The sequence below is a fragment of the Lygodium microphyllum genome, chromosome 26 (genome assembly GCF_053477565.2).
Source record: "Lygodium microphyllum isolate KBCC chromosome 26, Lygodium_microphyllum_v1.1.10, whole genome shotgun sequence".
Taxonomy (NCBI): domain Eukaryota; kingdom Viridiplantae; phylum Streptophyta; class Polypodiopsida; order Schizaeales; family Lygodiaceae; genus Lygodium; species Lygodium microphyllum.
Window position 1 is genome coordinate 5769841 of NC_141160.1, and position 72089 is coordinate 5841929.

At 41.4% G+C, this 72089-nt stretch overlaps 1 protein-coding gene across 1 annotated transcript; it reads left to right on the forward strand.

Annotated features, from left to right (window-relative positions):
• The first annotated feature begins 17438 nt into the window (after positions 1–17438).
• Positions 17439–45444, forward strand: LOC148012964 (vesicle transport protein GOT1-like). The gene is made up of 6 exons (XM_087668176.1): positions 17439–17680; positions 17755–17846; positions 18213–18293; positions 18371–18468; positions 44839–44920; positions 45044–45444. Exons 1-6 carry the CDS (start codon positions 17650–17652, stop codon positions 45080–45082), a joined length of 423 nt encoding a protein of 140 aa, XP_087524302.1. The 5' UTR covers positions 17439–17649; the 3' UTR covers positions 45083–45444.
• Positions 45445–72089: the final 26645 nt, after the last annotated feature.

Consider the following 72089-nt stretch of genomic DNA (forward strand, 5'->3'; position numbering starts at 1 on the left):
TTTGAACATCGCATTTGTGCACTAACTATTGGATGACCTCAAGAAAATTGCCTAGGTCCAACTCTTTGTTGCTTCTACAGCTTGAGATGCCTTCTTCCATGTCCAAAGCTTCCTGCTCTGCGAAGTTTTCTACCAAGTTGATAAGGCCGTGTAGATCCACTTCCACGATAGTGCCTATCCTTATTGCATTCGGCTTTTTGGCTATGTTCTTTGCTTGGGCCTACCTTTGGGGATATGATCACCCTTCTATGTCTTTAGGTCTTCTCTTACTGGTGGGTTCCTTCAAAGTTTTATGTCTGAGTGAGTAATTGCAACCATTTCTCAACTTACTCTCACTCTGTGAGTATGTGCATGTGTGTGTTCTTTTCCGTGCACTATGCAAAATTAGGCTTTTGGCTCTTTTCAAGTGTGCTTTGAGTGATGGAAATCAGAGTGTGAGAAAGCAAAGTGTGTGTTGCTCTGACTCTCTTGTCTAGAAGTTGGCTTGATAGGGTCGTCTGTTCAATTCCTAGGTATTCTCGTCGAATTCTCATGTTTGTTTGCTGCACTATCCCGTTTGGCTCGTTTAGGGTCTACTTGGGGTCTTGCAATCAGCTCACAACACTAGACATGATTCCAAACTATTCGGCCACGATTTTTGGGTTTGTAACTACCTGTGAGGTGTTTGGTGGGTGCTTCTAAAGTGGGTCACGCTTCTTGTTAGTTGAGGTTTGTCAAGTTTCTGATTTTTTTCTTCCTGAGGCTATGCCCGATTTATCAATGTCTGATTTTGAAAATCAAACATTCGATTTACCACTATTCGATTCTAAGAATCGGATAGGATCGGGTCCAATTGTCACAATCGAACAAGGTGTGTCCAATCAAACAACTTGAGTTGGTCCAATTGGGACACGACTTGGACACATCCAATTCTCAGAATCAGACGGGGGTGCTTGGTTCGATTGGGTGTATGTTCAATCAGATAGGGTACTACGTCCAATTCTGTTTTTAGAGTTCATCCGATTTGGAGTTGGTCTGATTTTCAAAATCGAACAAGTATGTCCAATCATATGAAATTGGCTTGTCAGAGTCCGATTCTGGGAATCAGACTGAACACTGGGTCCAATTCTAGGAATCGAACATTGTGGGAAGTGTCTGATTCTAGGAATCAGACACTGTGGGAAGTGTCCAATTCCGCCTGTCAAAGTACGTATCGATCACGTTTTTGCCAAAACTCTTCACTTAAATGTTGCTAGCACCTACCAAGACTTCTAGGAATCAAGGAGTGTAAATCAAGGGCATCCTATACTTGAAACTCATTGAAAGCTCCAACACGCTCCAATCAATTCGATGTAGTCTTCTGCCCTACAAGCTCTCTCTCTCTCTCTCTCTCTCTCTCTCTCTCTCTCTCTCTCTCTCTCTCTCTCTCTCTCTCTCTCTCTCTCTCTCTCTCGTGGACAGAGCACACCATTGTACCTATCCACAAGTGAGGGGATCTTATGGATCCTAACACATATAGGACCATCATGATTGGGCCAGTTTTGGCCAAACTTTATGGCACGGTGATGGAGGAGGAGCTCAGCACGCTGTCAAAGAGAGAGTGCATGCGCACACCCGGATAGGCAGGGTTCAGATGGGCATTTTCTACCATAGACCACTTCTTCACTCTCCATTGTCTGATCGACCAGACACGAGTGAAGAAACAGAGATTCTATTGTTGCTTTGTGGATTTCCGCAAAGCCTTTGACATGGTTCCGAGAGAGAGGCTTTTCAGATGCCTACTTGATCTGGGGGTGGACGATGACATGATGTGGGGTATTTATGCACTATATGAGCGGGTTACTGGCAGAGTCAGATGTCCGGGAGGTATATCAGATCCCCTTGTGAGCACCATTGGTGTGAAACAAGGATGCCCACGCTCACCGACTCTATTTGGGCTATACGTTGATGAGATAGCAGAGTTTATTCAACAGCGAGCCGGTGGAGGTATAGATCTCAGTGGAGCCACAGTTCATATCTTACTATATGCAGATGACATTGTGTTGGTCTCAGATTCAGCTCAGGGATTACAGCAGCATTTATTAGCATTGGATGATTTTTGCATACAGAGAGGCATGACAGTGAACCTTGGTAAAACCAAGGTTCTTATATTCCATACATCAGCTCAGATACGCAGACAGAGTATTTTCATGGCAACAGGAGGGAGTATTGAGGTCACTGGATCATATGTATATTTGGGAGCCATCTTTACAGCAGCTTCAGGGATTTTCTTGATGACACAGGCCGCTTGTGACCGCCTCACTAGAGGATACTCAGCATTGGCTCTTATGGAGCGACAGTGTCATCAGGCACATTTCCAGGAGCCTCGCACCAAGGGGTGGCTCTTTGATACTCTAGTCACTCTAGCACTGATGTATGGAGCAGCTATATGGGGGCCAGGCCTTGCCGATTATGTATGGACATTGATGGAGAGACCTCAGGTGATCTTGATATCTAGATTGATTCACAGCAAGGCCTCAGTTCCACATGACATTGTGCGAGCAGAGCTTGCCACACCGCCTATGCTAGTCAAGGCATTATTTCAGACAGTCTGCTTCCTACACAGATTTCAGGATATGGACAAAGATTGCATTGCATACAGAGCATATATGGCATCTCAGGAGATGGCTCGAGCGGGGGATACCACATCATGGTATGCACAGAATAGAGCTTGGTTTGACAGACATGGGCTGGACATTGATAGACTCCCACCTCTTCTATATGATACTCAGGCTCCCACTTACACCCTCTCTCTCTCTGAGAGGAACAGAGTCATCAGACAGGAGATATGGCATATTTATATACAGAGGACATGGGTCAGCCCTGCACAGCCACTGCCATCGAAGATGGTACATTATTATACATAGTTCTTGAGCATATCAGAGCAGGGATTCATAGAGATTCCGAGATATATGCAGATCTATATGCCACATCGATTGGGAGTTCTTATTGGACAGCTCAGGGTATCATCACATCAGCTTATGATTGAGAGTGGCAGAGCCAGTGGCATCCCATGAGAGGAGAGGATATGCCCCCTTTGCAGATCAGAGGTGGAGAGTGAGGAGCATTTTGTTCTCAGATGCCCGGCATACTCAGAGTTGAGATCTAGATACACATTGAGCAGCTCACTTCAGGGATGTATGACTGATATGGATCAAAGATCATTTGGCCGTTTTCTAGGAGAGGCATGGCACATCAGAGAGCAGAGCACACAGCGGGTCCCAGTCAGAGAGGGGCCCACCCAGATGACTATTACACAGTTCTTTCAGACAGACAGAGTGAGAGCTACTGTACCAGCCTCCAGCCAGACCTCCGGGCTCACACTACAGCAGGCTGAGGACCAGCGTACCCGACGCCGCACGAGGATCCGTGGGTTTCGGACCCCACAACCACACCGACAGGAGATCCGGAGGATTCTTGATCTACATCGATAGCAGACTGAGATCCGACGACACTCGACACATTGGATCTCAGATCTCCAGTTTGCTCTTTCTCCACCGCCGATGTACCACATCCTGCATCCAAGAGGGATCACCTGCTATTAGCGACTTCGACGACTGCTACTACATCCCGAGATAGTATATCTCCCTGCATCTGTTACATATACACATCGCACCACTTTATCACAGCCGCAGTTGTTCCCCTATCACAGCCGACATTTGTTCCCCTCTTGTAGCCATTATCTGGAGTACCAGAGCTACATACGCACATACACATACACGACACTTATCACACTCACAGCACCGTATTTTCAGTTTCCAATTTTTAGCTTTTCATTCATCACTTTTATTTTGGATAGCTGGACCTCATCAGTTGTATCATAGTTTGTCTCATAGGCCAGTTTTGGTCTTTAGAAGACGTTAATATAACTTTCTCTCTCTCTCTCTCTCTCTCTCTCTCTCTCTCTCTCTCTCTCTCTCTCTCACACACACACACACACACACACACACAAAGCCAGGACTGCAAATGAGGTTTTCCCTAGTCACCCAAGACCTTAAACCCTTTTTGCCAGCACCTCAGCCTTTCCAATCACTCCACCTATGACTTCGAGACATCTGAGCCCTCTCTTTTTTCCATTTTGCCCTCTTATTGCCCTATGCATGACTTTTTTACAACAATGAACTATAAGCTTCCCACTCTGATTTCTCTTACTCAACCAATCATCAAAAACCAAAAATACTTACTTATAGCACGAATTAAAATCCAAATCCTTCTATCTATCTCAAGTTCTAGTTTGGGGATGAAACCCTTACTTCGATGCTTGATTTGAAGCACGCAAGTGCTCAAGCTTGAATCTGTGGTCCTGGCAATGGAACCAAAATGTAGAGACAAGCTCAAGCACTGCCAAGACCCACAGACCGCTTATTGTTCAAGCATTTCAAGCGTGCACTAATGGCTATCTCTCACATAGTTGACGTGCTATCCCTCTCTATGAGTGTGATGAGCTTACCTTGATGCCCGATTGAGTTGCTTCCTCTCTCAAGCACTCCAATAGCTCCAGATTCGTGATGCAAGCTCAAGCATCCTCAAGCCTCTTCATCCAAGCTCCATCCTCCATAGCCACACGCAAGATGAGAGAAGAGAAGAGAATAAGAGAAGAGAGGAGAAGGAGGAGGGCTTCTCCTCCAAGATCCCTCACTCTCACACACTCACTCCCTCACGCACTCGCACTCCCTCCATCAAGCACTCACTCCCTCACTCACTCGCACTCCCTCCATCAAGCACTCACAAGCAAGCAAGAGAAGAGAAGAAGAGAAGAAGAAGAGTGCACTTTGCCACACACCAAAGAATGAGCTCTCATTCACTTTTTGAACTTTATATACAAAACCCTAAATCCCTTCCCCTTATACCCTTTTTCTTACATGGCCATGCCCTTTTTCCCATTGCCCTCCTTTTTTTCTAGCTTAGTCCTACCACCCGTTCATTGTTGCAAATTACACGAAAGGGTGTCTTGCACTCTTTTACAGAGGTTTTGGCTACACCTTTATATTTAAAGCTACGCCTTCTTGCTTGCAGCTTCCATGGTTGCGTCTTGTACTCATGCTGGGCCCACTCTCTTGTAGGATGCATTTTCCTTTTTTTTATCTTGCACTTTTTCTCTTAATGCCTCGTTTTTTGCTTCCTTTGCTTTGCAGTAAACAGTCACGCTAGCTAATGGAACGAAGGTGAGGCCATCTAGAGTGCTTAAAATTTGACCATTGAAGATCGCAAGAGTCTGGTTCTCTATGGACTTTATAGTCATGAAAGGAGTGGACTACAATATCTTGTTAGGCTGACCCAAGATGTGCAACACATGAGTCATAGAAGACTAGGGGAACGGTCTAATTTTTTTGGGCAATTGGACGGAAGCGGTAAGAGTGGAGATGGATACTTGGAAGACTACACCAGTTGACCTAAACACCATCTCAGCTATGCTCAAGGGCGATGCTTACTTAGATTAGGAAATCGTACAGGCCACAGACTAAGTATATCCCTTGCCCTGAGGATGAGAGAGATTGGATGCATATGCTAGCTGCAAATCAATCTGCCATTCTCGAACAATGAGGAATATGAACAAGCTGCTAACATAATCGATGAGCCCAAGGACACCCTCAATGTCACTACGCATGATGGCCAAAAACCCTAGTGAAAGGCCCATCCCTATCGCATTTCATATCCCAAACAGCAAGTAAGGGCTCCACGAGATCTTAGAGCACTTGGTGGACGAGCTAGTTGGAAACCCAACTGCTAACCTCAAACCCCTCAAGGATCTATTGGACAAACCCGAGTGGAGGTGGACCAAGGTGTATGATCTGAACTTGATGTACCATTAGGCCCTAGTCACCGATGAGAAAGAAACAGAGCATCAAGGCTTAGGAGATGACAAGTAGTCAAACGAGAACAATTTAGACAATGAGTATGAAGATTGTTATTCTATGAACAAATACAATAAAGAGGAGATTGGCAATGTAGAGCTCGAGACTTCTCGATGGAGAGGGCATAGCTTTCTTCAAAGGGAGTTGCATAAAGAAATACTGCCCTCCCATGCATCCACTGCATGGGCCTCCCATGCTAGAGCCCCTTGTGAAAGTTTGAGTTGCTACAATAACAGAAATTCAGGAGAAAGATGAGCAGGCAATGGCACTTAGTTACCTCTGGATAACAATCACTACCCAACAGACACATACCTTTGACTCATTGATCGATGAGGGAGTTGATTTCAATATCTTAACTCATGATCATTGGACTCAAATTGGCCGCCCACAACTACAACCTACCAATGACAAACTTAGCCCATTTGGGGGTCAATTGTATGCCCTTCTAGGAAGGTGCAAAGTAGCAGTCTCTATCGAGTCTAAAAGCATACCCATAATCTTTTACGTGTTTCTGAACAAAAAAGATGTTGGTTAGTAATCGATGTTAAGATGCTCATTTAAAAAGCAAGCACATTGTAATGTTGACTATGAGTCACGTTGTATTCACCTTGGTATCAGCAATGTACGAATAGTCACGGCTTTTAGCAAGGATAGCACGTCTCTATCCAAGCTCAGGCAGCCACTGGTAGATGAAACAACCAAGTCTAAGGAGGGGGATTGAGACTTATCACAACTTGCCATGCCACACCATCAACATGTCATTGAGATCAAGGCTAAGGCCCCTGAACCACAGTTCAAGTGGGTACCCAAATATCAAGGATTATTGCCTAGGAGCATGCAATCACGACCTTGCAAGTCTAGGAACGCATACTCGAGACTAGGAAGGCAAAGAAGAAACTATAGGCACTAATGAATGGTCAAGCCGTGATGGGTCCCCAAGACTTTATTACAAGTGCAAGGCTATTACGAGGGCAATGCCTGGATATGGGTGCCTAAAGCTAAGTTGCCAACAGCACTATTCAAACGCCACCCTCAAACCCAACTATGTAGAGCTGCATGACAAATCAGGCACTAAGGCTGCAAAAAGCTCAAGTCAGGAAGCCCATAGAGCCCAACACCATTGACCCAAAAACCTCAATGAGTCTATTGACTGAAACCACCGCTTGATGACTCCAATCCAACTCAAACTAGCATTGTTACTGCTACTCAATCCTCACAGACATCTATCAACACAAAGTTAGAATCCCAAACCAAGCCTAGTGCATGAGAGGCCAAACCGCACAATTTGGAGCAATCGCAATAGCAGATGTTAGCCCGTTGAGCTGTCAAGTCAAACCCCAGCCCCCCAAAGAGGCCTTAAACCTTCTTATTACGAACGACATCCGATTCTTACCTTGGTTGTAGACTTAGCTAAAAATATGGGGGATGACTTAGTTGGTTGCCTTTGGTGTTTGGATGCCATGTTTACCACACTTGCTAAAAGCTATGACCGATCAAGCCTTTAGCAAAACGAAGGTACGATGCTGTCTTGATCATGGAAAAAATCAGAATTTGTATTCATCAAGGCTCCCTAGGCAGCTGAGAAACTCATAGACACTGAGATTTCCCGCAAACAAGCACCCAAGCAACACCTCATTACTTCTCACACCAAGGATACAATCCTTGCCACCACCGACCAAGAAATTGTGAAGCTGAAGTAGCTGGCTACTAACAACTCCTCTTTCTTGCACCAATGGTATGCACTCAGACTCTAATGGGAGCAAGAAGGCTACCAAATCATGACCAATGCTAAGCAGAGATGTGCAATCAAGACCTCGGAATACGACCCAACTTATGTAGCCCCAACCTCCTATAGAGTATTGACCACCATATGCAAATGGCCCCTCGAAGAGCACATCATGACTCACCCCTACTTAGATCGCATGTTGACCGAGGAGGAGCTACACATTGCCAACTGAATGGACTCCGGTGATTTCCTCACAAATATCCTCACTTGTGAAAAATGCGGGATCTAGAGCATGGCAGTGAGTTATGGTGGATGAAAGGAGAAGTGTGGACTCATGACGGAGAAGACAAAGACATTGTTTGTTACACAAGTGAATTAGGTTCCAAGATTGAGACTTGGACTCATAAACAAAATCTTGTGTATTTGGACAATGACATTGACACTTCACTGAAAAGAAAAGAGTACTATCATTGCATTAAGAAAAAAGGAAGCAAGTACAATCCTTTATAGGAAAGTAGAAAACTGCAGTAGGCACCATTGTGCATATAGGATAGGTTAGCCTGCATATCCTTGACCCTAAAGCTCCATACAAAGAGGATGTTTAGTGAGTGTGATTGCTAAATCTCAACACCCCTCCTCAATCACAACTAGAAAGGCACAAAGTGTGTAGAGGCTGTAATGAGAACCACCTGCAAAGTGTGGGCACACCACAAACATGGTAGACACCAAAGGCTGTTGCAGAAAAGGCTAAGTGTGGGAACCAAAACATGATGGACATCCAGAGGCTGTAACAGGGGCCTCACAAAGTGTACAGGGACTGTAATGCCAAGTTACATAAGGAGTTTACAAAGCTTATGGCAGGAAGCATTAGGACAAGGAAATACAAGGCTTTTAAAACAGTCTATCAGAGTTATGAGAGTAGAAGGACTGATGAGTCTTGTCCTTCCGATCCTGGTGGTCTTCATCTTCATCTTCTTCTTCCTTTGCTCCATTTTCTTCTTCTTCTTTCACAGCTGCAAGATAGGCCTTTTGGGACCTCTTTCTAGCATGACAGAACTTCTCAGTATGTCCGGTCCTTTTGCAGAAGTCACAGAAGAGCGGTTCCTTTTTGCCTTTGTATCTGTTGTTTACATATAACATTTGTTCATCCTTTGAAGTGCTAGGCTCTTCTTTGCTTTTAAGTTTCTTTTCTTCCTCTAGCAGAGAGGCTTTAATATCAACAAGTTGAGGATCAGGCATATTGGTTAGAGTGGTTGATACATTATCATAGGCAGGAGGCAAACTTTTTAGCAAGACACCAATACAAACATCTTCATCCATTTTTAGCTTTATTCCTGTAAGTTGAGTAAGCAGGCTTTCCATGTAGTTCAGATGGGATGCCAGGGATGTATGAGGCTTCATATCAAGCCGGAAAAATTCAATTAATAGACCATATTTAGACGACTTTGACTGTGCACCAAATAGGGTATCCAATTTATCCCAAGTGTCATGGGACGTGTCACAGGCATCCACATGATGAATGTAGCTGTCATCCAATTCCAGTTTGATGATGGCTTGTGCCTTGTCATCATTCTTCTGCCAAGTAACTGCAAGGTCCGCATCTCGAGGTTTCTTCTCTTTGCCATTTGTGATGGCCCAAAGACCCTTCTTCATCAGGATGAGCTTGATGCGGGTTTGCCAAGTGTGGAACCCGACTCCTTTGAATCGAGCATTTGGAGAGTCTTTTCCCATGTTCAGGTTGCAAGATCAACAGCAAATCAACACCAGAATTCTGAGATTTTATCAGTAGAAGAGCAGAATGCAGTGTGTCAAGAGACACAGTTAGTGACAGTGTGAAAACACACTATGTTAGTGTTGATGTTGAGCTTGATTCTTCTTGTTCAGGATCGTTCGGTCGTTCTTCAATCTTCTCAGGTCCTTCCCCTCCTTGATTTGATGCTGGGTCAATGGATTAGAGTGACAGAGGCTTGGGTTGAGTGTCAGGAGAAAGAAAAACTGAGGAAAAAAAAGCTTGAGAAATTTTGGCTATGGTGGAATTAGGGTTTTTGAGACAGGGGCCTGGTTTTTCTCAGATTGTAGGAGCTATACTTGATCATTTTCAAAAAATTTTACATGCCTAGAAAGCTGACTTCATGAACTATCAAAGCCCCATGATAATCATCAAGATTGTGGATTGTATGAAGCACGCAGGCAGCTCAAACAAATTTGGCGCAGTTCAAGACAGCGATGGCGAATTTGTGCAATGCCGGGGTCAGGGCGCAGCAATGTGATCGATTTTCGTGCCAGGATGAAGCGCCTTGAGTAGAAGAACAATCCCTAGAAGAAATTAAGAGCTGAAGTGGCCTGATTGAGAAGTTATTGAAGCTCCAAGTGAGGTAGGTCCTATCTGGCTATGGCAAACACAGAGCTGAGATTGAGAATTTTCACAATGCTGAGCTTCAGATGGTCAAATGTCCTGGATTGATGTAATACAGGGAAGCTTTGTGAGTTGGGGAATACTTTTCCAGAAGGAAGCTCCAAGAGATTTGACCTGTGGAGTGAGATATAAGCAGCTCAATCTGACAGGGTGCTGCTGGCTATGGCTGCCATGGAAGCTTCAGTGAGAGTAGAGTTGGGAGATGAAGTCATGAGCTGACATTGAGCTAGATTGAGGTTGAGAGGAATCAAGAGAGGCTGGAGAAGCAATGCCATGCCCAACTGGGCTCTGATACCATGTGAAAAATGCGGGATCTAGAGCATGGCAGTGAGTTATGGTGGATGAAAGGAGAAGTGTGGACTCATGATGGAGAAGACAAAGACACTATTTGTTACACAAGTGAATTAGGTTCCAAGATTGAGACTTGGACTCATAAACACAATCTTGTGTATTTGGACAATGACATTGACACTTCACTGAAAAGAAAAGAGTACTATCATTGCATTAAGAAAAAAGGAAGCAAGTACAATGCTTTATAGGAAAGTAGGAAACTGCAGTAGGCACCATTGTGCATATGGGATAGGTTAGCCTGCATATCCTTGACCCTGAAGCTCCATACAAAGAGGCTGTTTAGTGAGTGTGATTGCTGAATCTCAACATCACTTACCTCACCCACGTAAGCATCCGACCTGTCAACATGGACCATTATGCTTAAATGAAGTACAACCTAAACTTCTATGCTTGGCTCATGCAAAGGTGAAACATAGTGAGCATACGCTGAATGGTCTCCACCCTTCAATCTCTAATCCTAGGAAGGATTCCTCTCATCTCTAACGGGGGAGGGTGTGAATAATAAAATGTGTGGAACATAAAAACAAACCCTAAAACCTCAATCGACGTTCAAATAATGGAAAAGAATACGTAAAATCAACTCATGATTAAGAACAAGTTTTAGAATTATTTGTGAAATGCATGTACTATTTAAAGAAAATTTCTCTTTCTATATTTAAGCATTTCAATTTTCATAACCATTTCCTCTATCTCCTACACATCTTCCCACAAAAATTATCAGAAGAATACAAATGGTGGGCTATGGCTTCATGATAGGTGCCTACAATGGCAGGACAGGAGAAAGCCAACAAGCTGTTGTTCTCGGAGGAAGAGCAGGCAAAGTACTACCTCTCAGTGGGAAGACAAGGACCTACAACCAATGCAAATTCAGGCACATCCTAAATTTGAAAGACATAGTCATGGAGGAGCCAGCCATCAAGCAACTCGTGAAGCAGTGTAAGCTACAAAAGTATGTGGAGAAGATAGGCGAAGCCATGGACTATGAGAAGTGTGTGGAATTCCTCTTGAGTTTCAATAGGAACCGGGGCACTGTCACAATGCATAAAGAGAATGAAGCCCGCCAAGTGGAAATCGAGCTGAGTCTCGAGTTGGTGCGAAGAGCATTGGGCCTGCCCAACAAAGTTGAAAGACTGCCAAAAAGGGACGTGTACAACATGTTGGGAATGGACAAAGTGATGGTCCACACCAACGATGGCATCGGTCTAGCTGACATCCCAAACCCCAAAGTCCAACTACAGGCCAAAATGGTGCATGCCTTGTTCTCCAATCAAAGGTACAATGCATTGATGAACAGAATCAATGTGCCAATGTTGGAAAGCATCATTGCCAAGTCCTTCGATGAGGTGAACCTGAACGTCTTTGTGCGAAAGATGATAGAGACATTGGCGAAAGCATTGGCCACAGGTGGAAGACCCATGGGGGGAGTGTCCCCGGCCTCTAAAGCTAGGAAGTCATCATCATCAAAGGCCTCTACTATTGGCATCATAGGGGTCTTGACGGCCATCATCAGAGAGGCCTTGGGGGAAGTGCAAGAAGATGAGGAAGTCGGCAAGACACCAAACAAGTCCCCTCCATGCCAAGAACAAGAGCAATCCAATGAGAGGATGGTGAATGACGAAGAAGGAGAGCGGCAAGCACAATCTAGCTAAGGAGGGGTCAAGAAGTTGAAGGAAAAGACTCCACAGAAGAAGGCCGAAGAAGAGAGGATGAAGAAAGAAAAAGCAGATATATAAAGAGCCCAAAGTGAGTCCAAAAGCGCCAAAGAAAGAAGAAAGAGAAGAGAAAAGGAGGAGATGAAAAGAATAAAAGAGGAATCCAGGAATGTTAAAGAGGAGAGGAGGAGGAAAGCAGAGCTAGAGGCCAAGGAGTTAAGGAGGAAGGAAGAAGAAGACATTGCCCTAGCCATTTGCCTCTTAGTGGAACAACCTTCAAGCTGCAGATGTGGAGTCTAGACAATACCCCAAAAGGCAGAAGATAGAAGCATCTATGACCACTACCCCCACCGCACTGTCGTTGTCTGCAAACTATGATGACTATGTTCAAGAACTCCTGTCACAATTGGAAAGAGCAAAAGAGGAAAAGAAGGTGGCAGTGACCAAACTAGAAGTAGACGAAGACGCGTTAGCCGCTTTCCAGCTCGAGAAAACCCGCAAAGTAGTCGGGTATCAACGTGAAATAAGTGAGCTAAAGGCAGTGCTCAGGGCTGAGGAGGAGTAGGAGGACAGTTGACAAAGAAAGAGTGAATATGAAAATCAAGAGCTAATGGGACTTCAAAGGGAGTACAAGCTCTTGATCCTACAACAAGAAGAGCTGCAAGGATAGATGAAGAGGGTCCAAGAAGACGCCATGGAGGAGCTCACAGTCGGGGAAGAAGAGAGAGCCCAAAGATACTAGGAAACCGTGGACAAGTTGGAGAAGACGGTGGATGTGGAGTTAGAAGAGCAAAAAAGGCTAGAAAGAGAAATCAAAGAGCAAGAGCAGAGAATGAGGGCCTTAGCCCAAAGACACAATGAAAGCTTGGAAGAGATAAAAAGAAGAGCAGACGAATGGGTAGGCAGGAGTGAAGGACGGATAAGAGACTTAGTGAGTCGACTAGCCCTTGCAGAAGGTGACAATGTATTAGCAGAAAGTAGTGCAGAGGCCACACAAATAAGCATGGAAGGCCAACAACTCACCTTCCTCAATACTCTCTTTGCCACACAAGCAAAAGAGGAGGAGGCCGTTGAATCATTAAGGAGAAAGCTGGAGATCACCTACAGGGCTCTAAGACACGGGTTGCACTTCCAACCACCACTACATGACCCAAGGAAGCAAAGCCACAAGAGCCCAAGAGTGAAGCTGAAAGGCAAGGGCCACTCCTAGAGGCTGGGCCGGAGTTTGAAATGGGACAACTAGAAGAGGAACTAGTACCGCAACCTCCCTCTCCACAACCAGAAATGCAACAAGAAGTGGACACCCATGGTTGAGAGAAAAGCAGAACTTAAGAAGAAAAGGGTGAGGATGTTGGAGCATGCAAAGAGAATATTAAAAGCCCAACCAATAATAGCCCCTAAAGTGTCCATTCCACCACGAGCGGATTGCTTCCCATTGGATTGGAATGTGGAGTTCATAGTATGGAAGAAAAAAGAAAATGGCCAGCAACCCTTCAACTTCACATTCGAATTCCCCTCCACCTTATGCAGAGTGCTATCGATTAAAGTGGTGGAGGAGTTAATAAGCGTGGGAGGAAGGTGGAACCAGGAGAGGGAGAAGAACCCGACACGATGGGGAATAGAAGCACTCGAGTACTGGGAAGACAAAGTCATGGAGGTGCCCTGGACAATTCAAGGCTACGAGTCCCAACCAATGTGGCGAAGGAGAATTTGGGACGACAACATAGACGCTTGGATATCGTTTTGCAACATACTACCCTTCGAGAGAAATGACCCCACACATATGCCATATCCAAGAAGGGTAGGCGTGGATATCAACCTTGACATCCATGGCATATATGATTTTCCAAAGATATATAACATAAATTCCACCAAGCCGTAGGACGATCTTCTCCGAAAATTGATCTATGGGACTCGATTGTCCATTTTCTCAACGAGTTCCCTTTTTGCCTAGATCCTGCCTTTATTACTACTTATAAGTATGTGAGATTACTTAGGGTACTACTTAGACAATAGCCTACGCCATAGGAGCACCACCTCCCACCACTCCTTTTTTATCTCGATGCCAGCATAAATAGCTGTGCAATGGCTATGCTAAAGATGAGCACTGCCCTCCTGCCATCTTTTGAATAGCCATCTTAGTGGATATGAGCAATAGTCGTCTCACTAGTTGCAACCATCCCTTCCTATCTATCACTCCTCTTAATGGTCAAATAGGCCTAAAAGGATACATCCAAAGTAGACAATTTCTTAGCAAATCCAATAAGCCTCCAACCTCCCCCCCTCATAAATCTGATGACAAGGATTAGATCTTTGACTATTTATTTTTATTTTTTTAAGGAAGAAAAGAAAGAAAGAAGCAAGAAAAGAAAAAAACAAGCAGAGGAAAGACAAAGAAAAGAAAAGCAAACAAATAAGGAATCACCTGAAGGAAATCACAGGGAAAGCAACCAAATGATCTCATTACATCTAGGCCATAGTCACTACACCTAGGGGTCCTCAAGTTGGGAACATCCAATGGCTTCGGTTGGCTGGATCCATCTCTAAACCCCTAGCCCATTTTAATTCCCCACATCATGCTTAGGGCACATTAAGGGCAGGACATACCTAGGGAGGTCACCCCCGCCTATGGTTAGACCTGTCTCCCTAAGCCACACTCACCGTACCTCCTTAGGTAAGAATTTGTTCCTCAAGTGTGGGACAACACCCACGCCACTTGTGGTCGACCCAACACCCAAGCCTTCGAACCAACTCTCAGTTCCACTAGCACGAGCACAATGCACCACACGGTAATGTAGACACACCCCCAAATAGTGCACCTTCTTTTCTCTATAGGTAACACAAACAATGCAAGCCACCAACTTCGGAGGTCCCATCAATATCGACTCACATGATCGCATGTCAAATCATTGGATCTTCATCAGCTCAAAACTGCAAGTGCCATGGGACTAGCACTCATCTACGAGGGGGTAATGTTATAAGACATGTCACGAACACAAACCATGCAGCTAAAAAGAAGTAGAGGAAGACCAAGGAAGCCCAAGTCAAAAAGTGAATAAAGAAGCTCATTCTGCCTAGGCAGGAAAAATGGAGGAGAAGGCAAGCTTAGAAAAACTGTAGGAGAGCACCAAATATTCTAGCAAGGCTCTCTCAAAGATGAAGGAGGTCCTCTCAAGGATCAAGGAGGCTCTCTCAAGGATCAAGGATGCTCTCTCAAGGATCAAGGAGAACCTCTAAGGGCTCTCACAAGGAAAGTGTGAAGCGCAATGTAATTTATTTTATAAGAGCACCAGGCTCCCTCTTGTGCAAGTTGTAAAGTCTAAACGGACATAGGTGAAAGGATAAGGCAAATAGAAGGGAATAGAAAAATAGGACCTTGGCAACATGCCAAGTCATGTAAAAAAGGAGATGGGTGTCCAAGGGATTTAAGGCTTGTATATAAACCTGAAAAGTGAATGAGGAGCTCATTCTTTGGTGTGTGGAAAAAGTAGTCTCTTCTTCTTCTTCTCTTATTCTCTCCTTCTTGCTTGCTTGTGTGTGCTTGAGAGAGGGATTGTGAGGGAGTGAGTGTGTGAGGGTGAGGGATCTTGGAGAAGAAGCTCTCCATCATCTCCTCTCTTCTCCTTCTCCTTGTCTTCTCTTCTCTCATCTCGCATGCAACTATGGAGGATGGAGCTTGAAGGAGGAGGCTTGAGGTTGCATCTTGAATTGTGGAGCTATCCACTTGCTTGAGGGAGGAGGCTACTCGTTCGAGCATCAAGGTAAGCTCACTACACCTCCCCAGGATCAAAGGTGTATCAGCTAGGTGAGAGATAGACATTTTGTGCTCACTTGAAATGCTTGAAGCAATAAGCGGTTCATGGGTCTTGGCGGTTGAGTGTGAGCTCCCACTACAGTCCACATGCCTACACTTAGCACATCGGCAATCATTATGATCCTCACATAGCCACTAACTTATCACTTGTTATATTTAGTTTGTTGCACCTACCTATAGCTAGCATAGTTATAGTGCTAATCGATTAGTATAGTCAGTTATGCACTGTTTGACTTAGTATGTCACTTTTCTTTATGTTGGATCATATCTATACTTTGTGTACATTGTATTATGTGTAAAAAAAGAAGAAGAAACCATCAAGAAAATGTTTTAGTCTCCATCTCTCATCTTGTATTCTTGAATCAACTTCCTCTCTATGGGTATTGTGTGTGTTTGGTGCAACAGCTCAAACAAGTCCCCCCACCACACAATTCTTGACATCCACCACATCTCAAACTTTGATCAAGCAACCTTTTTTTTTTTGGTTTTATGTTTTGCAAGGTACTAAGGCACTCTTTATCAACAAGACATCTCAAGCTATACAACAATTTTCTGGCCAAATTAAATTAGCTTAAAAAACTTGTGAGTAATTAAACTTGATCACAACATTCTAAAAAGTCATGTAGTTGTTTTAAACTTGATTGCATGTGTCAATATGGTTTATGTTTTTCTTCACTACTTTTACCCACCCTTGTTGCATCGCTTCAAGCTTAATGTCCATTGCCTTAGAGATTTCTTCTTTTATGGCGGTGATCATGTCCTCTTTGATCTCTCCTTTCTCTCATCCAATGCTTTTCCATGCCACAATCTCCTCTTTTAGCTATTGGATTTCTATTAAAATGGGTGGCTTCTCATTCCTCCATACTTCAGTTTCATTTTGAGTTTTGTAAGCTTGTTGAGTAGGTCACATTGCAATTGGTTGACACCGTTGTCTAGTTTCTATTTTTTTTGTATTTGTGATTTGTGTTTTCATCGCTTTCTCTAGCATGTTTAGCTTAGCATCTACGCTTGCCATCTGCTTGCAATGACTTTAATCCTTGTTTTACTCTAATTTTCACCCCCCTTAGGTGTTGTATAGGGTGGGAGTTTGAGGGTAAAGGCAGGGAAACCATGATGAATTGAGGACTAATACTAAATAGACTAGGGCAAGGTTAGGTACTGAACCAATGTGAGGTGAGGACAAAACAAGGTAGGGAGAGGGCGGGCCAAACCAAGACATGGCAAGGGTAGGGCGACTCCCAAATGGGGTGGCACAATCTCGAGGTGAAGATGCAGGAGGGTGAGGATGAGAGTGGGGGCAAGGCGGGTTAGGACAGTGTGGGACAGGGGCAAGGGGGGAGAGAGAGAGAGAGAGAGAGAGAGAGAGAGAGAGAGAGAGAGAGAGAGAGAGAGATGCATAAATGGCCACACATTGTAGTTTTTTCTTTTAATTTGGAATTTCAAGTCTAAATTATAGAAAGAACAGGCTCCTTTTCACTGGACTTTTGGAACGTTGCCATGTAGGCTGGGGAGCCTCCTAGAGGCTTGGAATGGAGGTTCGGTTCTTTCCTTCTAAAATATGCAAGAGATTTTTGCCAAGCTCCTCTTCCTCTTCCTCTTTCTTCTCATTCTAATCAAAGCCCTTGCAATTATTTACATTGCCTTGTCTGCCAAGTTCAGAAAGTAGTTAAGAAAAGGCCAGCAAGTATACGAGAGAGTCACCGTGTGCCCTACTATGCTATACTGTCTAGGACGACTCTATCACGCTTCGTTCACCGTCTCTCTGCGTTCCTCTGATCCAGCCATCGTCGCCATCCAGCGATCGTTCTGATCCAGCTATGGTGCCATTCGACGTCAACGATCGTAAAAGTACGCTTTCCGTTGTTCCTCTGTTGCGTTCTTACGAGGACCTCCTTGACATGTTTGGCCAATCGTTTTTCCAGAAATTGGAATCGGCTTGACTGGTTTCGGGATATTCTTCACTCTGCTGGGAGTGATTTTCCTTTTCGATAAGGGACTGCTGGCTATGGGCAATGTGAGTACGGATAAACAAGTCTTGCTTAGATCTTGATTTAGCTGACATAAGCAGAAAAGAGAAAAAGAAGGCAGCCCCTGTCTTTGTGTAGTGAAGCATTGAATTTCACAATCAAAAGAGAGATTTTTCCATAATCAGTTCAAGATTGAATCCACTGCCCATTGGTTGAATGGTTGGATCTCTTAACTGTTTCATCTAATTTAACCAATGGGGTATAAGATACTCCCACTGAATGGACACACATTGCAAAGTCAGAGAAAATTTGTGGCTCAATGGATTATGAACTTGTGCTAGTGGGATGAAGGTAAAAGGCAGGATTGCCGCTAGGATCCTCCAATATTATGTGCTAACTGGATGAAGTATCAGATTCTGTTTGTTTCAGGGCTGACCCTAACTATCGGTCCCAAATCTACAGCGTCGTTCTTCCTAAAACGGAGTAATTACAAGGTACTCATTTCTTGCAAGGTTTTGCAGATTTTAAAAGTCCTTTGATTGCCTTACCTAACGGCAGCATTGTTTTACAGGGGTCAGTTTCATTTCTGGTTGGATTCTTTTTGGTGATTGTTGGATGGGCTTTTGTTGGCATGGTCTTGGAGACTTACGGCTTTGTGGTTCTTTTCAGGTAAGGTCTTTTGATTTTAAGAGTCTTGGTTTTTTTCCTCCAAACAAAATCTTCTTGAGGTAATGCTGCAAAAATAAGCTTTGTATAGGACTTTAATTGTACAAGTGAGTGAGCAGCCAATCAGGTAGTTTGTAGTGTCAAACTATATGGGATTCCAAGTGCAAGAAGGTGTCAGGTTCACAGTGAAGGCGTTTTGCCTCCACCTCATGTGCTTAAATTCACCTTGGGATCTCTTCCATCTCTTATAGAGTATGAACAATCTCTTTCCAAGTGAGTCTCTTTGTGGTCACACGGCCCATAGACCTATGGGGTGACTATATGTTATAGTTTGGATGAACTAGGCAATAATACTAGCAATCAGCTTCCAAATAGATAATGTCCATTAGTCTATTATGTTTGTAAGAAGTCAAGATGTACTGGACAATAATACTAGTGATCAATGCTCCTCTATGATAATGTCCCTTTGTCCATTCTATCTATAAGAAGCCTTGGAGTGTTCATGAACCAAGCGATTGTGCCCCAAGTCACAATCATCATCTCTATTGTACTACAACAAACTATGGTGGTGATAGGGAATAACCAAACCCAAGGAATTGTGAACATGTGCACAAAAACAATAGTAGAAGCACACAATCACAAAGACACATGGACAAAAGCAAAGATAGTGAATGTGAGATGAGTAGAACTAAGTAATCAAATGCATGGACCATACTAACAGCACGAGCTATAGAGTACAAAGATATGAGGTGTGAAGCTCTTTGTGAGACTTGCAACTATGAGAATGATGTGGAGCAACAAAAGCAAAAAAATAGAATTGTTGTAAGCACAAAGAGGTGAACAAAAGAACAAGAATGCATGAAAGTAAAGGTAATGAACTTGTTAAAGAGAATCCATATATGAAGACACAAGAGCATATACAAAGGTACATGCTGTGAGCAACTAGTAGAGTGCTCCCAGTCTCCTTTCCTCTAATAGGATGCAATGTGCTTGTATGAGATGATTGTGAGATGGAGAAGAGGCGACCTTAAATAGGCTGAAATAATACATCCGATAACTTGGTCGACTAGCATCATAAAAAACGAAAAACACAAGTTGGTCAGCATTGAATATGTGCCTCTTGAGCTATGAAATTTGCGCAAACTAATAGCATGTACAACCATGATATATACATCACTAATACCCTCTCTCCAATCATGGGTGATAAGTACAATAAAATATACAATGATGAAAGACACACCATAGTACATGCAACAATGACAATCAGAAAGGACCATGGACACTTAAGTAGCACATGATCAAGCAACCACCAAGGTTGCCTCGGAAAGACTTTGATGTCTATGTTGATCCTACCAATCCTTGCCACAAAGAGTAGAAAGAGCGGAATCTTGATGCTTGTCACAAACTAGCTTCGTGGAAAGCACTATCATGACCATGGATTTCTTGCCTTCAGCTAGATCTTCAAAGTGTCTCCTCATGTAGAACAAACTAGGAGCAAAAGACAACTCTGTCAAACATCCCATCATAAACCTAAATGGCAAACCAGCTCTAGGATGAATTTGCCAGACTTCATTAGTGCATGTAAAAAGCCATGCTTAGGATCCACCATGTAAAGAAATGCTCAACCACAAAAAACACAAAAATAATCGTATGACAAATACACATATTGATAAAGAACACAGTAAGGGTTAGGGTAATGTAGTGACAATGGACATAGTGAATAATGAATGAATATTGAATAGAATACAATGCTTAATGCAGCAATCACACTATGCAATGAAGAATAATAACCCCTAAACTTCCATGTCTTGAGGACTGGGGCAAAGAGTATGAGGTAGAGAGTGTGTCATACTTTAACTGATCCGGAAACATAGCAAGGTAGCTTTTGTATGTATTTGGTAGTAGCAAACACAATAGTAGGATGCTAGATTAGTGATAGATGATAGAAAACTGAAAACACAGCGTAGGGGAGCGTGAGGCAGGTTGGGCAGCAGAAGATGATGCAAAAGGTAAGCTGTAGGATGATGTTTGAGGCTGGGTGGCAGCAAATGATACAAAATGCAAGCAGTCTAGAGGTTGTTAGCTGTAGTCAACAGCACTTCTAGACCAAATACTGAGTTTTGGGCAGCGTGCAGTGATAAACACAAACTCCAAGGTGTGGACAGCAGGTACCTTGATGACCAGCAGGATGAAGATGGCTGGAAACAGTCCGAATCTGCGAGGAATGGCTGAGAAGCATGTGCCTAATGGTAGAAGACAATGGTGGACAGCTTTGGTTGGGATATCCTCAACCTATGGGGTGTAAACAACAAAGCTCTATTACTTGCAAGTTGCAAAAACGAGATTGTGATTGAGTGGAGGGCAACATGCCTATTCATAGAAAGTTTGGGTCCTCCCAATTAAGATTTGTGGTTATGGGTGATAGACACTCTTTAGGAATGCAGAAAAGGTTTACTTCGTTAATTAATTGAGTTTTAAAGCCGTTTTAATAAGGGTAATGCATTTTTAGCTCAAGACCCCCTTTTAGGCCCAAAATTGGAACTAGGAAGAGACTATACCAGTCCAAGCCTAAAGTTTATTTTCTTTTTCCCAAGGCATCTCATCCCAAAGCAATTAAGGCATCGGGCAAAGTGTGGATGTTGGTTGCCTAGTGACCTACCAAGACTACAAAGGCGATGGTTATCTTACCAAGGGGGCCCAAGTGATCATCCCAAAGAGACCAAGGCATTGGACAAAGGGTCTCGTCGGTTGCCCAGTAGTCTATGAAGATTTGCAAAGGCAGATGGAACCACAATGGACTTTGGTTCTTTAAAAAAAAAAGAACTCTTGATTGTTTGGAATAGATTGGACTTTAAGCAAGGGTTTTTAATTAGTTTTCATTCTAATGAGTAATATGTGTCCTTTGGGAAAGAATAAAGGGCTAGTTAGATCCAAGACCACCACAAAACAAACAAGCTATCCCAACTGCTACTGTGTACCAGAGGCGAAGAAATCTATGGAGAGTATGTGGGGGAAGCAAGCTAGGCAAGTAGAGCAAAAGCAAGGGAAACTGCCCATGGAGAGTGCCATATGAGTTGCCGCAAATATGGTGAATCTAGAGTTGATCACTTCAAAAGACTAAAAAGAGATAAATACACATAGATACATGTTTTCAAGAATAGGTATGCTCATCATCTAGGGGACCGGGGACCCTTAGATAAGTGAATAGTGGAGTCAAGTGGCGTGGTCACAAGCAATGTCTAATCAGTACAATACAGTTTCACTAACTAAAGAGTATACTTTGTCTCGAGATAAGAGGTATGTTGTGATGCCATGTTAAGATATGCAACGGTGCAGAGAGATAGTAGGATGGGAGAAACACAGTGTGTATGACAAACTCTGAGAGAGAAGAAAAACTCAAAACACAATAACACGATGATGATGCACTGAATCATGCTATGAGAAGAAAAGCTGATACAACAAAGCCAAAGCTCAAAAGATGACTATAGTGTCTTGTTTGAATCATGTGGTAGCATCTATGAAGGACAATTGTCTCCTCTGATGTTGTCAGAGATGAGGAAGATGATCACTAGTTGTTGATGGAGCAAAGTGCAGTCCTTAGATGCTAGGAAGATGCCTTGGGCTACAAACGTAGATCCTTGAGGCTTGTGTGAGCTGACACCTGATGAGATAGAGATCGTCAGGTGAAGGGGCAGCCACTAGGAGGGTAAATGCAGCCTGTGAAGGCTTGCCAAACAAAAACGCAGGTGCCTAGGGTTGCAAAAACTAACGCTAGATGTGGGGTGACGCTAGGCAGGAAGATGCTAATGCCAAGCTGGGGAAGATGACGGCAGATGTGGAGGAGGTCTCCAGGCAACCAAACGTAAATCTGGTGGCACTTGTCATGAACATGCCATGATTAAGTGTATGGATTAATTCTTGCTCATGCCATATGAATCCACACCTGATGCAAATGCACTCTTAATAGGACATTCTTGAGCCAACCATACAAGCCCCCCCTTGCCATGTCATCATAGAACCTCCTAAAAGATATGCCATGTCATCGCTCGAATCATTGATGATGTCATCATGAAACATTCTAGAAGATCTTTAGCCGCCCTCCAACACCTATAAAAGGAGGGGCTTGCTAATAGAGCTTCTCAGTCTTGCTGATGCCAGTCTTGGGAGCTCAGGGAGTCGAGAACTCCAAGTAAGTAACTTCAAGTTCCAATTCTAGTTCTTGTCTAGTTATGGTATCTAGTTTTGTCTTGTCTTCCATGCTAATAGAGCTTCTCAGTCTTGCTGATGCCAGTCTTGGGAGCTCAGGGAGTCGAGAACTCCAAGTAAGTAACTTCAAGTTCCAATTCTAGTTCTTGTCTAGTTATGGTATCTAGTTTTGTCTTGTCTTCCATTATACTCCTATTGTCTTGTCACCTTGTAATCTCGTAGTACGAGATCTTGTCTAGTATTGTCTTGTATCTTGCTCATCCCCGTCGAGGAAGATCTTGTAATTCTGATATCTTGTATCTATACCTATGGTCTCAAGTTGTGGGATCCTTCATATCCTATCAAGTTGTGTTGTCTATACCTATGGTCATGGGTTGTGGGATTTTTCGTATCTTGTTAAGTTATTATTGTCTCTTGTGTCTGTGCCCCTATGTGGGATTATTTTGTAATAAAAAATTCTTGTAACAAATCTTGCATCTAGTCTAGTCTCTCGAGCACAGTCTAGTGCTCCCATAATAGTTTGGCAAGACTACTTACTAGCCCTGTTGAGCACCATGGAGGCGATCCTTGAAAGAATTGTGGCCTCCCTTTAAAACCTCAAACAACAAATTCAAGACTTAAATGAACGACAAGCGCAACTTCAAATAGAACACCCTATGCATCTAGGCCTTGCGCTTCAAGAGATGCAAGACCAGATCCGAGACTTGCAAAACAATAGAGGAAGTGATCGGATAATTCCGTGTGTTTATCAACCCCCAACAAGAGAACTGAAGATCAACATGCCAGAGAAGTTCAACGGTGACCGTTCGAAGTTCAGCGGATTCGTGCAACAATAAAGCTCTATATCCGCATGCAACCGGATAGGTATCCAGGTGATGCTTCCAAGGTGGGATTCATTGGGACTTTGCTTTGTGGTCAAGCTTTATCATGGTTCGCCCCAATCTTGGAAAAGAATATGCGAGTACTTCATAACTATGAGGCATTTCTTTGCGAGCTCACTTCCACATTTAGAGATGCAGACATTGGTCGAGTAGTAGAAACAAAACTTTGGAAGCTACGATAAGGTAACCACCCTGCCTTTGCTTAGGCATCTGAATTTAAGCAATTGATCAGTGATCTCACTTGGTATAAGGAGTATTTTATTAGCCAATTGAGATAGGGTCTTTGAGATGACTTTAAGGACCTCATGCTCACTATGCATGAGGCAAAAATACTCAAATGATTATATCATGTAAGCCATCTAGTGTGATAATAGATTGCTTGAGAGGAAGCAAGAAAAACGAGAAGAATTAAGACCTTGCCAATGGAACCCAACTCGAATCAGAGACCCAATTAAAGAAGAAACCAAGCCTGAACCGATGCAAATAGATAATACCAAATTCCAGCCCTTGATCTCACAAGAAAAGCAAAGACGAAGAGAGAATCATCTATGCCATTGTGGAAACCCTGGACACATCACCCTAAATTGCTCAAATAAGAGAGCAAGAACTCCAAGAGTTGCTGCAACCATCCTCGAGTAGGAAAACAAGGATGTCCTTTTGTAAATGAGACCGTACAACTAGACCTTGATATAAGAAAGGGTCTCTTGATCCCAGCCACGCCCATGGAAACTTTCCCTGTCATAATCTGGATGATCTTGCGGAGAAAGACCCTTTCCCTTAAAACCGTGGTCAACCCCGGGGCCTTCGCATGTTTCTTTGCTGTTGGCTTTGTGAATAGATACTAGATTCTAGTACTCCAAAAGACCAATCTTGCAATAGCTGAAGTCATGGATGGAAAACCTCTAGCATATGGAGATACTACCAAGGAAACCCAACCACTCATGATAACTCTTGGCGATCACAAATCTCATGTATGCATTAATGTCATATCCAGTCACACAAATCCAATCATCCTTGGGATGCCTTGGCTAAAGAAACACAATCCGGAAATTGATTGGATTAAGCAAAAGATTATACGTCGTGAAAATCAAGGAAAGTTGGTATATCTAGGAGCCAAAGCCTTTATGCACACAACAAGGCAAGAACCGACCTACATGATATGTCATATGCCAGCTCAAAAATCTAGTAAGGATGAGTCAGTCAAGCTCCCAAGCCAATATCAATAATTCCAAGATGTCTTTGAAAAAAAGAATGTAGATCTCTTGCCCGAACATAGACCATATGATTGTGCTATAGAACTCCATGAGGAGGCTCAACCACCTTTTGGACCCATCCACAAGCTATCCCCTAATGATCTAGTTGAACTACATAAGAATATTGATGAGAACTTAGCCAAGGGGTTCATTAGGCACTCGAAGTCTCCTCTGGAGCCTCAATTCTGTTCGTGAAGAAGAAAGATGAGTCACTTCGAATGTGTGGATTATTGAGGACTCAATAAGATAACAGTCAAGAATTGGTACCCTTTGCCATTGATACTAGAGCTCTTGGAATGCCTTGGAAAAGCCAAGATCTTCACAAAGATTGGTCTACGAGGGGCTTACAATCTTGTACAGATTAGATAAGGAGACGAACAGAAGATAGCCTTCCACACGAGGTATGGCTACTTCGAGTATATTGTTATACTATTCGGTCTCACCAATGCTCCTACAGTGTTTCGACCATATGATGAATGATATCTTCCGAGAGTATCTAGATGATTTTGTAGTTATGTACTTGGATGATATCTTGATATTCTCAAAAGATCCAAAGGACCATGAGCACCATGTAAAATTAGTTTTGGAAAAGCTTAGAGAAAAAGGACTATATGCAAAACTTGAGAAGTGTTTTTTCTATCAGACAGAAGTGGAATTCTTAGGGTACAATTGTTGCGTTGAAGTGCTTGCTAGAATGCGAGCTTGGAATGAGCAGAGATAAGAGTTGAGAGCTAAGAGCATTGAGTAAGAGTGTACCTGTGTGTTGCACGATACACAAAGAATAAAAATGTATTTATATTTTAGGGTACAAGTAAAGGGTGTGTTCACATCCGTAAGTTTATATATGCGGGAGTTTACACCCGAAGGGGCTTTATACCCAACAACCTCCCACTTAAAGGCCCAAAGTGGTGTCTGTAAACTATCGAACTCCCACTAGTCGAATGCAATGCTCATGCTAAGCCTTTGCAAGACTTTTAGTGAGAACATCTGCAGGGTTATCTTGGGTTTTGACCTTAGTCAGTGTGAGGCCATCATCCAAGACCTGTCGAATGAAATGATACCGAACATCTATGTGTTTGGTACGGGCATGAAACATGGCATTTTTAGCCAGACATACTGCACTCTAGCTATCACAACCAAGCACTGGAGTACGGGAAGAAAGGCCAAAATCCTTGACCAAACGACCAAGCCAAATAGCTTCCTTAGAAGCTTCTGTGGCTGAAATATATTCAGCCTCTGTAGTTCTCAGTGCTACAATTTTTTGCAACCTCGAACACCAAGAAATAGCTCCACCAGCCAAAGTAAATACATACCCACTGGTAGACTTTCTAGTGTCAAGATCTCTTGCCATGTCTGAATCACAAAACCCCTGTAGCTCTAGTCTACCTTTTAAGTATCTAAAGATACATTTCACTACTTCTCAATGTGGTTTGCCAGGGTTAGACATGAATCTACTAACAACTCCCACTGTATGGGCAATGTTTGGACGAGTTGCAACCATGGCATACATCAGAGAACCACAAGCTGATGCATAAGGTATGCCTTTCATCGCAGTAGCAACTGCATCATCTTTTGGGCAATCAGCTTTGCTAAGCTTTGTGTATGGTAGTAAAGGTACACCAAGAGACTTAGGATCAGCCATATTAAATCTGTCAAGTACTTTACTGATGTACTTGTCTTGTGAGATAAACAACAAGTGCTGTTCTCTATCTCTTTTAATGCGCATGCCCAAAATGTGTTCAGCTGGTCCCAAATCGTTCATTGAGAAGGCTGAACTCAGCTGCCTTTTAAGTGTATGTAAAGTACTCTTATGCTTTCTTGCAATCAGCATGTCATCCACATATAAAACCAACACAACAAGGCTTCCATCATCAACCTTTTTAGTGTATAAGCAGTGATCTGCATGACTACGTTTGAATCCATGGCTGAGCATAAAGGCATCAAATTTTTTATACAATAGTCTAGGAGCCTGTTTCAGCCCATATAAGCTGCGTTTCAGCTTATAGACTAAATGCTCTTTCCGTGGAATAACAAAACCTTCGGGCTGTTTTTTGTATAGCTCTTCATCTAGGTCACCACGAAGAAAAGCAGTCTTCACATCCATTTGATCCAACTCTAAATCCAAGGATGCAGTGAGAGCAAATAAAACACGGAGCGTAGTCATCTTCACCACCGGTGAGAAAACCTCTTGGAAGTCTATGCCTTCCTTCTGTGTATAGCCCTTAGCAACCACATGGGCCTTGTATTTGGGCTTCCCATCAATACATTTCACCTTATAAACCCATTTGTTAGAAATAGCCTTCCTATCTTTGGGCAAAGGTACAAGCTCCCATGTGTTGTTCGCATATAGAGATTTCATCTCTTCCTGCATAGCAAGCTCCCACTTTCTCTTGTTTTTACATGACTGTGCCTCAGTAAATGCCAAAGGCTCATCTTCATTAGTTAATAAAATGTAATCCACAGATGGTTGAAACCTCTGTGGCTGCCTTCTGACAGGTGTAGACCTTCTTACCCAATGATCCGTATTGATAGGCAATGGGCCTACATCCTTAGGTATGTGCACACCATCAACTGGTGGCTGATTTTCAGCATTTTCTTGTTGCTGTAACCTGTTTTCAGCATGTTCTTCTTGCTGTCCTATTCCATCACGTGCATCAATTTGCTGTCCATTGTCTTTAGGTTGTAGCACAATAGGTTGCTGCTCATTTTCAGCATCTAAAGGGACAATATCTTCAGCTAATGGTCGCTGAACGGATGGCTGTTCATGCTGAAACTTGACCTTCTTTTTGTCAAGGTCACCATCTGTAGTATTTTTCAGCAACTTTGCCTCATTGAATACTGCGTCTCAGTTGCGTACTATCTTCCTATCTTGAGGAAGCCAAACTCTATATCCCATCTCTCCCTCATCTCCATATCCCATGAAGATTCCTTCGATGGATTTAATGTCTAGTTTAGTCCTCTAATTTACAGGAATATGCACAAAAGCATCACAACCAAAGACATGCAAATGGTCATATAAAGCAGGTTTGCCAGACCAAACCTCTTTAGGAATGCCATTTTTCAAGGCACGATTGGGAGAGTGATTGCACACATGGACTATAATTTTAAGAGCCTCTTCCCAAAACTGTTGTGGGAGATTAGTTGTGGACAATATGCATATGACTCTCTCATAATGTGTGTGATTATATCTTTCAGCCACGCCATTTGATGCAGGGTTGTAAGGGGCTGTCAACTCCCTCTTAATTCCATGCATCTCTCAAAATCTTTTAAACTCATTAGAGATATACTCCCCCCATTATCCGTTCTTATAGCTTTTAACTTAAGCCCTTTCTGAGTGGTAACAAAGGTATGAAACCTTTTAAAAGCATCTAGCACTTCCTTTTTGCTCTTTAGTACATACACCCATGACTTTCTATTGAAATCATCAATAAAAGTGACAAAGTACTGTGCACCCCCATGTGAATTAACAGGGATAGTGCGTACATCTGAATGTACTAAATCAAGAGCATTGGACTTCTTAACAACACCAGAGTAATAAGGAGACTTTACATGTTTTCCATTTATATAATCATTACAAAAGTCAAGACCAAAGCCTTTTGCATCAAATCTCCCTAAAGAGGAGAGAACCTCAAGGCCTTTTTGGTTCATATGACCAAGTCTTTTATGCCAAAGTTCCATCTGGGAATGAACTTCAGCCACAACCAAAAACTTGCTAGGTAATGCTTTACAATGCAAATAATACAAAGTCCCCTTTTTGCTGCCTTTAACAATCAGCATAGAGCCCTTGTGGACCTTCCAAGATCCACCACCAAAGGTAGTAAAATACCCTCTTGCATCAAGCTGCCCAATTGATAGTAGACTTTTCGTTATGCCAGGTATATATCTGACATCACGCAAAGTTAGCTCTTGACCATTTTCAAGGGCCAAGGGAATGGTACCTACACCCTCTACTTCACATGCATAATTGTTGACCAAGTAAACTTTGCCTAGTGTATTCAGAAAACTACTCCTAAGAGGGAGTGATATGAAAGGAGGCACCATTGTCCACTATCCATGACTGAGACAGCCTATCATGGGCTAAAAGTAAGGCATCAATAACCTCCTTTTTAGTGATGTGCATATCACTTGCTGCTCCCATAATATCTGCATCATTACATGAGGCTGCAACAAGTATCTCTCCAGTGTCAGAGAGCTCTTCAATAACCACACTAGATGCAACATTTACTTCTGCAACTTCTTTTGAGGGAGAGCTATCATCATCTTTCTTGAAATCCTTCTTTTTCTTTCCTTGTTGTTTCTTTCTTTCTTGCTCTTTCTTGTAGTAGCGACAATCGGGTTTTTTATGCCCTTTACGTCCACATTGATAGTAGCAAGTGATATTTTGTTGTTTGCCCGTGCTTTTACTCCTGCTTTTGCCTTTATGTCTTGGATTACCCCTCTTATCTGACCTGCCTCTTAGATGATAAGCTGAACCATTGCTTTCTCCACTAGACTTTGTTCTAATCTTCTCATTGAGAATAGAGCCCCTAACACCATCAAAGGTTAAAGCAGGATTGTTGCTCAATGAAACAACCAAAGACGCCCAGCTATTAAGCAAAGTTATCAACAAGAAAATGGCCTTCAATTTATCATTGAAGGGCTGCAAACCAGAGTTTTGTAAACTGGCACAAAATCCTTGTGAAAGCACTCAAATGCTCTGATGCGGGCTTAGATTCATCTAACTCCATGTTTACAAGCTTGCGCATGGTGAACTTGATTTACTGGAGTTGTATTTTCCTAAGTATCCATCAACTTTTTCCATATTACATAAGCTATATCAAGACGCTTAATGTCCGTAAGTACATCATTAGATACGACCATTTTAATGTATGCAAATGGCCTTCTTGTTGAGTCTAGCCCAATCCTCATCTGTCATAGCTGCAGGCTTGACTTCCAAGAGAGCATCATCACAATCTTTGAGAAACAAAATGCCTTGCATCCTGTCCTTCCACAAATCAAAATCAGTGCCATCAAATCTCTTGATTTCAAGAAGGGATTTTGTGTCATTGCTGCTTGAAGCATTTGCAGCCATTGTTCAGCAAAGTATAAAAAAAAACTGCAATTTATAACAGCAAACAATGAGCTGAATATTCAGTTGATATCAGCCCAAATTTTCAGGCAATGAGAGGAAGGTTTAATCCAAGTACATGTACAGCAGTAGGACTGATGACTTTCAGTAGTATAACTGAAATTTCAGCACATACTCAAAGCATACATCATTGGCAGGTGATTCCCACTTCAGCAGTATCACCAAAAGTACATCTGCAATAATCCCAAATCTGCAAATGATCACTAAGACTGCTGCAAAATGATTGTTCAGCAATACATCAACTCAATGGAAGCTGCCCAACATATGTATTGCATACATATGCAACCAAGTACTTCTGATACACAAAAGACACCAAGATTCTCTGCAATTTTTTCAATATTTCAGAAGTGGGGAATGAATCTCACTGCTTACAGCACCAAGATTGCATCAACAATGTTTCCAATGTACATTTCAGATATCATTTTTGCCAAATTTCAGCAAAACCCCCAAAATTTTATTGACAAATCTGAACCGATCGCATCATTACATAAATCCGAGACCATAAAAGGGGCAAAATTGGTAAAGTTTGCCAAAATTTTGCAAAAGCCCCAAAAAATTCTCAAGTCAATTGTGCATCAATGTTAACAAAATTTCATTGATATGAGAAAAGCTCCAAAATTTTGGAACCAATGTTTACAATTTTGCAATTATCTAGTCAAATGGTCCTGTTATGTATAACTAGCATTAGATATGGGAAAACCCCCAAATTTCTAGGTGTAAAAATGCATTGGTCTGAAGACCATGCTTGCACATGCAAACCAAGGCTTAGAATAAGCCACTTCACTATAAAATTGAAAAATAATTTGCTGGTTGTTGCCTGACATGTGACGTGGTTAACTGCGCTTGTCCCCGTCGTGCTTTCGTCGGGTCTGAACTGGTCGCCTACTAGTCCTCGTCGTGTCCAGTGGTCCCCGTCGTGTCTGCTGGTTGTCGCCTGGTACATCAAGTCTTGTGGACGCTAATCTCCCTAGTCTACGCTGGTGTCACTGGTCTCTATTTCTTTAGCTCGACCTATGCGACTTGTGTTGATCGCTTCTTCCTCAACTCTTTACTTCAGCTCAACCTGTCTCATGGGTCGAGTGTTGTTTGTCGGCTAGATCCTGTGTCGCAACCTGTGACACTCTTGGGAAGCGTGAATGCTGTAGCCAAGGGCTTTGATACTAGTTTGTTGCGTTGAAGTGCTTGCTAGAATGCGAGCTTGGAATGAGCAGAGAGTTGAGAGCATCGAGTAAAAGTGTACGTGTGTGTTGCACGGTACACAAAGAATAAAAACGTATTTATATGTTAGGGTACAAGTAAAGGATGTGTTCACACTCGTAAGTTTATACACACGAGAGTTTACACCCGAAGGGGCTTCACATCCAACAACAATGTCTCTTAGAGAGGACTCTTCATGGACCCCAAGAAGATCGAAACTATTCTTGAGTGGCAGACACCCACATGTGTCCATGATGTCCAATGTTTCCTTGGCTTTGCCAACTTCTACAGGATATTTATCAAGGATTACTCAAAGATAGTCACATCACTCACTAGTCTCACAGGAAACTCAAAGTTCTCATGGACCCAAAAAGTCGAGAAGGCCTTCTAGACCCTAAAGACCGCTTTCACCATTGCCCTAATCCTAGTCCACCCAGATTCTGCCAAGTCATTTTTCTTGGAGACAGATGCATCAGACTATATGCCTTAGGAGCCATCTTGTCCTAGCATGGAGATGATGGTCATATTCATCGAGTGGCATTCCACTTAAGGAAGTTCTCCTCTCCAGAGATAAACTATGAGATCCATGACAAAGAATTCCTTGCCATTGTAGATGCCTTTGATACTTGGCATCATCATCTAGAGGGCGTAGGCCATAAAGTTATCGTCTATACAAATCACAAAAATCTAGAATACTTTATGACAACCCGCATCCTCAATCGAAGACAATCCCGCTGGAGTAACTTCTTATCTAGGTTTGCTTTGTCATCACCTATCGCTTAGGTCGCCAACAATGCCAATTGGATGCTTTATCAAGAAGATCCTACTTGGCACCTAAGAAGGGAGAAGAAGCTTTTGATTAACAATGAGCAATACTACTCAAGCCAGAGCACCTCCAGCTAGCAGCTATCTCCAGTTGTCACCAAGATGACCCTACCTTGATCCAGTTAATCCATGAAGCCTTGCCGCATGATGATTTGGCCAACAATGTCAAGAGAAAAAATCAAGGAAAAGGAAATGAAGTTTGTGAGTTTTAGGAAACTAATGGATTGTTATACTATAAGGATCTACTTTACATCCCTCCAGGAAAGCCGAGACTCCAGGTACTCCAACAACGCCACGACACCTCAGCAACAGGACACTTTGGAGATAATAAGACCTTAGAGCTTATTTCAGTAAACTAATGGATTGTTATACTATAAGGATCTACTTTACACCCCTCCAAGAAAGCTGAGACTCCAGGTACTTCAACAATGCCATGACACCGGAGGCCATCACAGACGCAACTACTGCTAGACTCTTCCTCAGATACATTTTCAGATTACATGGACTCCTAGATGACATCATCAGTAATCGGGGTATATCTAGCTTTTGGAAGAGCCTTTGCAACCTCCTTGGAGTCCAAGCTAAGTTATCCACAGCCAATCATCCACAGATTGATGGTAGATCAAGTCTTGGAACAATATCTCTGTTGTATTGTCAATTACCATTAGAATGATTGGTTTGAGCTCTTGCCCTTTGCAGAGTTTGCTTATAATAATAATATCCATGTATCTACCAAGCAAACTTCTTTCTTTGCAAACTATGGCCAATATCCAAGGATGGATATACATCTCTCCAATCAAGTAAACAACCTTGCCACCCGAGATAAAGCTCAACACTTAGCAGATATACACCAAGAACTCTAGCAACAAAGACAAAAGGCTCAGAATCAGTACAAGCACTATGCAGACCAGCATTGTCTCATACATCCAACATACAAAGTCGGTGATAAAGTATAGTTACTTAGGCATGACCTCCAAACAACAAGGCCATTCACCAAGCTAGACCACCAGAGATTTGGGCCCTTTACTATTGTAGCCCAGATCAACCCGGTTGCTTACCAACTCCAACTCCCTAGCACCATGAAGATCCACCTAGTCTTCCATGTTTCCTTGCTTGAGCCATACCATAGCTCACCACTAAGGGAGGAGAGATCTAATCCCCGACCACTTGTCCGGATTGAAGATCATGAAGAATTTCAGGTTGAGCATATCTTAGACTCGAGGATCTCTTGAGATCGATTGGAATACCTGCTATTGGAAAGGATATGACATCAATGATCGCACTTGGAAACCTGCAGAATATCTCCAAAGAGCATCTCTCAAAGTTAAAGAATTTCACAAGAGGAATCCAACGAAACTTGGACCAAACAACCAAGCCGCTCCTCGTGAAACTCATCGCTAGAGGAGGGGGTGATGTCAGAAACATGCCATGATCAAGTGTACGGATTAATTCTTGCTCATGCCATATGAATCTACACCCCATGTGAATGCACCCTTAATAGGACATTCTCGAGCCAACCATGCGAACCCACCCTTGCTATGTTATGTGAAACCACCTTCCTTCCGTGGATGGGTGGTAAATCCCTGTTACAACTTAATTACAGCATCAAACAATAAATGCAAATCTGAAAGTACAAATTTATCTACTGATCTTGGATAATGGACATCCGATTGGCCCCAAAATTGGCGCCCCTTTTGGTATTTCTTTAGCTTTATTGAAGAAGAAGTTGATTTACAATGGGATTTTTCCGATTCCCTTCACAATCCAAACTCCCCTTGCTGTCCAAAGTAACCAACAGTTCTTCAGTTTGATTTGCCCCTTGATTTGGGCACTTAATTGGCCTTCACCCACTTGATAGACAATGGAAATGCCCCAAATTCAATGGCTAGCTACTCCTCCACTTGAATTTAGCTGAAATTCACCTTCAGCCCTGAAAAATCCAAGTCTTGGAGCTCCCAATTTTAGGCACACTTCTTGAGGCTACTGCTAAACCCTAATTTCTGAAATGCAGTTGCTGCCTTGCCACAATAGCATTAAATGCTATCGCCTACAACTGAGAGTGTAAGAGTGCAGTGATGCGGAAGCGTAGGACAAAGATTGAGAGAGAGTGAACACTGAGAGAAGAGAGAGAGAGAGAAAAGGAGACAAGAGTAATGCAAAAAGTCTACAGTGTAGTAAGTTGTATAAGAGTACAGAAATATACACGGGGGCAGAGGAAAAATCTGCGTGTGTCTCTGACTTGATGACCTCGATCTTCGTCAGCTCAAGCACAGTCTGTCTCAGCCAACAGATCTCAAGATCAAAATGTGAATCATGGAGTGTGCCACAAAGTGGCTATAAATAGCCAAAAAATAGGAAATACTTGCATTAAATGCAGTCAACTGTAGTAAAAATTGTCCGACTGCAAACAGTAAACTGTCAGATTGAACTGCTGACGTGGCACCTGCTGATGTGGCGCTTGCTGACGTATCCTTTGTTGTATTGTGTTGACGTGGCATTGCCGTACTCAGCTGACGTGTCCAACTGCCTGTCCAGGGGATGACTGTATCTCGAACATCCCCTCTCAGATCCTGGACAAGGCATCAGGCTAAGGGATCTGAATGCTAACGAAGTAAATCCTAGGGAAGCGCCTTCGTGAACAAATCTGCAAGATTATCCTCCGTCTTGCAGTACTCCACATTGATGGTCCCATCTAGAAGCTTCTCTCGAATGAAGTGATACTGGATCTCAATGTGCTTCATATGGGTATGGAATACAGGATTCTGCACCAAAGCAATGCAACTCTCATTGTCACACTGCAGAAGAGTAGGACGGGTTTGGGGGCAGCTAAGCTTCTCCAACAATCTCCGAAGCCACACAACCTCACATGTGGTGGAAGACATAGCCCGATACTCCGCTTTAGTAGAAGAAAGGGCAATCGTGGGCTGCTTCTTGATACTCAGATAACACCTGTACCCAAGGTAAAACAATAGCCTATAGTAGACGGTCGGTGGTCCACATCGCTAGCCCAATCTGAGTCACTCCAACTTGTAAGAACAAGACTTGAAGCCTCTATGCTTGCAAAATAAGAAATCCCTAAGTCAGAGGTCCCCCTCAGATACCGAAGAATCCTTAGGGCAGCCTGCCAATGCACTTGTTTGGGTTCACTCATGAACCCTCCCAAAAGATCCACAACAAAACAAAGATCAACATGAGTGTTGAGAAGCCAAATCAAGGAACCAATCAATTGATGGTAGCGGGAAGCATTCGTCAAGGGAGAATCTGAGTGTGAAGTGGCGTTCCAGTTCGGATCCATAGGAGTATAAATGGTCCAATAAGTCTCCATCTCAAAAGTCACCAAGAGCTCTTGAATGTATCTCTGCTGAGAGATGAAAATCCCCCTCTGAGACTAATAAATCTCGTGACCCAAGAAGAAATGAAGAAGCCCCAAATCCGTCATCTCGAACATCTGATGTAAAGCTGTCTTGGTCTCTCGGACCTTCTGTGCATGATCCCCTGTCAGAATCAAATCATCAACATACAACACAAGCAACACACGACCAACCTCGGAAGTGTGCACATAAAGCTGCGGATCAGCCTTGGAGCGCCCATATCCCAACTTTGATTGAAGAAACGAGTTTATCTTCTCGTTTCATGCACGCAGAGTCTGCTTGAGGCCATACAAGGCCTTCTTCAACCCGTAGACTTTCCCATCTGACGACCCAAAGCCAGGAGGCTGCTCAACATAGATCTCCTCCTGCAAATCACCATTGAGAAAGGCCGACTTTACATCCAACTGATAGACAGGCCATCTCCTATGGCCAGCCAAGGCAAGAACAGCTCGAATAGTCGCCATATGAGCAGTGGGGGCAAAAGTATCATGGAAATCAATGCCTGGGCGTTGAGCAAAACCTTTAGCAACAAGGTGAGCCTTGTGCTTGTTCAAAGAACCATCGCTAAGGTACTTGGTCTTGAAGACCCACTTGACGCCAATCACCTACTTGTGAGAGGGACGAGGCACAAGAGACCAAGTGCCATTCCTCTCAATAGCCTCCAACTCGGCTTTCATAGCCTTCCGCCAATGTTGAGACTGCAAAGCCTCCTTCACTGAAGTGGGCTCATGATCCTGCATAACACGGGCCATCAAACGATAGTTAGAGCAAACAAACTCCGTAGAATGTGCTTGATTCCTCCGTGACCTCCGTGTCCTGCGGTTCCCACTCTTGAAGGACCCCCTCGATCCTTGAATCTCGGAGTGTGTTACGGGTCCAATGAGGAGGAGGATGAACCTCTCCTTGTCGCTCTCCATCTGCTGAAGACTTGGATACATTCATTGGCGGAAGCTCCTCGAGGGTGACCTGTGGAAGGGAAGGCTTTGAATTAGAAAAAGAATCTCCATCAAGAGGCTCTGGCTTCAAAGGAATTGTCTCGGGAGCCCAACTCTCCCTTGGATCTCCAAGGATGGGGTGCTCCTTACTCCTCTCAGTGGCCAGAACTTCCACGAACCGTACATCTTGGCTCGTGTAAACATCCCGCTTGACGGGATCAAACAAACGATAACCTTGGGACTAGGAGCTATAGCGAACAAAAACCTGTCGTCGGGAAGCCGCCTCGAACTTGTCCTGCTTTGTCTTCGTGATGTTCATATAGATGTCACACCCAAAAATCCTGAAATAAGAGACATCAGTCTTAGTCCCAAAGTAAGCCTCAAAAGGTGTCATCCTGTCAACGGTCGAAGTGGGAGATCGATTGAGGATGTGTACTGCGGTAGCCACTGCCTTGGCCCACAGAAACTGAGGTGTCTGTCAGTGCTTCATCATGGTGCGCGCCATCTCGATCACACTTCGGTTCTTCCGCTCCAAAATGCCATTCTCTTGAGGAGTGTTGGTGTTACCAAACTCTTGGTGAATGCCCCTATCTACACAAAAACGAGCAAACTCATTAGACATAAATTCACCTCCCTTGTTTGAATGCAAGGTCTTCAGTCGCCGGCCAGATCGGTTCTCCTAAAAAAGAAGCCAATCCTTGAAGTGAGAGAAAGCCTCTGACTTCAATGTCAATAAATAGGCCCATGTCATCCTGCTGTAGTCATCTATGATCAGCATGAAGTACAACCTCCCCTTTAGAGACTCGGTCCTTATCAGGCCACAAAGATCCATAGAGCAAGCTTCATAGGTGAAGTAGACAACCTTGAAGCTTTGTTGGGAATCGCATCCTGATGTAGTTTCCCACGAATGCAGGAGACACATGGCTGATGGCTCACCACTATGTCCGGCAAACCTCGAACAAACGATCCTCGCGACGCCTTCCGAAGGTATTCATAGGCCAGGTACCCAAACCGAGCATGCCATAGCTTGGACTGTGTCTGAGAAGTAAGAATAAGAGAGGTAAGAGCTGTAGAAGACTTCCATTTGTAGATGCCATTCTCCTCGTACCCTGCAGAGAGAACCTTCCGCGATGCATGATCAAGGACTCGAATAGTATCACTGTCAAACTCCACCAAGAGGCCAAGAGCACAAATCTTATGGACTGAAAGCAAATGATACCCCAAGCCTGGCACATGTAACACCTCGGAAGTGTGGGTACCACTACGTCCATCTGGAATAAGCTGCATCTCACCCCGCGCAGCAATAGACACATAAGAGCTGTCTCCGATGAGATCTGCCCACGCGAAGGTCGCAAATGGGCAACACCAACGTAAGAAGGAGTCATGTGCCGTGAGGCACCACTGTCCACGATCCACTCTCAAGCTTGGGGAGCTGTCATCGCATCATCAGAAGTCTTCAGTGTATAGTTCTCAATGACTGCTAAGTGTAGAAAAGCAGTTGATGAGGGTGTAGCCACCGTTCTTGAATCCTTCGTGTCCTTCTTCTTGATATCCTTCTTGTCTTTGTCAGGGCAATCCTTCTTCCAATCACCGGTCTTACCACAAATATGGCAAATCGATTCCTTCTCCTTGTCCTTCTTGGATTTGTTGTTCTCCTTCTTCTTTTGGTCCTTCCTCTTCTTTTGAGAGGCTTGACCAACTAAAGCCTCTTGGAAGTATCCCGTCCCTTCAATCGTTCCTCTTGGTCCAAGACCATAGGAACCAACTCTTCCCATCGAAGAGTCGACTCCTGCCATGATGCAATAAGAGCGGAATAAAAGGTACCTAATTGTGGCAGTAGCTGGGACAGTAAAGTGATTGCCATTTCTTCGGAGGAAATAGGCTTCCTCGCATTTTGAACCTACATCTGAAGCTACCGAAGCTTGTTGATGTGTTTGCGAAGCGAAGAAGACTTATTCACGGACAAGGTTCGCATTTGCACCTCCAAAGAAACCCTCTTCATTAGGGTCATCCGGTTGTACATTTGATCGAGCTTCAGCCATATCTCTTGAGCCACCGTCAAGTGCTCGATGTGAGCTATCACGGCTGTAGTGCAAGACAAAAACATAAAAGATCGAATCCTGGCATTCAGTTTGTCCCAATGAGATTGGGCCTTGGTTAACTCCGCACAAGCATTGGAAGAGAGTTTGGACTCATCTCTTATTGATGGCCTGTGAATCTCCTCCATCACAAGCTCCCCCTGATCATAAGACTCGAGAATGGCCAACATCATCACCCACTAGATGCGGTAATTGTCACCATCAAGCTTCTGATCCGATGGAAGAGCCGGTAGGACATGCACCTTCCTGTCCATGATCTCTTGGAACTCCAAATCAGTCTTTGTAGACATGTTCACCTGCAATACCTGCACAAATGCAAAGTCAGTCGCCTTTGACTGTGTAAACGCAGCCTGTTAGGGCTGGTTCCTCCGTTGCCCGAATCTTCTTCACCCGCCAGAGGCGATGAAAAGGTAAAATCTGTAGTAGAAGGCCTAAAACACAACCTTCCACCCCTTCAAACAGCAATAACCTGCAGTAAATTTACTAGTTAGACTCCTTTCCTGCCTGCCCACTCTCGCTTTAGCCTTGATCCAATGTGCAGCCCTCCTGCTCGCTCTTGAATCCTGGAAATGCAGCCTTGTGTTGCGCTGAAATCTCCACTTCATATAGGTTTCAACCTCAGTCAGTCCATCTTCACCGTTCTGATACCATGTTAAAGTGCAACGATGCGGAAGCGTAGGACAAAGACTGAGAGAGAGTGAACACAGAGAGAAGAGAGAGAGAGAAAAGGAGACAATAATGCAGAAAATCTGCAGTGTAATAAGCTGTATAAGAGTGCAGAAATGTACATGAGGGCAGAGGAAAAATCTGCGTGTCTCCGACTTGATGACCTCGATCTCCGTCACCCCGAGCACAGTTTGCCTCAGCCAACAGGTCTCAAGATCAGAATGTGAATCATGGAGTGTGCCACAAACTGGCTATAAATAGCCAAAAAATAGGAAATACCAGCACCAAGTCGGCTACATTAAATGCAGTTGATTGCAGTAAAAACTGTCCGATTGTAAACAGTAAACTGTTTGATTGAACTGCTGACGTGGCACCTACTGATGTGGCACTTGCTGACGTGTCCTCTGTCATACTCTGTTAACGTGGCATTGCTGTACTCAACTGACGTGTCTGACTGCCTGTTCAGGGGTTGAATCTACCTCGAATAGAGACATCCAAATCAATTGTCACCTTATACTTGGGATGCAATCGCCCAGCTGTGGAGGGTTCGAATCTTCAATCGCTGCCTCAAAACTTGCTCATGGTTGGCTGCAACGGCTGAATTTCTGAAAATAGGCTAGCCATGGCTACTCACAGCTCTCCCACATTTGCTACAGTAAGAATGATCTTGTTTTTCCTCTTCTTTAGCCTTTTACGAGTTTGTATGGGCAAGTTTGCAAAGTGCTAGCCTTCCCAAATGGTTTTTCCAACATTATCCATCATTAAATATTAATTTTCAGCCTTTAACTACTGAAAATTAATCTAATAATTATTTTGGTCCCCAAAACAATAATCTAACTAGCCAATAATTAAATTGGCCAAGTATCTTCCACTCTCGAGTCTCTTTGTGCCATCTTTGACTGTTAGATTGGCGCTAGATACCATTAAACGCCACATCTCTAGTGTCACCAACTGGCACTTATGGCCAAATGAATAACCTAGGCTAACAATTGATACCAGATACCTCCAAGTACCTATGTAACATAACTTATAACAACTTTTGCCTTTGACATCCTGTGATTTTCTCGTGTTCCGAGCTCGTAAATTCTCTAACCCCAGTTACACCTCACATGTGCAACATTTACTTAATCATGTGATTAAAAATTAATCCACATGCTAAGTAAGGTTTCAAAAATGCATGTCCTCATGACATCATCATTTAACCTTCTAGAATATATGTCATGTCATTGCTTGGATTATGGATGATGTCATCATATGCTAAGTGAGGTTTCAAAAATACATGTCATGACATCATCATAGAACCTTCTAGAATATATGTCATGTCATCGGTTGGATCATGGATGATGTCATCATATGGATTAATGGAGGAGGTTAGAGGATTTGTGTTGTATTCCATCCATTTGCAATAAAAGTTAAAGAAATACTGTGAGGGGTGCCAGTTTTGGGGTCAACAGGCTGTCCAATGTCCAAGATTGTATGGTAAAGTCTACCTTTCAGTTTTGCGAATTTGTTAATTGCTGTAATTAGCGCTTAATCAAGTTATTTACCACCCTATTTGAGGAGGAAGGCTGGTTTCATGGTTCCATCGCTGGGATACCATCAATTCCCTTGACTTGGTGGGTCCGAGACACCTGATTGAAGGTTAGAAACTTTGCTCTAGTGCTGAAATTGTATTCAGCTGAGCATTATAACACGAATGTCTTTAGATAGTGAGATGGGATCAAGTAGGGATGATGCTTCTCAATCTGAAAATTCATAGTGTTGGTGAAAAAAAATGCAATGCTTGATCTTGGATAAGGCACACAAATGGACATCAAGCTGATAATGTTGGTTTAGACCAAAATGTGGGTCCTTGTAAGTCTCTTAAAGCTGATGACCAATAAGAGGAAGAGGAAATTTGATGGCTATTGTAAAGATCAGCGGAGGGCAACAGCTAAAATGTTTATGCAATTGCCAATGATCCTTTGTTTATGCTCTTTTTGAACCCTTAAAGGAGGGTAGTAAAGGCAAGAAGAGAAAATAGTCTTCAAGAGCTTTAGGACAGCAAGATGCACCAAAGGAAGAACCAATACAATAGCATGATGTTCCAAATGTGGTAGTGAGCTTAAGCAAATGATGCCAGTGTGGCAATTGATACATATGCAAGGCCAACTTGGAAGTGCCAACTAAATGCGTTTTGGATAGCAGGGCATGTATGCAATGATGGGGCAGCCATGATACTTCGGTGGTGGTACTAGTTTCAATGCTATTGTGGGCTTGGGACCGCATACGGGGATGTATGGCACAACTCCTTATGGTATGCAGCAACCAATACATAGTATACAAGGCCCAGTGTATTCGGTTATGGCTGGTAATATACATAACCCCATATACAGCAATATTGACATGATGCCAGGACACAAAATGGCAAGTTTGGCAATGCATATATGCAATCCACTATGTTTGGGACTCATGGTATTAATGCTGGTCATGAAAATGCTCCCTATAGTGTTGGTCAGGAGAGAAATGCATCTATTAATGCATGCAACGTATGGGAAAATGTATCTTGGTATGGTTGGTAGTATGTAAATTCTCATGCACAGTCACATTAAAATGGTCCAAAGTATGCAAACCAAAATGTTTCCTAATACATTTGGTGCTCCTAGTGAGTTAGGTACACATGAGGAACTAGTCAACTGGATGCAATGTTGCATATTAGTTAAGTTGGAATTGTAGCAATGTGAAAGCATAAAAAAGCATTGCAATGCTTAAGGAGAAGAAAGGCCTACAACCTAGTGGAGGATTGAGGCAAGTAAAATTAGAGATAAAGTTTCCATATGCTTCTTGGTGAAGCTTCAACATTGTTTGACTAATAGATGTAAAGTGGATGGAAGAGGATGCCTTGGTAGACCATTCTCAGTTGTTGCAACTTTATTGAGATCCCTTTCAACTAGAGCTGACTTTAGTTCGGGCTCAGTCAAGTTTAGTAGAGTAGGGGTTCAAAACATTGCATGATGCTTGAGGGGGAGGTAGCACTTCCACTCCCACCAGTTTTGGACAGCTCTCGTATGTACTTCATTCATGGTGGGATAGTTTATGTACTTCATTCATGGTGGGATGGTAGAAGTATGAACTACCAGTCATGGTGGGATAGTTTATGGACTTCATTCATACTTCTACCATCCCACCATTCTTCAGTCCATTCTTCACTCCTCTTCCTCTGTCATTAGATACCCTTCCCCTCTCTCACTAGTCCCTTCCATTGCCCCTCACCCTTCAGGACATTATGGTTCGTGGTTGCGGCTGCCTTTACCCTTCCTCTTTTGCTTCAGGCCCCCTATTACATCATCAAGCCTTGCGCGTTTGAAGCATCTTTCACTTGGTATCACCATCATCTGCTTGGCGTCAACAACCTTCTCCATCAAGCTCCACCTTCACCTGCATTTTTTAGTGTGAAGCCCTGTTGGGATAAAGGCCCGGTTTTAACCCCTCGTGTATAGTACACGCACATTGTACATGTGAATGCACTCTTTATATGCCCTAAGTATAAATACATTTTATTCTTGGTGTACCAACACATTGTTGGTACACTCTTATCGATTCGTGCTTTCACTCTGCTCACACTCTTCAGCGGTCACACTCTCTTTCACTCACTCTTGCTCGACCTTCATCTCTCTCAGCTATGCTTCTCTTCTTTCAACAAGTGGTATCAGAGCACAAGTTGTGCACGTTTCCCAATATCATACCAACTGCCAACACACAGTACTACTCGATAAGTTAGGCGTGACCTGACAGGACTAGCGACACGACTGACAACTGGCAGGCTATAGTTGTAGGAAGAAGTCGTGTGTAGAAGACCTGTGCAGGTGTCGTGTAGAAGACCAGCCAGCAGCCAGCAGTAGGTTGGCAATTCTGTGCAAAATCGAGCCAGAAATTTGGGGGTTTTACCATAATTGACTCTGCTTATGCCTGTCAGTGATTTCTGAGTTAGAAATTGTAGACATTGCGAGTGGTGACCTCAATTAATTTGGGGATTTTGCCACATTAGTCAGAATTTTGCTCTTTTGAGTAAAATTTCTTGACATTGGGTCCTAGAAATTTGGGGCTTTTCATATATAGGCAAAGTTTTGCTCAGTTGGGTCAGATTGGCTGACATTCATGCAATTTTGGACTCGAAAATTTGGGGATTTGTGTAGAATCTGGTAAATTTCTGCATTTTTCCCCGTGTGGTGGTTGATTCATGTACCAATAGCAAAGATTTACTTCTGGTTGAGAAGAACAACAGTGTATTTTGCTGGTTCAGCTTGGGCTTCTGTAGTTTAGTGCATTTACTCTTGTGTTTGTGATAAAATGGCTGCAACCTCGTCCAGTTCAAACGTCAAGAGTTTGATGGAAACCAAACGGTTTGATGGTCATGGCTTTGATCTTTGGAAAGGCAGTATGCAGGGAATTTTGTTCCTAAAGGATTGTGAGGATGCTTTGCAGGAAGATAAACCCGCACTAATGTCTGATGCAGATTGGGCCAGAGTGAATAAAAGGCTATGGCTTACATAAAGATGGGTGTCACTAATGACATTCTGACAGGCATTAAGGGTTTAGAAACAGGTTAGGCAATATGGGAGAAGCTGAAAACTACTTATGAGATCACCACACCTGTTAATTAGGTGCATTTAATGCGCAAGTTGGTGAATATGCGACTGGATGAGTCAAAGCTTGTAGTTGAGCACTTGAGTGCATTTACAGGGATTTTAAATCAGCTCAAAGATGCGAATTTGGACTTTGATGATAAGTTGAGGGCGATCTTTTTGATCATGACACTACTTGACTCTTGGGAGACCTTGCTGGTTTCACTTAGCAATAACCCCAATCTCTCATATGATGGGGTGAGGGGTTCTATCTTAAATGAAGAAATTAGACGCATGTCTAGTGGAGAAGGCAGTTCCTTAACTTAGAATGTAAGAGGCAGGGCTGAAAAGAAAAATGCAAATACAGGACACAAGAACAGGGCAAAAAAAAGGAAAAGAGTGACATTACTTGCTATCACTGTTGTCGGAAGGGCCACAAGAAACGTGATTGCAGGTATTATAAGAAGGAACAAGAGAGAGAAGAATGCAAGAGATAAAAAGAAGGAAGGAAAGACAAATGCATCGAAGACAACCAAAGGCAAAGAAAAGGCCGCCAATGTGGCCTCTAGTGTGGTCATAGAGGAGCTTTCAAATATAGAGGCTGATGTATTATGTGCAGTTGATTGTGATGCCCTTGTATGTCACATGCAAGATACGCAGATTACCAAGGCTGATGTGACTAATGCACTCTTGTCAGTTGATGATGGTGTCACTCAGACTTGGATTGTAGACTCTGGTGCCTCTTTCCATGTAACTCCTTGCTTGGAGTGTTTTGCTATGTTCAATGCAGGCAGTTATGGAAAGGTGTATCTTGGAAATAACTATGCCTTCAGCATTGATGGGATTGGCATAGTACACTTGTCTTTAGACAATGGTCAAGAGCTTGTGCTGAAAGATGTCGAATATGTGCCTAGCATTAAAAAGAGTTTACTGTCTGTTGGTCACCCACTAGTCCAAGTACACACCCATCATCTGTGCCCCCCCCCCAAAACTGAACACGCTCAAGTGACTAGGACAAAATAAGGCCTATATTTATGCTATTATTTATAATGGGTAGAGAGAGATTTTTTATTTAGAAATACTATGGGATATGCTAAATTTCCAGAAATCAGAATGCTTTGAAAACTGTAATGGTTGAAGAGGCTTGTTTTTCTTTAATTGCAAAACTGCTAATACTCAAGTTTCTTGTTTACCTACCTTGTATGCAGTGGTTTTCTGCCTACAGTAATGGTGTTCTTGTCTAGAATCCCAGTCATTGGTTGGTTCTTCCAGCAGCCTTTCTTTCTCTCTGTAAGGGACTTTATCCTCCTTACACAAGCTTAGCTGAACATTGTTTTAAGAGGATTAATCTGGTCCTTGCCCGCTTTTTGTTAATGAAAATGCCTTGACACTTGCCACATGTGGTTTTGGCAGTTCTTTGATCGTTTTCGGCAGCGCAGAGTGCCAGTATAGTAAGCAATGGTATCAACTAGCTGTTGATACTTTGTAATATTACATCATTGAGTGTCTCCATGTTTAGGCATTGTATATTAAAGCAGGGAGGTATACCAAATCATCTTTAGCATTTAGCTCCCTTTCAGAAAAACTGGAACAATGATGTGGCTACAGCTGGAATGATGGATCTTTGTACAGAGCTTTAGCATGATCGCTTCAAAATCAAGGACCATGATTATAGACTATCCAAAGATATGTTTTGATGGCAAGAATTATAAAGTCAATAGCACATGCTTGGATTTGTGCTTCTCAAAGCCTTGGTTCCAGCTGTAACCATGAATTTGGAAAATAATTGAACATGCTCAGTTGATTGCCCTTAAGTTACAATGTTACTTACAAGAGCAATGGATTGGTCACCAACACTAGTGCTATTAGATTCCACATTTAAAGGTGAAGTTGATTGTGAGTTGTAAAATTAAAGATTTAGTCAAGTGAATGAGGTGACATCGACAAGGGCAGCACTCTCTACTTTGTGGGAAAGCAAGTGAACTGTGGGGAGCAGTCCTAAGCTGGGAAGATGATTAAAGGGTTCAGCGGAAGATACGGCATGGATTATGTTACTAGTTAGGCACATCTAAGGCAAGTACAGTCCGGTTTGCTCTGCTCTTTGTACTTGGTCTGTCCTTCAATAGCTTCAAACTTGATATATCCAAGATAGCTGCTCTAGTTCTCTTAACTTCTGACATTGTCAGCCATGTTCTCTGGTTTCTTTAGATCAAGACACCTCTTCATATTCTGTAGCATCACACTTATCTTGTACTTTTACAATTGCACTCAAGGTGGCCTAGCCAATAAAATGGGCAGCTAGTACTATTACACAAACCTCCCCAGTTTAATGCCAAAAATTGGGGGGATTGACAGTAGAAATGTTGATTTGAGATGATACTAAAGTTACAATCCTTTGAGAGTGGCGCTGGATCATAAAATCAAGTACAACTGTATTGCAACAAGTGTAGTCACTAGTTTCCCTTTGGAATAGCTCTAGTTAGTACTCAAACTAAGGTCCCTTGAAAATTTACATTGATTTTGGTATCCCTGAACACACATTCCAACTCTCCATGCCTGCAGGTGCTACCTTGTCCACTTGTTAGACCAAGTAATGTGCAGATACACAATGTAGCACTACCACTTGGACACCCTTTGGTCCATTCCATTCTTAAAAGTATTAAGAACTTTGTTTTGATGCAATCCATAATAATGAAATTAAACAAACTTAGTGTTCAAGTTGAGCAAGAATTTTAAGTGTAAATTATGAATATTCTTATTGATTTTATTCTAGTTCATACATTCTTTGCAACTCTTTTGTATTGTAGTATGTGTAAGTTGCTAGTTGCCATTTGGAATTTGATATTAGAGCCAAGGTAGTATCCAAACTAAGGTCCCTTGAACATTTTCCCCAATTTTGGGTACCTCTTGATGCACACTTCGAAGTGTCCTATATTTTAGCACACGTGGGGTGCTAGTTGGTTTTCAAAAGGCTACTAATTCACTCTAAGACCAAGTGACATGCAAATGGTGCAATGTCTCATATTTTTTCCCTTATCTTCCTCTTGTTAGCATATAATTTAGTCTCATTCAAGAAATGATACCATTAGTGTGTAACAAATGATCAAAAGCCTTGATGGGAGCTTTCATCGAGTGAGAACCATGTTTAGTTCATGTTGTTGCTTGTTCTCATTATGTATCAAGTTATGCAATTTGTACTTTTCATTGTTCCACTTGTATTTTTCTTTATACTAGTTTTGCCATAGTTGCCACAAAAAGTCATGTTTCTAGGGAAGTTTCTCTGACAACACATAAGTGATCATTTCTTAGCATTGACACTCGCAATATGTCCATTTATATTATCTACACTTATTGTGACTAGTACAACTTCAAACTTTTTCTTTTATGAAGAGACACACATGAACTCCTAAAAGGTTGGGGGAGCCTCTCCTCTCTCAATATTAGTTGAGATAGCAAAGAAAATTCAAGTTGCTTTTATCTATAGGTAGGATACCTTGCAAGCTAAGTGAATAGTTGAGCAAGATTGTAGTGAGACCCTCTTGGGTGACCCTACTATTAAGGAAGAGGCAAACCAAGTATGTGTCTAACCAAATGATGCACCCAACGAAGATAGCATAGCCTCACCATTGCAAGCTCAAGTGTAATCTATTGCACCAGTGGATTGTTTCATTTCTTTCTAACCATTTGCAAGTTGGATCCTAAGAGCTTAGTTGAGGGGCTAATATCTCATTTCCTTCTAAAATTGTTAAATTAAAATAGGAACCCTTTTTTCGAGCAAGTATTTCCATGCAAAACAAAAACCAAGCAATGTGGCAAACCATCCCCCTTAGTATATTGTTTAGTGCTAGCATAGGACACATGATTCATTGCATACTCTAGGGGATTCACTGCTAAGAAATATTTTGTATATGTGTATTCAAAGCATATTTTAAAAACCCTTAACACTTACATGTTGTGATATAAAATGCCACTTTTATGTTTATGAACTTATGGGTTTTTTTTTTAAGTGACTCAAAAAATCACTCCTATAGATGTAGTTGTAACATACTTTTAAAAAAAAGTAAAATGCCTCTCCTAATTGGCTCACATACTATATTTTTCGTTTTTAAGGTGAGCTCCTTAAGGTTGTAGTATTCCACTACATATTATATCGTATATGATTTGTTGCATTCACCACTAACAAATCTTGTGTATCAAGTATATTCAAAGGGTGTTTTAAATCACTCATGCATTTTGATAAATAAAATATCACTTTTTTTGTCTATTTTTTAACGTGTCACCAAAAACCACTCTTGTAAATGTATCTTTGTAAATATATCGGTCTTAAAAATTTTGAAGTCAAATATGTCTCCTAATGAGCTCACATGCTACATTTACATGTTCTAGGGTGAGTCTCCCCAAGGCTATGCATTACCTTTTCATAGCATAATGACCTCACAAATAATAACTACATTTCTCAACTCACTATAAAAAATTCTAACTATCTTATGGGTTCAAAAGATATTTAAAAAACCCTCATATTTACATACTTCTCTAAATTAAACAACTCCTTTCTTTTATGAACTTATTGAAAGGGATGCAGGAGATGCGGGAGAGAAGAGTACACACAATGTAGGTGCTGTCAGCAATGTTATGACAACCTTGTTGCACTTTCATATATATATATATGAATAAAGAATATGGGTGGTCACTGTTCACGAGCAAGCCCAAGGGCCTTTTACCCCAACAACCTCCCACTAAAAGGCCAATGAACCAGGGAGTGAAGAAACAAAAGAAAAGAAAAGAGATAGAGTGAGAAATCATGACATCTCACCCAACACCCAATCGGAAAGCAAGCTGTGCAATAAGTGGCGAGAACCTCCTCACAAGAAGAGTCAAGCATCCTTGAGTCCATGACATCCAAGAGATAAGCGATCCCATAGCTCTAGACAAGAGAGCAATCCATGAGTGCTTTCCATGAAGCAAGCAACACAACTCATAAGTGCATAGCTGTAAAGCATCAAAGTGGCGCATAGCATCAACACAGCGCATAAAAGACAGCGGAGAGCATACAGACTCTCCAAGGTCAATCATCGGAAGAGAGCCAACATCTCGGACACAAGTCAAACGGGGTCTCAAGATAGTATGCGGCCTCAACAAAGGGGAAAACTAACATACGGCTGTAGAATCAGCCATAAAGCGCACTGAACGCGCATCAAGAGGTCTGAGAGGTGTTTGCGTCTCATAAAAGATAGCATGACGGCTACGTAGAACTTACTGGGTATCTATATCCCAAAACATGTAAGCCGTAAAGTCACCATCCCCATAACCAAGGAGTATGCATCTACGTGACATAGGCTCATGTGGCATACTGACAAATGCCTGGCAGTCAAACATCGTCAAGTGATCATAGGAGGGTCTCATGCCACTCCATGCCTCATGCGGAGTAATAACATCCAAAGAGAAACACGATGTCCGATTAACCAAGTAGACTGCTGTCATAAGGGCCTCAACCCAAAAGCCATAAGACAATCTAGCTGTAGTAAGCATAGACAAGAGATTCGTAAGCTGGGAGAGATAGCATGACTCTCATAATCCATTTGCAAGCATCTAGGCCTGCTACTACCAGCAGAATCCATAAACATGTCAAGCATAGTAACAGCATCCTCAACCCGTACCAAAGGGTAAGCCCAAACACGGTGGGTAGCATGATCCATGAAGGTCACAAAATACGACGCTCCACCAAGTGAATGGGAAGGTATAGGTCCATATACTGCAACATGGACTAAATCTAGAGGAGCATGCCTCACACGATCGCCATAAGCCAAAGAGGCTCTGCATAGACCATGAGTACAATGAGGGTAAGTAGCATGGGGAAGTGCAGGAAATAAGCCCATATCACGTAAAGCATCCATCTCATTGTGTCGTACATAGCCTAGGCAATAATGCCATAACAATGCATGTGGTATCTGCGTAACTGTAACCATAGAATCTCCCACATAATAGACATGCACTACATAATCACTGCCATATCTAGCACCTCTGGCCGATACCAAGCAACCACGACGGATTTTCCATGAAGTATCCCCAAGAGAGAGATAATATCTTACACCATGCAACTGACTGACTGAGATTAGGCTCTTACTGAGCGTAGGTATGTGCAAGACATCATGGAGCATAAGAGAAGACCCATTTGGCAAAGCCAAGTGTATATCCCCTGTACCAATAACATGACAATCCTGCTCAAGGCCCAAAGAAATACATCCGTCAACCTCCCTATAAGAAGAGAACCAAGCTCTATACGGAGTAACATGACAACCATACTGTCTAAAAGCCAATCAAAGGTATAGGCCATATCACTGAGTAAGTAATCTGCAGGATAACACGATGCTAGGAGTCTAGGCTCAACTGCATCATCATGGGTAACTACATGCACCATACCATTATCAACAGTGGTCTCACCTACTGTATCACTGACTCTGCTCTCATGTCTAGTGCGGTGCAATCTTTCTGCTCTCTAATCCACTTGAAGCATTTACACTTCACATGCCCTGTCTTTCCACAATGAAAGCAAACAGAACCTGTAAAACTTATAGAAGAGGACAACTGCTCTGTAATAGCATGAGTAGGGTTGTCCAATACATCCAAGGACCTCAAAGAATCAGGGGAACTCTCATCAGAGAGAACATGCTATTAAGAGGACTACCTGCATGACTAGAAGAGCTAGAAGTCGTCATAGCATACTGCAAAGGGGACTCATCCAAACCAGAAGGAGAGAACACAAAGACATCAACCACGGATGCAAAAGCTCCCACACAAACAAGCCTAGCAGACAAAAGCATGACATATCCAACCACTGTAGCTCACAGCCATAAAAGCATAAGCATGCCTCGGAGCCATAAATGCATAAGCATCCCCGAAACATAGGAGTATACATAACTTTGTAGTGTCTCATACCATGTACTGACATACATGTCCAGCCAAGAACGACAGGTGGCAAATAAACCTGCAAGATCAAGCTCCAATAAAAGCCCAAATATCTGTGTAAAAGCATCCAGGTAAGAGGCTCTGTAAAATACATAGCAACAAACCATGTGCATACACGGGTGGCCATAAAGATCAACTGCTCCCTAACATACACGGGCAATAGCAACCCAAATAGCATAGATGCCATATAACAGAGAAGCAAGACAACCATAACTATAAATCCCAAGCACTATCTAAGTCCATTGATTAGTAAATATCCCGCATATCAAATGCAAGCGAGCAATCACAGCTCAATAGGCAACTGCCAAAACAAGGGAGCAATCACTGCTCAATACCTATAATAAGTGCATCCAAGTAATAGCCAAGATCCATAATTGGAGCATCAAATCCCATATAGCATCCAAGGTCGTAACGAAAAAAGCCAAGTCAATGTCCAATTGCTCAAGGGGATACTCAAATAAGTGTCGAGATGAGGCTCAAACAATTGCCATTCACAACCAACCAAAAGCATTCACCAAGTCATCATAACCCGCACTAGGTAGCCTAGTCATAAACCATGTCATGACAGTGAAATGCATGCTGCAAGGAAGTGATAGTGAACCATAAAATCAAGCTCTAATCTCAGCTCAAAACAATTTCAGAGCATAGAAGAACCATGTGGCATCATCCAAATGCGTGAATACATCAACCCAAGTAGCCAGGAGCACCCCATACGCAATAGGCATAACCTGGCAAATCATCAAATAGCTTCAACCCTGAAGTTTCCAGTAGCATATAACCTTTGTAAACCGAGCAAATCAGTGCTCAATCCAAGCTCAAATCCATAGGCAAACCATAGGCATACATTCCCGTATGTATAGGCACTAACTGGGCATAATCGGGCATCAAATACCAAGACCTGTAAGCATAAAATTGAAGTAATAGGTGGTTGTCCTGTTTTGGACAGATTTGAGACTATTCGAAATAGTCAATGGCTGAGTTAAATCAGCTCCAAATGCGTCTCACATAAGAGGCATAACATCCACAAGTGATCCGGTATCAATAAACATCAATAGAAGTATCACATAAGCCATAAGCATACAAATACATGCTGTCTCAGACCTGAAGTCTGTTGCAGAATATTTTGTCATCAGAATTTGGCAAATCCGACATCACCATCGTGTCCGGAGCGTGCCAAAACCCCAACTTGGACTCTTACCTTGCCTGAATCGGGTTCTGAATGCCCGAGATATGACAAGAAGAGTAATCACATAAGAGACATAACATCCACAAGTGATCCGGTATCAATAGACATCAATAGAAGTATCACATAAGCCATATGCATACAAATACATGCTGTCTCAGACCTGAAGTCTGTTGCAGAATATTTTGTCATCAGAATTTGGCAAATCTGACATCACCATCGTGTCCGGAGCGTGCCAAAACCCCAACTTGGACTCTTACCTTGCCTGAATCGGGTTCTGAATGTACAAATACATGCTGTCTCAGACCTGAAGTCTGTTGCAGAATATTTTGTCATCAGAATTTGGCAAATCTGACATCACCATCGTGTCCGGAGCGTGCCAAAACCCCAACTTGGACTCTTACCTTGCCTGAATCGGGTTCTGAATGCCCGAGATATGACAAAAAGAGTGATTTTTGAGCCATTTTTGCAAACAGACGCAAACAAAACGTGAGCATGCTGCTATACTTGAGGGGCCAAATCAGGGTGGGTAGGGGATAAGCAAGAGCCCAATGAAGGCCTACAATAGGCCTACACAAGCCTAGGACAAGTCCAAGCAAGAGGTGAAGAGAACAAGCTTCAATGATGGAAGCTATGGCTGCCTCTTCATGAAACCCTGTTGTTCATGTCAAATGGCTAAGAACTGAGTGAGAAGCAAGCTCTCATACCTCGTGTAGATGCCGAGGAAGGCCGCGAAGCGCTCACGAAGGACATGCTCTGATACCAGTTGAAAGGGATGTAGGAGACGTGGGAGAGAAGAGCACACACAATGTAGGTGTTGTCAACAATGTTATGGCAGGCTTATTGCACTTTCATATATATATGAATAAAGAATATGGGCGGTCACTGTACGCGGGTAGGCCCAAGGGCCTTTTATCCCAACACTTATGAGCTTTTTTCAAACTTGATTTTTACAACCCTTCTTGTATGCTACTTTGTTCATTTTTCTTAAAAATGATGATGGAAAATACCCCTTCAAAAACCCACATGCTACACTTATATATTTTAATGTCCCTTGAGGTGCATTCATAGTCCTAGATTTTGTCTTGAAATTATTTTGTCTCCATTTCATTGACTTGTGCAAAAAACACTAAGCTTGTAGGAAAATCTTTTAGGGATCATCACTGCATGAGCCCCTTTTAAATATGCCTACCAAGATGTATCACAATGTAATAAACCTAAATTGGCTTGGTGCTTACTTTATTATAGTATCACAATGTAAAAACCTGAATTGGCTTGGTGATCACTTTATTGTAGTATCACTACTAATGTTGTGCACACTAATATGTTTTACAATTGCTAAAGGTGTTGTGCCTACAATGTGGGTGTTTCCTTTGCATGGCATCCTAAAGGCATAAGAAATATTTGTGGAAGCTCTAACTCTCAAGCTTTCCTATACCAATTTGTTTGGCCACATGAGGACCAACATTTAATAAAGGAAAACTAAATGGTTATTGGATCTGGCATTTCATAGAGGACATGTGCTAATCCTAGTCAATGGTTTCTGAATTCAACCCCTCTATATATGTCATTTCTTAGGTATGGTTGTTAATATCAAGATTCTACACACAACATGAAGATTCTACACCATACATAAGTGGACTTGGTACACTCATTGTTAGAATCATGTTTAGTAACATCTTCCTCGTATAACTCAATCCTAAAATAGTCAACTGAAGCATTGAAGTGTAAGTATATTATCTTTCTAAATTTGCTCCAAGCTTTCTATGCCTAGCTAGCACACAAGCATAAGGATTGATCATGGGCTTATTATTGTGAAAAGCTAGCAAATGTTTTCATGAAATCCATTACTCACACCAAGCACAAATTTCATTATAGTAACCTCTCTATTGATGCAAGAAGAATACCTAGTGTATATTTTCAAATTTACCATTATCCTTTGCATTTTAGGACACAATTAAATGCTAGATACTACAATGGACATTTTGGTAAAGGTCAAACATACTTACCTTTGGTGTTTTGAGAAGTTATTTATGGGTTATAAGCTACAAAGTAATGTTATCTTCTCCCATATCATCATCTCACTTGTGTTTGAGCACATATACACCAAATGTGTGATGAATCAAGTCTTCTTCTTGCAATCTCTCCTCTCACCATCTACTTGAGTTAGTACTATAGTATCATCAATACATCATCTTGCACTTGCATTTGATCATTATCTAGCATTAATGGAAACTCAAATATACCATCCTTGACTTGAATTTGATCCATCATCCTCCACTAACATTGTAATCATTTCCTATAGACAAAGTCTTAAATGGGACTTCTACTTTCTAATAGCTAGAGTGTGAACATCTCATAATTAAAGCTCTCTATCAAGGCAATTAATAGATACCTAGAATGATGAAGGATGCCAATTTTCACACAATAGATCCAAATATCTAGATAACATCTCTTTTACACCATCAATCATTGCATTGAGTTTTGATTTGGTGTGCTTTTTTATCAACATTGAGTGTAAGGGAGTTTTCAGCAACTCTTCCATGAAGAAGAAAAAGATGAGGCTTCAACAATATACTTTGCAAAAGCAATGGAAATTACTTTATCAATAATGGGTGGACTAATTTGAATGGTTCGAGCTCATATAATGAAAGGATCAAAATATTGTATAAAGAGAGTGCAGAGTTGAAACAAATTATTGGTGCAAACACTTACCGATGGGACATTCAATGCACTCCTATTCTTTCAAGAGTTTCAATCACTCAATGGTTCAATCATTAGTTGGCTCACATTCCAATCTCCAAAGTATTATAATCTCCTCTCACTTCATAGTCCCAATGCAACAAGAAAGTTGAATGACATAAGATGGTGTAGTAGACTCACATGTTCAACATCTCCATGTCATAGTCCATTCTTGAAGGGTAAAGTAGATGACTTGATGATTGATGTAGTGCATCTCAATTTTATCCCACTACTCCATCGCATCCAATCCAATCCACAAGCACTCGATCAAAGAGAGGAAATGCAATGAAGAAGAATAATAATAATATGTGGAGAAGAGCTTCTCTAATTAGTCCCTCAATCTCCCTTGTGCACACTCACTCAATCTCACACTCTACTTTTTACCCTCCAAGCCATGGAAGAAGAAGGGGTAGAAGAGAAGGAAGGCAAGAGAGAATATCTTCAATCTCTAAGTCTTGACCCACACTCTCACTCTCACTCTTCCTCACTATCAACAAGGTGCATGAGGGGATGAGATAGAAGCAAGGAGAAGGGGTGCTCTTAAAGTTTCCCATACAAGGATGAACTCTTCCATTCACTTGGTTTTTATAAGTTCGTGCTAGGGTTAAGATTTCCACCAAAAGTTGGATATCCTATCCACTTATAAGGCTTTTGACAACAAATCCTTTTTAATTTGTGCATGCATCTTAGATAAATCAAACCAAATCTAGACCAAGGTGAATAGAATTCTTCAACCCTCATGTCCATTTTGTATGTCTTCTAATCTAACTTTCAGAGATGCTACAATTTCTATCCTTGCACATTATCGATGAAAGTGCCTAAAGTGATATGATGAGACCCAAAAAAAATTTGAAAATAAATCTAAAACTTTGACCTCAATTCTTCAATTTTGACTTTAACTTGAGTTTTCATCATTCTTCATTCTTGAAGGTTGATATTAACCCCCTCCTAGATGAGTGTCATTCCCCCTAGGAGCTCATCATCAAAGGTAGCATGCTATAGCATGCATCGTAGATGTGGGATTAGGGACAATCATGATGCCATTCTTGGAGAAATGATGGTAGTCATTGATGAAGAACATGAAGAATACTTCTCGATACTTGATAATTCATGACTAAAGGTATCTTCGCTTATAGAATTTGACATGGTTGATATTGATATTCTTGATTGATGGTCCCTTTTTCTTGGATAAACTATGAATGGCCATGGCAAACAGAGAGGAGGTTTGTAGAAGGTGGGAAATTTGTCATGGGAGTAGAAATGATGGTTCAAGTTTCTCCACAACAAGCTTCTATACCTACAATTAAGACCTCATGTGCATTTGCTTTCTCGAAGAAGGGTCAAGGAGGTAGAGATGGATCTAGCTCACCAAGGCCGCTAGGAGTACCTAACTTGAGGACCCTTGAGTGCCTTGCACTGCCAATGAATTTTTTTTTTCTTAAAAAATAATTACATAGAGTGCCATACAATGAGGCTTCCAGCCTTACATTGATCAAATTCAAGGTATTAGAGATTGGAAGGCTAATCAATATGTAATTATGGCCCTCAAAATGGATTCATGCAATGAATATTGAGCCATAACAATGAAGTACAACCCTTAATGTTGAAGCAAATGTTGATGAAGAATTGTAATTGTTTGTGAAACTTTTGTATTCTTGGTTGATAAAACTTTGAGAACACATGCAAGTTTTAGAAGAAATTTGACCACAAGTTGGGATTCTCACCACTTTACCTTGTACTATAATTTGCAACTAATTCCTCCCCCTCACACAATAAATATTGACCACAAGTTGAGATTCTCACCACTTTACCTCGTATTATAGTTCATAGCTCATTCCTCCCTCTCACACAATAACTATTGCAATCCTTTTGACCATTGTAGAGGGTACTACTTTTGTGGTATGCATATATTTTTTGTTTAGAAAATCAATGATACACAAACAAATAAAATGGATTGTTTATTTATATATAAGTTAGTGAACTATGGTACATTGTCACTTGGGTTTGAAACAAACCATTCGTAGAATTGTGGATGTATTGGAATGAGACATAGGTATCAAGAAGTTCTAGCATCATAGCTAGGAATGATACTTACACAATTATGTATTCTTGTACTATTCTACTTTCAACATGTTGTTCTTCCTCTATGAGGAGTTTGTCAAGAAGAGGTGTTGTATAGGAGTTGATGTGTTAGGTCAAAATTTCACATTGTAACGAGCACTCATAGGGAAGTGGGAACTACATATGTTGGATTGTTCATGGACTTCCAAAGAGGTCATCTTTTCTCAGCAATGATCATTAATAGTCTTCATTTTTTGACTGCCAAAGCTAGAATATACACCATTTCTTTACATATTTGCTTTGTCCTTTTGCTTTCTATTTTAGTTCTCCTACTTCCTCCATGATCATCTATGGTAGTGCTCAATGTGGAAAGAAGCAATGTTAGTAGTTGAGGGCAACTACTTGCTTGGATCCTTGGATTGATTGGAAGTATTCTTGGCTTTATTTTTTGGGTGTGATTTTGGCAATGCTCTTTGAGGGATATTGTTGTTGGTCCTTTGAAGCTTCTTTGCCTATCCCTCGAGGATCCATTTCCTTGGATAAAGCAATAGCATGAGGTTGCTATTGTTATGTTTCATGTTTTCATTTGGGTGATGAAGGTTTCCTAGATTTTGATGATTTTGGACATTTTGATAGACTTTCAGGTGTCTTAGGCTATTGATTATCAATTTTGGATGGTTCAATAGCATTCTTTTTGGTATCTATCCCTCTCGATAGAGTTGCAACACTTGGGTGCTATACTATTCTAGTTCATGCTTTGGAGGAGATTGCTTCTTGGACACCTTTGAGTTCTTTTGTGGACTAATAACTATTTTAGCCCATTATACTTCAATAATTGTAGGCTTTGTTGTCTTCTTTCAATAGATGAGTACTTGCATTTCAGTGATAGACTTGGTTGTCTTTGACTCCTTGATCAGCTTGGCTCTTGGTTTAGGTTTGCATTTAGGTCTAGTTCTCTTCTTCCTTTAATTGGATGGAGCTTTGGCCGTAGTTGATTCCTCGAGTGGTTCCTTAAGTACTTTCTTGCTATTCTCACTAGGGTTTGTGCTTGACTTAGAGGTTGCTCTCTTGCCTTTTCTTTGGGGTTAAGCAATATTGCCTTTACTTAAAAGTGTATTTATCTTGAGACTTGGTAAACTCAAGTGTATCCATTGTGACAATATCATACTCAATCACATACTTGAAAGTTCTTCTAAGTGGTACTTCTTTTCCTACATCTTCATGATTTATTGGGGTGCTATTTAATGCCTTTGGTGTCTAGGAAACTCCCAATACATTTGAGTGATGCCACACTCATTACATCTTGGGTCAACTTGATTTTCTACTATAGGTTATTGCTTAATTAGACAAACGTTTGATGTGCCCAAGTTGATTGCAATCTCTTACAATTGGAGTGCTACTACTTACACATGGTGCACTATCGTTCCCAAGTGGTTTGCTACACTTTACAAGTGGTTCACTAACACTTCAAAGTCGTGCCTACCACTTTGAAGTGGTTTGTTCTACCAAAATTACAAAAGATTTTTAACATAGTAGACCACTTGAAACTTTTGCTAGCTAAATTTACAATTTGGTCATTACCATTTACATGTGGTGTACCACCATCAAAAAGTACCACTTACAACTAGAGCCCTACCACTTATAAGTATATCACTACCACTCCCAAGTGGTCTACTACCTACCACTAAAAAGGGGTGGATACAACTTTCAAGTGGTCCGCTATGCCTTTCAAGGGGTCTGCTCTACCACTTAAAAGTGGTGGATATCACATACACACTCAACCTTTTCTCTTGGGTGGTTTATGCCTCTTTCTTTTCTGTATCCATGAGGACTGCAATACCTTCTTTATTGTAAGTGATGTAAGAACTTGTGTACTTCTTATCATGGTGTTGTTCTTTTGATAACATGCACAAAGGTATCCCTAGGAGGGTATGTTATGTTGCTCATGGGGCTTTTTGTATCCTTGAAGGACTGATCTCAACCCTTGTAATAATTGGTCCTTAATTAGGTAGGGTTAGCAAGGTTAGTTGTAGGTCCTTGGGATAGGAAGTGTAATCAATTGTTGAGACCAAATATGTGATTATCTAATAGGGTATATGAGCCTTCTAAGGGATCGATAAGATATTTTATAGTAAAGTGGTTTCAAGTCGAAATGTATGCACCATATAAGTGGTCTATAAACTCTTGGATACTTTACAACTTCCAAAAGTTGAGAGCTCTAATTGTTGTCGCTAAAAAGCAACAAGGAATGTATGTGGTCTATAAACTCTCGACTACTTTATAGCTTCAACTATTGCTCTATTTGAAAAGCAACAAGGATTCCTTGTGCCATATTGTTTGTTGGAGATTAATCGTTCACCCCTCATGTAACTATGTAGGTAGTTTTTGACTCTAAATTTGTGAGCCCTCAATATGAGGAGAAGGTATCTATGATCAACACATGTATCTATTAGGCCCTCATTTCAACATTGGATGGTGATTGACTATGGCCAAATAGGTAGAGACAAACCATAGATGGGGTTGACTAATTGCCAACCTAGCCACATGCATGTGTAGAGTCATTTCTACACTAGGTCCTCCTTTGAGGGGCCTATCACAATGTGGGTTTTCCCACTAAACTTCTTGGGAAAAGGTGTGAAGGGGGAGAAAGCCCCTCTCTAGCAATCCCCCACCAAGTCTAAATGTCCATTATGTTAAATACCATGTGTGGCTCATGGACCTATCAAAGATACATTTGATGGCCAATTTTGGTTGCATGCTTAAAAAAGCATGCATGTAGCGCTCTATTAAGCATATCACCTATATATTGTAATCATACACAAGAATCAAAGTTTTTGATACTCTGTATCCTTTTTCATCACTTGCTTTTGAACCATTTCTTACAAACAAATCCATGTTTATCCAATTTTGTCTCACAAGTGATGCCAAGCTCTAATTGAAACTATAGAAACAACATTGTAAGGACCATTGAGTAACTAAGGCCTCCTAGACTTGGGAAGGTATCAAGAAGATAGTGGAGGAACATTCACCAATCTATTTAAGATGAGTGAATTCTTCAACCAATACAAGATGACGTAGCTCTAACAATCAATTGGGAGTGTCCTTGCTTGGGTCTTATGAGTTTGTAAGTGTAAAAGAAACACAATTCTACATGAAAGAAACTAGAAATTCATAGATAGAAGTAGACATCAAACCATAGCCACCAATGGATCATTCTTATTTCCATAAACTATGACACAAGGAAGCCATGGCTAAAAATGAAAAGCTTTACAACAAAAGGAGCATGAAGTACCTCATGCTAGTGGATATGGATACTCACCTCCATGTATGGTGAGAGGTCCCAAGGAGATCCTCAAGAGGATGATCTTCAAACCGATAAATGACAAAAGATTAAAAGATGTGCACTAAGCCTTCACTTTTTATACTTAATCCTAATGCTTTGTTTTAGATCATTAACATGCCTAATACAAGGGTTGAAATTGCTTCACTAGAGACCTACATACATGCTATTGCCCAAAACAGGATGGTTCAAATGGGTGATAAGAAGTGTGTTGTTGCCCATACCCATGACCATGCTACTACCCATGACTATAACTATGATCCTATTGCTCATATTTTCCACAAGAAAATTGTTGCCCGTCATAGGCAGAATGTTGTTCATGAGATAATGTTGATCATGAGGTTGATGTCCATGTCCTATATATGCTTCATAATCTTCATGGATGAATATATGGGGCTAATTCGATCAATTCATTACAATTGGATGTCCCTATCCTACAAGTTACATCTATCTATAATCACCATCAACTTGAGGCAAGATTGTGACTAATATGATATTGCACCTATAGAGGACAGAGCCTAGAGTCACATAACATCAACCATAGTTCAATGGCAATTGTTGCCTATACACATAGATGAACAACAACGTGCTATGGAATACTTTGCCTTACATGAGGAAGGCCCAACAATGGGTTGACATAATGGCTAAAATTCCATGGTTCCTAGAGTGCCAATCAGTATAATCTTGAATAGGAAGAGGCCCCAATGCATGACCTTCTAGCATCTCATCCATATCAACAAAGTTCTCCCCCCACTCAACATGTTTAGATGCAACACCATTTATATCATGATCAACACCTTCCACATCATCAACAACAATTGCAAATACAACAATTGCAACTTCTCCCCACTACCCTTGCTCTCTCTTGTCTCGAGATCAAATTGTTAGCATGCCTTCAATTTGTGAACACTTTGGCAATTCACTCAATGCTTCTCTTGCCAAGATCAAGAGGTTAGCATGCCTTTAGTTTGTGAAAACTTTGGGAATTCACTCCATCCTAATAAGACCAAATCAAAGGAGAATGCTTTGCAAAACCTCAGGAGGTAAAGAATTCTACCTAATAGGCAATGAAAATGCAATTGATGAATTAAACTTAGCGAGCCTCTAAGGAAAGAAAGTATATGTTGGTCTCCTGAACTCCACACTAGTTTCACCAATAGCAACTACTACTACTATTGTTGTTGATTCAACATATGAAACTCATTTGTAGAGATGTATCTTATCAATATCAATCAAAAGAGCACTCTAATATTGGAATGTATTCATAGGACTACGATCTATTGCTCTTAGATCTCATGGATCAAGTTAAGTTATATTCTTTAGCATTGCTACACATTTACCTTAATTCTCAAGGGTTGTTAGTGGATTTTAAAACTTGCTAGCTAAGTCATGACTTTTTGTAGGCCCCATTGACTTTAAGATTACCTTTCTTTCTTCAATAGTGATAGGTGTTGCACTAAGTTGAGAGGTCGAATGACTTTTTGATGCAGTTGTGGCCTTAGGAGGTGATGTACCTAGTTTGGATTAGCCTCTTGCAAGTTCCTTCTATAAGGATGGCAATGAAGATTTTGCATCCTCTTGAGTTAATTCTGCCTTGGCCTTGTTAGTAGTAGCTAGATTAACAAATCATCATTTCCTTGTGCTTCCCCTTGTAAGCAATTGTAATAGTTGGAGTCGACCTTCGACATCCTATTCCTGCAAGTTTTGCAAGTGTTGCCTCTATAGGTTCTTGTTTCATGAGCTCTTTCCATTTAGGAGAAGAGTTGGAGAGGATATGTCTTCCTTGCCCATATTGTCATCTTCATCCTAAGTTGAAATCTCAATGCTATCATCAATGTCAAGATTATCATCACCATCATCATCCTCCTCGTCATAGAGGAAAGATGACAATTGGAGTTCCTCTTTACTGCTAGTGTATTACAAAGACTAGAGTTCCCCTTTAGTGTCAGTGTAACATAGAGATCCTTCATTATGTGCTAGAGAGTGATCTCATTCAAGGTCCCAAAATGGTAAAGACTATGAATTGTCTTTAGTCATGTACGATTTGCCTGTATCACACCCTATTTCCGACTGTAGTAAGCCAAATAAAAATCTCTTCTTTAAAGCTAAAGTTTGGTTTCCCATTCATGAAAACCTTTCAAGATGGTTCAAAAATTACATATGAAATGTTTCAATGTCATAGGAAGATGTCTTTTCAAGGAATTTTTGCTCTTTTCAATCATCTAAACTTATTCAAAGATGCAACCTAGACGTCCTCTCCTATGAGTCTCCACCAACACTGAACATGGAGTTTCAAAATGCAAAGCCTCTCTCTCAATTTGCTCAACTGATGATTCACAAAGATGTAAAAAAGGATAAGAAGATCCAAAGAGATTCAAATAGGAAGAAGGACAACTGAAGAGAAAAATGGAAGAGCATGATAAGAAAGAATGCCTAAAGGTTGGTTTGTCTTCCAACTTGTAAACCCTATTATAATGCTACTGAATTCATTCTACACAAAGCCATATGAAAATGGCTATAGGTACCAAGCTAATGAAGCCTAATTTACTCCTGTAATAATCATTTCTACATTAGAATCATAGATGAAGAGATTAGAAAGGATATCCTCCATGAAAACTTGGAAGAGAGCTTGAAGAAGAACAGGGAAATTCTTGTTCTCAAGAAGTAGTGAAACTTTTAATGCCTTCTAACTCCTATAGCCTCATTTTGTCCAAAATAGTAATCAAAAGTAGTGATGGCCTACCAAACTTGTTAGATATACACCATTTTCCTCCATGTCTTCTCCTAAATCTCTGAAATAACCATGATTTGTTGTAGGGAAGCCCAACTCATCACGATTGTGGTGTATAACTTGTCTGTGACTAAATCTTTAGCTTGTGCACCCTATTTTCAATCCTTGGAAGTAAACAATGACTTGAAAATGACCTTCTAGTTGGATAAAAGCAAGGCTTTGATACCATTTTAAAGAAGAACAATCAATGTTTTGATCTTGTTGAATATTAGGTTGTGTGTGTGTCTTGCTTTTTGAAGCTCTAAGGTCTATCAATGTTTCCCTTTTATGAGTTTGTATATTTTGAGTCTCACAAGTCTCTAGAGTAGTGTCCCTTCCCTCTATGGATTTCCTACTAGATGTGATCTATTGAACCACAATTTCTCATGACCTTCCCATGTTGGATTAAGTACACCTCTGCCAACTCTTGTGGCTTCCATGATAGTTTGTGCTAACTTGGTTGTTTCCTCTTATAGGTTGAGATCCGTGTGGCTCTCCTTTTAATAGCACTAGTGATTTTCCATCAACTCAATCTCTAACTTTGATTTTCTCCTAACATTTTTTGTACAACTTTTGAATAACTAGGTTAATGAGTGCAAGATGTTCCTAACAAATCACTTAAACAATGCTAATTTAGTGTCTCAAGTGGTGCTAAGGTCACTTTACTTAATAAGTCTCGGTCAAAATGAGTGAGTAAACTTACTTTAGCTTGGCTTAAAGAGATAAGCAACTTGTAGGAGCCTACTAAAGCAAGGTTAGGTCATGTTCATTAGAGTAAGTAGTAGCTCAAGTTGGAGTTTGTAGCCAATCAAGACTTGCCCTTTTAATCTTGGTCTCACCATCTCTGGTCCACGTAAACATTAAGTTTGTTAGAGACCAATTAGTACTTTCCACAAGTTCCAATCCCACACAAGTTAATCTCACCATCGCTTGACTTTCAACGAAGCTCAAGTCTAAGTAGTTGATTCATGTCCATCTAATGAGTTTGCAATCCGAGTCAACAAACTCCCAAAGGTGAAGTGAATTCTAGTGCTCTAAGTAATTAACTAGGGCGTGAGTTGTGCTCTTAAAAGCCTCATAATTTAGATGTACCTAAGTGTGCACTCCCTAAGTGGGTTGTGTCTAGTAGGGTGAATTAACTAGGCCAGGTTAAACCAAATCTAAGAGATGGTCCTAAAGACTAGGTCAAATCTAACTAGGCTAACGTGTCCTACGAAGTGACCTAAATTTTTGTGCATCTAAATGTGCCTAAGCTAGATGTGTAGTTTTAGTCCTATGTGAATTGGATGTAGCAAATTGGGTCTAAGGTATATCTAAGGGAGTTTCCTAATGCATTCAAGTGTGGTGAAGGTGATGCATCCAAATGTGTCTATGATGCAATGAGTCTAGGGTTACATTGGTGAGTCTAGTCAAGTCTAAGTTATCTCTAAATGTATCAAAGCTCAAGTGTTCTTGTGAGACTCTAGAACATGTATCACTACACGTTGATGGGAGTCACTAGAGCAACACAACACAACCCCTACAACAAAAACTCATTCATGTAAGATACCAACACACTAGCAAATCAACAACACCCATGCTCACAAATACAAAACTCTTCCCAAATTCCCAACCCAAGACATAATAGGAGACACCACCCTTGAACAATGGCAAGGGTACAAAGAAAATCAATACAATTTCTCAATGCTTTCTAAACAACTCTAATTGGTAGGGTAAGGCACATGGTTCATCTTCTAAGTTTTAAAGGACATTATTTTACATCATCTATCATGAATTTGTATGCAAGACACATGGATATGCTATATGTCATTTATTAAATGATAATTATGCAAGGTGCACAATGTAAATCTGGTAGAGAGTGGAACCCTTCAAGGATCAAATAGCTCCAAAATGATCATGTAGAGATCGACAAAGTAGATGGCAAGCTCCTTATTTAGCATACATAGCTTCTAGCAATAGCTAAACCCAATTATCCATGAGACCATAGGCAAATTGTTGTCTTGATAATATGAGAGGTTGGGCATCATTTAGAGTCTAGCACATTTATGGCATTTAATTAAAAATACAAAAGTTGCTTACATCACCGAATACCAACACACAAGCCATCAAGACAACCTAAAAATAAATCCAGATATAACGCTTGGAAACGAGCCCCATAAGCCCACCCAAAGCACCATGAAACGATTGTAATTACTTGTAGGTGAGTAGCTCACAAACACCTTCATGAAGGCCTAAGACCTCTAGGACACAAAAGAGATGTGATGCCTACAAGGTCACACACAAGATTGGTAGCACCAGCCTATCAATAGCACTTGAACTACAATGAGAAGAGTTTAGTAAATAAACCCTTAGCTTAAACTAGTTGTATGGCACCATGGAGGACAAGCTTCCCTTTGTAAGAATCCCACTCCAACACCAAAACCATAACTTAAAAGTACTCAAAATGAGAGAAGACAAGTAGCCCCTATCAATACACTGTTTCACTCAAACAATCTTCCTATTGAGGGTGCTGAATAGTTGAAATATTAGCCTCCTTACCCATACTCTTACTTTAAAAATATTTAGCAAAATATCTCTTTAACTCCCATAAGTAGAGGATGAAAATAGAAAAAAAACACTTGTAAAACCACAATTCAAGCATTCTCCATTCCTCAAAAAGACATTATAGAGTTATTGCCAAATATTCAATAGTATGTCCTCTCTCTTTTTGTATTGCCAATCCAGGAAGCTCACGATCAATCCACATGTCATTCTAGCTTATTACATTTTGTGGAGATTGTGTATGATGCTCTCGTAAGCTTCTTCCAAACTTGCTAATTTAGTCCATCCTAAAAAATTGTCAAAAATTCCAAATATGGTTTCCAAGAATCATGCAAAAACTAATGCCAATCTTTCATGTGTAGATGATTAATTGATATGATAAAAATTCATGAGTCTTCTTAGATCTTCATTTTTAACTTCCACATAAGCCCAATTCACATGCCTTTGGAATTGACGTCATTTGAAGATGATAAAAGCGTACTCCCATGGTTCGATGTCTTTTTTCACTTATGCATCTCAAGGGTTGTTTGTCCACTAATCCTCTAGGCATTTAACTTGGCTATGGTACAAAAGGTACATAACTTAAGGGCTTAGACAAAGCCTATTAGCATACCCTCCAAAACTAAAGTAAAAGAATACCATCATTATCCTTTAAATCTTGGGGCAATAGATTTGTGCTATTGCTATACCAGTTGTGCAAGGTCATATCATCTCTTCAACAACACATACATGTGCTAATAGCTCTTGTTAGAAGCTGCCACAAAAGTAGGGCCATCAACAATACACATGCCTAAAGCATAATATCATGACATCCCTTTCACTTGGGTTCTCCCCATAATGAATGCGTATCAAAAGCACTGATGGCTTTGCAACACTACATCCTATCCATGTGCATGGCTATCCTAATGCAATACATGCTATAAAGATGTAAGATGCTCAATGCATGGTAAAATCATATTGTGAGAGCACAATGCCATTGGTGCACACAAAGCACTACAATCACATAATTTTATATATATATAAGATCCAAATGGGGTTGTAAAAAAAAAACCCATAAACATGACTCTAATTGGGTTGGGTCTTAAATGTGGCTTAAGTGCACCTAGACATGCCTAAGTAAGACACGGTTTTTTAGTGCATGTGTGTGAAATAACAATAGGGTTACATCCATATGCCCTTGAAGAGACTAAAGATCTACACCCTTCTATCGTATAATGTTTGCTAGTGAGTACCTAAGGATGTATGTTACATTTAAATCCTATCATCAAGGTTGGGCATGATTAGGTAAATGTAAGGTTGAGTGAGTGATGATCCCCCTACAATGGATAGTGAGTTGTGGCCATAATTAAGCGATCCTATCATGTCCTATGAGTAATGCATGAAGGTGATGTGGCCTGTGTGCATGAATGTGTACCTAGGAGGGTGAGGTATTGTAGGCTAATTAAGGGTGCATGTACTATCCTTAGTGTAATAGATCTTGCCAAGGTGAGTAGTGCGTGGGTGGTTTAGTGCCGATGAGGTTAGGGATGAGTGGGTGGTCTAGTGCTATGAGATTGAGGGTGAGAGCATATGTCTATCTGAACCTATGTGTCCCAAATGACTAAGTGCCCTATGTTTGTGAAGACAACTCCTATCATAAGAGAGTAATCATGAGAAATTTAATGTGACTAACCTAAGTCAAAGTGCATCTAAAAAGGATGCATGTGTGACTATAAGAGTATTGTGTTGTGCCTTTGCATCTATTCGTGATGGAGGTGTATGAAGTTTGGAGTCTATACAATCATGGGCTATCTCCAATAATTAATCGAACTAGTGCTCCACACTAGGACCCATGCAAGCACATGTCACCAAAGCAATTGTAAACTAATCGTGTTTAAACCCCCTCCCCTCCTTTCTCTCTCCCACCTTCCCTCTCTCTCTCTCTCTCTCTCTCTCTCTCTCTCTCTCTCTCTCTCTCTCTATATATATATATATATATATATATATATATATATATATATATATATATATATATATATATATATATATATGGCCTCTCAGAGGACATTAACAGAAATTTGTTCTCTCTTATGAAAAGGTGAGGTGGAGATACTTACATGTAAGATGCACAATGTGAACAATTGTAGGTCTACTTCAAACATTGAAGCCCTAAACTTTCTCACCAATGAGTCTTTCCTCATGCAATATTGTACTTATTCTACTTCCCTTGCATAGAGCACCTAGAACCTCTTCCTCACTTATAAAGTAGCATCATCTTTCAATGCATATGAATCTTCAAATATGTAATGCACATGAATCTTTTGATGCACAATCCACATGAATTTTCCAAAAATGTCTCCCTATTGGTTATAATGTGTGTGCATCTATACCATAAAAACATCTCCCAATTCCCTATTGGACTTTCAACTTCTAAAGGATATTATTATACATTGCCCATCAACATTAGTATATTTAGCTCTTATTTTTGTTCCATTATTTCTAACACCATCACTTGTATCATCTTGTTGTTTGGCATTTCATTGGCATGACTAAATGACACGAGAGGAGAGGATATGCCCCCTTTGCAGATCAGAGGTGGAGAGTGAGGAGCATTTTGTTCTTGAGATCTAGATACACATTGAGCAGCTCACTTCAGGGATGTATGACTGATATGGATCAGAGATCATTTGGCCGTTTTCTGGGAGAGGCATGGCACATCAGAGAGCAGAGCACACAGCGGGTCCCAGTCAGAGAGGGGCCCACCCAGACGACTATTACACAGTTCTTTCAGACAGACAGAGTGAGAGCTACTGTACCAGCCTCCAGCCAGACCTCCGGGCTCACACTATAGCAAGCTGAGGACCAGCGTACCCGACGCCGCACGAGGATCCGTGGGTTTTGGACCCCACAGCCACACCGACAGGAGATCCGGAGGATTCTTGATCTACATCGACAGCAGACTGAGATCCGACGACACTCGACACATTGGATCTCAGACCTCCAGTTTGCTCTTTCTCCACCGCCGATCTACCACATCCTGCATCCAGGAGGGATCACCTGCTATTAGTGACTTCGACGACTGCTACTACATCCCAGGATAGTATATCTCCCTGCATCTGTTACATATACACATCGCACCACTTTATCACAGCCGACAGTTGTTCCCCTATCACAGCCGACATTTGTTCCCCTTTTGTAGCCATTATCTGGAGTACCAGAGCTACATACGCACATACACATACACGACACTTATCACACTCACAGCATCGTATTTTCAGTTTCCAGTTTTTAGCTTTTCATTCAGCACTTTTATTTTGGATAGCTGGACCTCATCAGTTGTATCACAGTTTGTCTCATAGGCCAGTTTTGGTCTTTAGAAGACATTAATATAACTTTCTTTCTTTCTCTCTCTCTCTCTCTCTCTCTCTCTCTCTCTCTCTCTCTCTCTCTCTCTCTCTCTCTCTCTCTCTCTCTCTCTCTCTCTCTCTCATATAGTGCTGTAAAAAAATAGTGTAACTAATCATCAAATATTAAAATGATAGTGAGGCAAAAGTCTCTCTCTATTCTGACATTAAGAGTTGCAATTTTCCCTACTTTAGTCTAAGTGTCACATTACTTATATGCGATCTTTCGTGGTTTGCACGATTTGTCTATGCATGCTTGGCCTTGATCTCCTAATCGACATTGCAAGTATCAATCTACTTTGCTAGATGGCATCTATGAGGCTATTAATGAGAACATAGAGCTCAACCTTGCATCGGTCTATCACTTTTCTCCTAGTTGGATTCCCTACCTTTAAATTCTTTTTGGTGCCATATTTACACCTTATTGAGCCAATAAGCATCATGTCTTTTGCAAGTTACACATGTCATGATTGTGTCATGGTGGAATTTTGTTTCATAGAGAGAGAGAGAGAGAGAGAGAGAGAGAGAGAGAACACAAATAGAATGAACACATTAAAGCATTCCTCTCTAATTAGACTAGCCAATACTTTTGGCTTTTCTCAAGCTACCTCTATTTCTTAAACACAAATTCATGCACATGTTGCACATGTGATCTATGTTCCATCACTATAACAGGCTAGACTTGTGTGTTGTGTTATACCTAGAGAAAAAGAAAAACTAGTCAAATATAATGCAAGATGGAAATTTGTTCTTTAATACATGTAACAAGTGAGTGGAACTTGGAGAATGTGACATTGCAACTAGTGGCGTTTTCAATGTAGTGGACAGAAAAGATGTTGCAGGCAACACTACATTTAGAGGACATGTGCAAAACATTGTAATAGAAATCAATTGTAGCCACGACCACCATGAAGGTGTGCTAAGCTTGGATAGCATCCACAACAACTGATATGGCACTTATGGAAAAATTGGCCTCCCCTCTAGCCATGGCAACATGTTTGTATGAACAAATCCATTAGGCTAATTGCCTGCCACAACACATGACCTTATGTTGTCAGACTTCTTGGAATCTACAAACACTCAAAGACCTTTTCTTGGAGTCTATTAGCACCTTTCATCTCAAACCATGCCTATTCACATCCTTCAATGATGATAGTTTGCCAAGATGTAAACACACTCAAAGTAGAGAGAGAGCATGATTTTAGCCCATTATCAACAAGTAGTGATGTAATGTGAGCCATTCAGAGCCAAGACAGAGAGAGAGAGGGGGGAGGGGGAAATAAGATTCAATGGTTTGAGATCCACAAACACAAAACTTCAACACACTATCCTTTTGGCAATTGTGGAATCTGCCAATATAGGGGAGTAGAGCTTCTAAAGAGGGTGAGGTTCGGTGTCAACTATAAATACTAGGTCAACAAATGTAGAGCACATAGTCGAATTATGATTCAAGGGGTGGATAGACATAATGGTGCGCTATAGGTGGGTGGTGGCATCAACGGAGTTTCGAAGAACATCTTGGATGTGGTCGTAAGCTAAGATACTCATTGGCTATTTGGATGAGTGAGAGAGAGAGAGAGAGAGAGAGAGAGAGAGAGAGAGAGAGAGAGAGAGAGAGAGAGAGAGAGAGAGAGAGAGAGAGAGAGCTCCAATGAGGAGAAGCATTTGGAGTAGCAACATGAGATACACAAGAGGAGAAGCAATAGCCATAGTTGTGTCTGCCTACCTTAAGAGATAAAGACTCATACATAAACGAAGAGTGCCCAAGAAGAACTAGTGCAAGACCTCCCTATTTGCCAAGTGCTTGCAAGTCACTCACTTGCAATGGCAATTGATGGGGCCATGGCATTGCCCATCTCCCTTTCTAGAAAACCTAGAACAGCAAGACATGTGGTGTGTGGCATGATGATAAAGGTTAAGCTACATAGAGAGAGACAGAGACAGAGAGAGAGAGAGAGAGAGTAATGGTGTGTGGGATGATGATAAAGGTTAAGCTACATAGAGAGACTGATGCCAGGAGGGATATTCCATAGTGGATTCCGTGCAATTTTTCGATGGATTCCATAAAATTATATTTATTTCTCGAGGCTTGTAGACAAGGTGGATTCCTTGTGCAAGAAGTTAACGGGGACGCGTGTACTTTTCGGGCGTCAAATTAATTGAATGTGCATGTGGGTGATTCCACAACGGGTGATTCCATAAAATACATATCAAATTAATAGATATTTATGAGTTTAAAGTGCGTACTCAAATTAAATTAAGGTTAGGACGACAGAGTTCCAACCTATTTAGCTGAAGAATGCTAGATATTCACTTTTGTTGGATTTTATCTTATTATTTTCTAACAATTATGAATGCTTCAGTTGATGTGTAGAGCAAGCGGCAATGGCATTGGGTAGCACTGGGGCGATGGCATGAATTCAAAATGCCTAGAAGATTTACTCTTTTTGATGGGGGCACCCCTTATCACTAAAGGTGTGGCACCAATATTTATTTAAGCGTGCTTATTTATTAAAGTGCCTGACAAATATTTATTTTCTTTGATGCACATAGGCACTCGATTAAATATTTCGTTATTTGATATTTGTATTTGGCACAGTCTTGGACGCCCAAATGCTTTACTTTATATTTGGGCAAAAGCAAACAAAAAGCATGCTATTTGTAAAGTAGGCTATTTATTGAGCTTGGAGATAATTAAATCTATAAATACATGCCTTGTGAAGCGCTCATACAAGGCATGGGGGGAGATTGCACCCAATTTGTCTTTTTGTCTCATGTCATGCAAAACCTCTTTTTGCTTTTATGAAGGTTTTGTAGAGTTCTTTGTTCTTGGGGACCTTCTAACATTCACTACGCGCGCATACAGCATCTGATCTACCCACCAGGAGTATCTGAGCGAAGATGAGATGATCAAGAGCTTCAAATCACTCACCATCTCACGCAAATGCGAATGTCATGGAACGAACGGGCTCTACGGGCTGTCTCGCAATGAACTGACAATACAGGTGTGTTCTTAGCAATGAAGAATCCCCTACTATACCCTCTGATCGCGAAGGACCTCTCCCAAGAGGCGAAGGACCACTTTTGAATTTCCTTTGCAAGTCATTTCTTTTTGTTAAAGAGAAGTAGAGAAGAAGATTATGAAGTTTAGAGATTATAAGTTTAATAAGCTTAAAAGAGCTTAAGCCTCAAAAATTCAATGATTTGCGGTGGGATTATGTATTCATCGATGTCGAGTCCATCCAAAACGTGCCACCACCCTACAACGAATTGTTAAAATCATTAAGCTTTTTAAAAAACTTAAGGTTATTAAGCTTAATTAAATCTTAAAGTTTCAACAATTAATCTCCTCCATAACAGTTGCTCGTACTGTGGTACTCCCGAACGAGTTTTGAAGTTCCAACAAGCCCCTGTTCCCACCTGCAACTTGGCAGACCTGATTCACAACAAGAAGGCTGTCACATGCAATCTAT

Bases quoted from the DNA above. Each gene is read 5' to 3' on its own strand.
- LOC148012964 (XM_087668176.1), top strand. From the start codon at position 17,650: ATGGTGCCATTCGACGTCAACGATCGTAAAA. The intron at 18,294-18,370 runs GTACTCATTTCT...ATTGTTTTACAG, and splicing joins TAAAACGGAGTAATTACAAG to GGGTCAGTTTCATTTCTGGT. The intron at 18,469-44,838 runs GTAAGGTCTTTT...CCTTGTATGCAG, and splicing joins GGCTTTGTGGTTCTTTTCAG to TGGTTTTCTGCCTACAGTAA.